Source organism: Ambystoma mexicanum, chromosome 8 (genome assembly GCF_040938575.1).
Source record: "Ambystoma mexicanum isolate Mex_15411 chromosome 8, UKY_AmexF1_1, whole genome shotgun sequence".
NCBI classification, from domain to species: domain Eukaryota; kingdom Metazoa; phylum Chordata; class Amphibia; order Caudata; family Ambystomatidae; genus Ambystoma; species Ambystoma mexicanum.
In genome coordinates, this window is record NC_090929.1 from 208,722,541 (window position 1) to 208,794,629 (window position 72,089).

The following is a 72,089-nucleotide window of genomic DNA, read 5'->3' on the forward strand; positions in this document are numbered from 1 at the left end:
CTCTAAGTCTCCTCTCAGTTCCCGAAAAGGAGGGCACTCTTTGACTTTGTATCGATTACATCTGCTCAATGACATAACCATAAAAGATTGTTACCCCTTTTATTGGATAGCCTGGAATCATTATGAGAGGCCCAGATTTTCTCAAAACTGGAACTACGAGGAGCATATCACCTGGTCAGAATGAAGGCAGGTCATGAATGGAAACCACTTTCAAAACGCCTTTCGGACATTACGAATATAAAGTGATGCCATTTGGAATCAGCAATACTCCAGCTATCTTTCAGCGGTTTATGGATTCAGTCTTTTCTGATCTAATCGGCCACTCAGTGTGGGTGTATCTGGATGACATCCTGATCTTCTCTGCATCCCCTGAGAAACGTGTTGCCCATATATCTGAAGTCCTACGTTGTTTACACCATAACCATCTCTTCGCCAAATTGGAAAGATGTCAATTTCATGAGAAAAAGATGGGGTTCCTAGGCTATGTCTTCGGTGCTTAGGGTGTACAGATGGATACCAGAAAAGTGCAAGCTATACTATCATTGGTCCACCCAAGGATCTCAAGGCATTACAACGATTTGTGGGATTCACTAACTATATCAGAGGTTTCATCTCAAACTTTGTCCAGAAAACGCTTGTGTTGACTAAATTAATGAGCACCAAACAGCCATATGTATGGAACCAGAAAGCTGAACCAGCATTTCAAGACCTCAAATTGGTCTACACTTGTGCTCCTATTCTGCAACATCCGGACAATACCTGACCTTACATCGTGGAAGCTGATGCTCCTGACCATACTTCTCCAAATGGACCTGATAACTCAGACAGAATTGCCAGTGGCCTTCGATTCTAGGAAATTGACAACTAGCTAGAAAAATTATTCAATTATCGAGAAGGAACTATTGGCCATCAAGGTGGCCTTTGAGGATTGAGGGCAACACCTACTTGGAGGAAGGGTCAAGGTAGAGGTCTGCACTGACCATCACAACTTGCAATATCTTCAGACACAACAGTGCCATAAAGGAAGCCTGGAAAGATGGGTGTTCTTTTAGTACAACTTCTTTGTGACCTCCATCTCGGAGTCACAGAACAAGCAAGCAGATCCGTTGTCCCACTCCTACAATACCAACAAAAGTGCTGAACTGCCCGGGTTCATCCTATCTCCCGTGTCACATTTCCTGGCTTCGATCCAAACTCTTCTTGACCAGGTTCTGCCAGAGACCGCCATTGCACCCGATGTTCCTACCCTATTGGACAAGCCTTTGAATAGCATGAAAGATTACCTATTGTTCCACGATGAAAATCTATGCATCCCTACTGCCGCTCTAAGAAACATTGTTCTTTCTCAGATGCACCACTCGACCTTAGCTGGCCATCGAGGAATCAGGGACACAGCTGAAATCATTGATCGACAGATTTGGTGGCCGGGATTGCAGAAACAAGTATGGGAATACGTGACATATTGTCCAGTCTGTGCTCAAGCCAAGTTTGAACCTAAGTGACTGGTGGGTCTTCTACACCCACTGAATATACCACCTCAATGCAGGCACACCATTGCCACCAATTGTATAGTAGACCTGCCTCCTTCAAATCGTTTGACATGTATAATGGTGGTGGTGGACTGTTCTCTAAAATGGCACATTTTGTGCCGCTACCCGGTCTCCCTACTGCACCACAGATGGCTGAGACCTTCTTTCTCCATATTTTTCATCTACATGGGGTGCCTGACAAAATAATCTCTGACAAGGGTTTGCAATTCATATCTCTTTTCTGGACTTCTCTATGTGACCTCACGGCATTAGCACTGCATTCAGTTCTGGTTATCATCTCCAAACCAACGGGCAAACGGAAAGAGCCAATCAGCCTTTAGAGCAATAACTGCGTTGCTACACAGGAGGTATGCAGTCTGACTGGATTAGATACCTATTTATGGCAGAGGTGGCTTACAATAACTCAGTCCATTCTGCAACCAGCGTCACCCCTTTCTTTTATTGTATGGGGTTTCATCCGGCTATGTTGCTTTCATCCTCGCTCACCGCTGGCCTAGTGTCAACTTGCACCACGCTTTTACCTTATTTACAAGACACTGGGCCTCATTACAACCTTGCCAGTTCAGAAACAACAGTGTGGTAAGCTTACCGGCACTGCGGTTTCTGGACCGGTAAAGTACAACTCAACTTATTACTGGTGCTAGTGTTTCCACATTTTACCAACGCCTGACTTTCTGGCCGCCGGGGTTGTAATACCCCGGTGTTACCGGCAAGTCAGGCAACGGTAACTATTTACGGCTTTGGCAGCTACCTCCCGGTTTTACCAGCACCGTTACTGCCGGACCCGTAATGAGGCCATTGGGGCTCATTACAAGTGTGCTGGTCCGGAAAGAACGGTGCTGGTAAGCCTACCAGCACTGTTTCCGGGCTGGCACACTACAGGTTTGGCTGCCGGAGCCGGTGTGCCCAACAGGGCAGACCCTGCTGGACACAGCGACCATGGTAGGCAAGCCATCATGGAAGCACCGGCACCATTATTAACGGTACCGTTGCTTCCATTGTCCCTACTCCCATGGAGTCCTATGGGACTTCATGGGAATGGGGATTAACAGAATTACCGGTGCCTGACTTCGCGGCCTCCAGGGTTGAAATACCCCAGTGTTACTGGGAAGTCAGGCACTGGTCATACTTTACGGGTCTGACGGCAACCCCCCGGTATCACCGGCAGGGTAACCGCCAGACCCGTAAGGAGGCCCATACATCGGCAGGTCTCCGGAAAACTCCAGATTGCTCAAACTGCTGTCAAAAAATCATCCGACTAGCACCGCTTCGATGAGCCAATCTTCCAGGTTGGTGACAAAGTGAGGCTTTTGACGAAACACCTGCCTCTACAGAACATCCCGCGGAACCTTGCCCCTAGTTTTGCTGGCCCATTTCAGATTATTCAGTGTCTCTCTTCGGTGGTCTTCCATCTTCTTTTGCCTGCTTCCTGGAGGATCAACCCTGTTTCTCACATTTCACTGCTGAAACCTTAGCATGTAGACTCCTATTCCTTTCACAGCCCACAGCCTGGCCACCTTCTAGTGGAAGGTTCCCCTGAATATGAGGTCGCCGACATATATGATGCCAAGATCCGCCAAAGCCTGCTTTACTATCTGGTTTCTTGGAAAAGATACGCTCCCTGTGACAACTTCTGGGAACCGGCCTCTGATGTTCATGCCCCTCGTCTAATTCACTGTTTTTACATGCATTATCCTGGGAAGCCCGGTGTGCCTGCCAGCATGTCATGGCACTCACCTGAAGGGCCCACCATGTTTCCCTACTGTGGCAGGCCTGTTGCCGTCTTCAGGATTGGCCACACCGACATCTGTGGCTTGATCACCCTCTTCTGCTGGGAGCCGCCATGTTGGTGTCTGCTTTCCATGCATTTGTGGTCCGGACAGCATTGTCCGTTGTCATGGGCAACCAGCGTACCTGCGATTACCCGCTATTGGCCACTGTTGTGAATAAAAGCAATACAAGCACAAGTATCAGTGCAGCGCAACCTCTTCTTCCTGAGCGGTCACGTTGTTGAGCTCTGCTATGAACTCTTCTTTTGCCTTGCATCCTGATTGGAGTCTTCTTCTTTGCTTGCACCCTTGCCTCCTTCTCCTGTTTGGCCAGCATGGAGTTTGTACCTTTGTGTTCTTTCCTACATCCATCACCTAGATGTGCGGTACTGATTCTGTCTGCTTTCATTTTCTTCTCTGAAAACGATCTATCTCTGTCTCTGGTCTGCCACATTCAGTGCTTGCAATGCCTGGCATCACGTTAAGAATGGGGGATCTTCTTACGTGGTGCTGGGGCACTATTTCCTGTCCCTTGTTGGTTTTTACTGTCTGGCTTGGTTCAGGAGGTGGACTCCCACACTACACCATCAACAGGACCGGACAGACACGGCTTCCCAAAACTTAAACCTGGATCATTAACAGGGCCACAATCCAGGTAAACGTGAATCATGGAGGGCTCACCTTGATAGAAAAGCGAAGGTCGTGGAAGCCGTGAAACAGAATGAGGGGCGTTAAGAGTCCCATTGTGAAGGAAAACAAACAGAAGGGAGCTGTCGTTGAAAACCAGGTAAACATTCATACCGGGGCGCTGTGGGTCCTTGTAACAGAGTTACCTTTTGAATAACAAACTTTGTATCAAGAAAGACTTTTGCAAATTAATATAAGATAATGAGAATCATTATCCACTGCCAAGGGGCGTCTATAAAGCTGTAGAATAACAGCAAGTACCTATGGAGATCAATCTAAATGAAAACGGTGGTGTTGAAAATAATGCTAACCTTGAAAACTGTGTGAAACAAGCCTTGGCAAGAGCCATTGGAAACTGTGTGCTTTAAGAAACCAAAGATTGGCAAGAGCCATGGAAGAGTGCCAAGTGGCAACAAGTGAGAAGTGGCCAAGCAAGCAGTGGTAAAGCAATAAGGAACTGTGAAATATGAAGCATCCTTTCACCTGGCAGGTGAATAAACCAGGCACCACTGTAGAAGTGAAGCAGTAGCGTTGTGCATACCCGGAACTGATAAGATGAAACATGTAAGGTGTATCTGTTGAGTGAACTGTAATGGGTGGACCGTGTGGTCTGACAACTGTGTTGCATCTAGATAGGACTTTGAATGTTGGCATGCCAGCACTTGGGTGAAACTTGAACATTAGCATGCCCGCACTTGGACAGAATTGTGAATGCTGGCATGTCCACACTTGGATAGAGTTGTGAATATTAGCATGTCCACACTCGGACAGAATTGTGAATATTGGCATGTCCACACTTGGACAGAATTGTGAATATTAGCATGTTGACACTTAGACAGAATTGTGAATATTAGCATGTCCACACTTAGATAGAATTGTGAATATTAGCATGTCCACACTTAGATAGAATTGTGGATATTGGCCTGCGTTGCATCTAGATAGGACTTTGAATGTTAGCATGCCAGCACTTGGGTGAAACCTGAACATTAGCATGCCCGCACTTAGACAGAATTGTGAATATTAGCATGTCCACACTTAGATAGAATTGTGAATATTAGCATGTCCACACCTAGATAGAATTGTGAATATTAGTATGTCCACACTTAGATAGAATTGTGAATGTTAGCCTGCGTCACATCTAGATAGGACTTCGAATATTAGCATGCCCGCACTCAGACAGAATTGTGAATATTAGCATGTCCACACTTAGATAGAATTGTGAATATTAGCATGTCCACACCTAGATAGAATTGCGAATATTAGCATGTCCACACTTAGATAGAATTGTGAATGTTGGCCTACGTCGCATCTAGATACGACTTCGAATGTTGGCATGTCCACACTTGGATAGAGTTGTGAATGTTGGCCTGCGTTGCATCTAGATAGGACTTTGAATGTTGGCATGTCCACACTTGAATAGATTTGTGAATATTAGCATGTCCACACTTAGATAGAATTGTGAATGTTGGCCTGTGTCGCATCTAGATAGGACTTTGATTGTTGGCATGTCCACACTTGGATAGATTTGTGAATATTGGCCTACATTGCATCTAGATAGGACTTTGAATGCTAGCATGCCCGCACTTGGGTGAACCTGAATGTTAGCAGTCCACACTTAGACAGAATTGTGAATACTGGCATGTCCACACTTGGATAGAGTTGTGAATATTGGCATGGCCACACTTGGATAGAGTTGTGAATGTTGGCCTGCGTCACATCTAGATAGGACTCTGAATGTTAACATGCCCACACTTGGATGGAGTTGTGAATATTGGCCTGCGTTGCATCTGGACAGGACTTGGAATGTTAGCATGCCCGCACGTAGGTGAAACCTGAATGTTAGCATATGCCACACTTGGAGCTGTGGTTATTGGCCTGCGCCGCATCGAGATGGAATTGTGAGGGTCAACAGGTGCCCACAAAACTGTGAATGTTAGCATGCTAAAGGTCAGGTAACTGACTAACCAATATAAGCTAAAACTCTGCATACTTATCTCACTCAAAAAACTCACACAGCCATCTCTCGCACAACAAGCCGCACGCACTTCACAACACTGCGACAACACATAAGCCGGAGCAACAGCACATGCGGACTGACACCGATCCAATATCCGCACCAAAGCTCAGCATCTGGTGTATACCGAGTTGAAGCTGCCAACAGAACACCACTCCTCTCACTATCCTACTCCCTCTTCACCTTACTAACCAATCCTACCTTATCATTTACAGATCCGCCAGAGAGCCTGGGGAGCAATTCGTTGGTGACGGTGCGCGGTACAAATACCTTTAACATTTAACATTTACTGAAAAGCTGCTTAAGAGACTTGTTGCGAAACCTGTGATTGAATATAAAGGAAGTTTGATGTGAAACAGAAAGTAAGGAATTGTAGTTGTGAAACGTGTAAAGAATAACCAAACCAGAGGAGCTGGGAAGTGTCCCTGGACATTTTGTTGTGAAGAGGAACCAGAAAGCTAGGGGAAGGGAACCCCTCAGCATTGTGAACGCTCTTGAAACTAGGGGACGGGAACCTAGCCTGGAACTGGAAGAAGCTAGGAGCATTTCCTTTGAACATGTATTCTTTTTCAAGCCAGGATCTGGAAGCTTAGAACTTTTACTTTGAACACTTATTCTTTTGACTTTGAGAATCCCACACAGTGTATACAAATAGATGTGAGGGCAAGTGTATATTTTGGACACAGACAAATAATTCCTTTGGACTTCCTGATGCAGACTATCCTTAGTTTCATTTAGGTAGAGGAAATCCACCTTAGCATAGGGCAAGTTAGGCCTTTTTCCAACCCCTATTTTTGAGTTAAATAAAAAACTGTTATCAACTTTACTCTGTTGTCTGTGTCTAACTTTATGATGCCTTCACACCAGTCTGTGTCCTACTCCACTGTGAGTTTGAAATAGGGTGATTTCCATCTCCTAGTGAATAACACATATTGGAATCCTCTGACTTTCTTGATTGAGACTCTTTTTTTCAGTTATTGACAGAATGGTATAATATCACAGATTCTAATTTTATTTTGGTCATGTGTGATCTAAACGGCCAATGCCACTGCTAGTTGAATGATATGGGAGGTTTAAAACAATTGGGATGATATGGGACAATGCACCTAGAGGGGTTGCCTGGTCTACAATGATGGCAAACTGGGGTCTGTTTAAGTTTAATGGAAATGTGACTGGGAATAACCCAGGCAGATCCACTTGGAGGAGAGGAAATAGGGTTTATAGTGATTGAATCGACAGCCAAACCATCGACAACCATACCATTGACAAAAAAGCATCGACAAAAAAACCCATCAAATGCATTTTTTTTTTTTAATGGAGGGGATCCCCCATCCCCTTTTTTAACATTTAAAGCCCATTTTTACTAAACTAAACCCTTTACCCATTGAAAAAATGCATTCAAGGTTTTTTTTTCGATGCATATTTTTCAATGGTATGGTTGTCGATGGTTTGGCTGTCGAGGCAATGAGTGGATACCGGAAATAGCACTTCTACTATAGATTAAATTATGTATTCAAATCGAAATCTGTATTTGATCATACAATTTTCCTTACAGATTAAGGATACCTGTCTAAGTGACCACTTGTATTTGTCCCTTCAACTAGATTTACGAGTAAAACATCGAAACATTTCCATCGGAATAGCAGATGTTGAAGTAAATAGGCAGGGTCTTAGAATGCAAGGGATAGCTCACAAAATAAAGCTTAAACAAAAGTTGCAAGAGACTGTTTGAGGGAGGGGTTACAAATCGCTAGCAGAACAATCTATTCATAACTACAACAGTTCCCTAGGAGAGATCTTGAGACCATTTTTTTATTGCATGAACCAGTCTACTCGGAGGAAAACTTTGTATCGACATCATTTAGATAAAGAGGTCAGCTCGAGGAAACAAGAACTTAGATATTTAGAAAAGATTATAGGCTAGAAGTGACAGTTAAACACTTTTAAATTAAACTATGTAAACAAAATTACAAGAGCTGGCTTATGCAACATAGAGCCATAATGCTACGGTTGTTAAGTCACAGTAAAAGGAATCATTCTGGGAGTCCATTAATAATATGGGTTAAAAGCAAGAGTTTATGTAGGTCATCTCAAGATAGGAAGACAAACGGGTAGAGTGTTTCTCCAATATTTTCTATACTCAGTTGAGTACAAAGGCTAATTTTGTTTGGGGAGAACTTCCCAAATAGTATAGAGATCTGGTGAAAACTGAAATTGTGTAGCTCATAAGGAAAGTAAAGATGTCTAGTGCGGTCGGCCCAATGGTCTCTCCAATCTCATATTAAAGGAAAGTAGCTCCGATTGGGCAAAGCTTCTTCTACCTTTATTCAGGGATATCATATGTGTGGGCAGATTACCCAGATCTTGGTACACCAGTTTTCTGGTGGCCCGTCTATTAGTATGGAAGCAGCTTTTACCCCTCAAATTATCGTACGATAGCCCTCTTGGATTCCACCAGCAAGATATTTGCCACATTTGTTGTGGCGAATCTGAAGTAATGGTGTCATAGTAACGGCTGACTTTTTCCCTGCCAAACTAGTTTTCGAAAAGGTGTAGGGACGTCTTTGAATGGGCCTGTCCTATCCCTTTTCTTTAAGCAGGCGAGACAAATCGGCGGTCTCCCTTTATATACAACTTACATAGACCTAGGTGCAGCTTTTGATCGGGTCAATTGCCACAAACTGTGGAATAAGAGGGGACTCTTGAACGTATTAGTCCTTCTGTACTCAGAAACTACTGTCAAAATATGCTAGAATTACCAGGCAGACCTATCTAGAGAAATTGCAATGGTTATAGGCCTGTGACACAGATGCATTCAAGCACTGCTACTGTTCAAACTATACATATCAGATCTCCCAGAAGAGTTGGCCAAGTGCCACAATTTTCTGACAAATATGGGCCAAGCGCATTTACGAGCATTGCTATTTGCAGATGATGGGCCTCATTACAGGTCCGGCGGTTGCCCTGCCGGTGCTACCGATGGGTTGCCACCAGACCTGTAAAATATTCCTGATGCCTGACTTCCCGGTGCCACCGGGTCATCACTAGTCTGGCGCCCGGGAAGTCAGACACCGGCAAATTGTAATTCCCCATTCCCATAGATTCCCATGGGATTCTGTTGCTAACAGTGCCGGTGCTTCCGTGAACAGTCAGCCTACTACGCCTGCTTTACCCGGCAGGATCAGGCCTGTCAGGCACAGCAGCCATTCTGTGTGGTGATTAAAACAGCATATGGAATGGGACCTAGTATGAGCTAAAACTGGGCAATCAAATTAGTTGCTGAATGGTTCATTCGGGGGACTCCCCCACGTGTGTTCATCTCGTTACTCATTTGTCCCCTGTATGCCTTTGAGTATTCTTCCCTTGTGTGGCAAGGCACAGCAGCCATGGCAGGCAGACTCAGAGTTTGCGAATCCGGAAACAAGGGTGCCGGTGAGCTTCCCGGCACCCTTGTTTCCGGACCTGCAAACTCGCAATGAAGTCGATATCTTGATACATGACTGCGCTAAAGTAGGTCGCCAAAGATCGCTGGAGTGGTTGTCAAGCTCCGCAAATGCAAATAATCTGTTGATCAATATTAGTAAATCTACAGTAATGTCAATGGTTCCATGTCTTTACAACGACCCCCAACATAACAACATACTTTAAAAACTACACATAAATAATGAAAAAAGTCAATTTCTTTTTTATTTTGGGGGGTCCTCCCCCGAGCCCTCCATTTCTACTGCCTTTTTACCCTCCCCCTACTACTCCTGCCCCTTTACATCCCTTAACCCACGCTCCATTTATACCTTTTTTCGTTATTTAGGTGTCATTTAAAAGGTTTGTCGTTATTTTCCTTTCGTTATAAACACTAGCTAGATACCATGTCCATCAATACTCCCAGGAAAGCATGTATCCCTAATTGGCATATAGTGGGGCAAAGATTGTCAGTTTCACGTACTTGTGTTTATTTGGGGGTTTGTTCTTGAGCAAAATCAATAGAAAATTAAGCTTTAGCACGCTTCGCAATGGAAAAATACCCCAGATCAGTCAAATGAAGAAAATTAAAAGCAAATATTGTTCGTTTTTTCTTGTCCCGCTGCTAAATTCCGATAAGATTAAATTATTCCTGCTGTTACCTATGGCCTAGAAGTAGCAGAGGGAATTTAAAAGAATTTAAAAGAGAAACAACAACTTTTGTAAGCGGTCATAGGGAAAAAATATCGTACCCTTCCTTTGTGTATCCCAATGGCTTTACTTCGGGTGGAGTTGGGCATCCAATCAATTTATTCCTTTGTAATGAGAAATAAGTGATACTCCTCCACACATTTTGAACCCCAGGAGGGACCCTCTTTATGAGGTTTTGTAAATATCTCCAAAAACAAATAGCTCACAAGTATTAAGAGATCTTTTTGATGACGGTCTGAAAGTACTAGACTAATTGGGATCCTCATTAGAGGCGTTGACCTATAATCCGGTAAAACTTGCTCTTAACCTGCTATATTGAGCTAAGCAGAACGCACAGGTGCAAAGTTATAAATTACATGTGGAATACTGAAATCGTTTTAGAAAATGTGACTCTATTCCAAGTAATTTTAAAATATTCCCTGACAAATATTTTAGAGAACCTTTTTTATGTTTCAGACTAAATGTCTTATGTACTTGGGAAGTGGCAGGACCATGTAGGGGAATCCCTAAAACATGTAGGATATGTCACCTTTGTAAGGAAAAGGACACACACCTGGAGGCACCTTATTATGTCTTGCCACAAAAGGTAGCTCAGAATTAATTTATTGGGCAGGCTTGTGCACAACATTGGTCAGGTGTTTCTGCGTAGGTTATGGAATTGTGTCCTGAATGGTGAGACGACACCAATAGTTTTAGCTACCGTATGTTTTATTAGAAGTATTTATAAGCTTTTAGGGGAAAAAAATGATTTGTACAGTGAAATAATTATGTAATCATGTTGTTTTACTTTCTTTGTAATTTATAAAGGTTTTTGTAAGCCAATTATACAATAAATAAAAGAACAAAAAAGAAAGGTGGCCTATTTCTTAGTGCCAGCCCGGAAGATTAGGTCTAGATCCTTGACTATAGACTGGACATTTGCAAAGAGTTACCCTTGTTCTCTGCCTAAGGATGACCCATGAAATGATTGAACTGTTGTTGACAGTAAGTGGCCAGATTAAAGTACCTTTATTGTGGGGCCTAAATTAATCCTCTAGTGGAATGTATTGATATTATTGTTTTTTTCAGACTCCTAAATTACATCCGTGGGAGTTTTTTTGCATTTGTTAGATTAGGTGATTTTAGGGTTGTTTAGGGGAGTTTTGACTTTGAATGCCACTTGGACAATGATGTTTCATTTTGATGGTTTTAATGAATGCATGCCTTTATACCTTTATATGTGTTTGCTTACAGATGTTTATGCATGTTCATTTTTTATATACAATATTTTCTTCTCGGCCAGAAATGGCTTATGATACATTTAACACAGGGCTCCTTGAAGGAGTGATAATCCTCAGATTTTATTATGCAAACAATATGTCAGTCAGGATAGATAACAGCTACACCCTCATATTTTATTGTCTTCATTTCTCACCTTTTTCTGTAGACGGGTGGTAGCCGTGTGTGCAGCAATGATCATCTGTAATTAGCAGAGACCCCGGTTCTTGTAAGCCTAACTATTTCTAAGCTATGATCCTCAATCAGGTTACACATCTTGTGGACATTTAAGTTTAGCGAAACTATGCTTAGGCCATCATGGCCCACCATATTATAACCATTGACAGGTCGGCCATTGAAGTTATTGTCCTTTAAATGGTAATTCCAAGTGAGCAGTCTGGGGTGGGGGGTGCTCTCTTAATTTGGTTTGCCTGAGGGCAAGTGTGTTGGCTAAAACGTATGTGTTTCATAGAAAGGAATTCAATATAACTATGTCAGTCCTAAGTCACGTCATATTAATTGAAGGTGATTTCACCAGAGGCATTGAAAGAAAGCAGACTGGCATGTCGTCCAAATCAGTCACAAGGAATCCAAACGAAAGGACTACTGTACCCATGGAAATAAAAAGGATTATCATTCCAGCACCCAACACATTGACAATTGAAAAGCAAATTAGTACATCATGATATCATATACCTGAACCTCGAACCTGAGACTATTCTGTCAATATTCCTGAGCTTTGTTAAATGATGAAACACTGTTATGTTAGGCTAGTGACTTTTGTATATTTATTTATTTTAATATTTATAACACGCTACATGCCTGTAGGCCTCAGAGCGCAAATAAAAGGCACAGACTAGACAGACAACATATAAGATGAAGGAGGCAGAGAGTTATGTAAAGCAGGGCAATTAGTTTGGATTAAGGTTAAACAAAAGGGTCTTAACGCATTTCTTAAAGTCTCTGATGGAGTTTGTCCATCTAAAGTTGGGGCGGAAGCTTGTTCCAGGCAGGGGGGGCCTGGACATCAAACGTGGTTCCTCCAAAGCTCTTGAGCTTGAACCTTAGTTGCACAAGTTTGTAGGGATCATAAAAACGTAGGCAACGGCCAGGCGGGAGGGACTTGTGGCGATCTGCCAGGTACTGCAGGGCATCACTGTTGCAACACTTAAAGGTAAGAGACATTTAGTTTGTGTGCGACACAGTGTTTAATCGGGAACCAGTAAATTCCCTCCTGGCTTCAGTGACATGGTCTCTTCTAGACAGATCATGTACGGCATGAACCGCACCATTCTGCGTAACTTGAAGCGCCCGAATATTAGTTTTCGAGGGACCAGACAGCAGGCTGTTGTAGTCGTGAGTTTATCAAAACAGTGGCTAAAAGGGATCTATTTCAACAATTTGGTGACATAGCCACATGAGGCTCGGACGGGGCAACCTGAGGTTTCATGGAGAGCTCAGCATCCAGAATGACGCACATGGTCTTAACATTTTTGTCGACTTTGATTTTGCTCCCTGCAATAAGAAAACGGTCATATTCTGGACCAAGTTTTTTGATTTTCTGTCCTGATGCTTTGATCAAAAATTCAGTTTTCTCAGCGTTCAAAGCCAGGGAATTAGTAACCATCCATTCCTGAATGGACTCATAGATTGAATTGATTGCATCTGCGTCCTGCCTACAACATCCAAACAGTTCCAACATGACCTGGGTGTCATCTGCATAATTAGCGCACTTCTGCTATGCACTTTCACTGCCTCTTGGTGCATTCGGACCTGAAGGAAAAGTCAGTTGGGCTTGGTTAGTAGGAGTAAAGGTGGAAATGTAAGATTGCTTTGCTGTTTTGATGTTGCTTGCAGAAAGAAAGGAACCAGGCTCCTTGTGTTGGTAAGATCCTACATGTGTTTGCTGTATCGTTCATTGGGACATGGCCTGGGGTGACCCTTAGGAGGATAATGTAACGAAGCAGCTCACAGCCTTCTTAGGTTGACGTGCTAGGTTTATTTCCAGCTTGATAGGCATCTTTATAGCAGTCAATTAATGGTACATTAAAGTAACATGAAGGACATAAAACACTGGCAGCCCATCACCCAGGCAGAGGGCTCACCATCTGACCAGGTTAGAACATTCACCCATGCATTCCATCACTCAGGCATAAACACTCCACATGACATCACAACATGCCTACTGCAAAGCCAAGCCAGCATTACCCAACACATCTCCCCTCTTCCGACAACAGCGCATGACATTACACAACACCCCTCCACACACACCAACAAAAGACATTCACACCGAATCACATCATCAGGGCTAGCACGTAACACGTACTTTGACAAACTACCAGATAGTGAAGTGACTCCCAGCCTTCTTAGGTTGACTTGCTAGGTTTATTACCAGCTTCATTGGTATCTTTACAAGCAGTCAATCAGGTTACATATGAGTTACAAGTAGGACATATAAAACACTGGCAGCCCATCACCCAGGCCTCTGGCTGAACAACAGACCAGGTTAGAACATTCACCCATGCATTCCATCACTCAGGCATAAACACTCCACATGACATCACAACATTCCTTCTGCAAAGCCAAGCCATACACAACACATCTCCTCCCTTTACAATGTACATCACACACAGCAAAGCATTACACAACACATCTTCCCTCTTCGGACAACAGCGCAAGACATTACACAACACACCTCCACTCACACCAACATAAGCCATTCACACCGATTCACATCATCAGGGCTAGCACACAACACGTGCTCTGACACTCTACCATTCACCTCATACCCGATGCACTAGCCAGGCACCCAAGGAACAACAACCAATATCACTGTCACACTTCATACCCTGATGAGGGTGAAAAGAGTCATAGAAGCCCACACAGTACAGCCAAACACAGCCGCACCGCATGTGCACAGAGAAGAAAAACATTATTTGTGGTAAATAAACCACAAAATCGGGATAATGTGTGACCATGCAATACCTAATACCACAGACATGGCCATGCCAAAACTGGGGGCGCTACCACCCATACACACGTACCCCTAACCAAGCGTGACTTGTGCTGCAGACACACCCCTACACCTGCCGGGGGTGCTACCACCCAGACACCAAACCATTCACCTTGCATAACTAATTCAGTCACGCCCCGACAATTGGTGGCACTACCACCTCACACAGCCGTACGGTAGATAACCATGCATAACCTCATTATAGTCACGCCTTGACATAACTGATAGCGCTACTACCAGAAACACATGTACACTGTTTAACCATGCGCGACTCATCATCATCACGCCAATACCAGACTGGAGGCGATACCCCCATATACCATACCAAGTGGCACTACCTCTCAAATACCCTTGTGGCATGCCCATCCACAACTATACTGAATATTGGGCTGAAGGCGCTACCCCCAGCAACCACAGTGAGAGGTAAGACATGGTGACCTGGCACTCACACCATCAACAAAAGCATACTTATAAATGTATATATAAGCTTCACCCAAAACCAGACACATGGGAGGCGCTACCCCCGCAATCACCAAACAATCATATCCACACCCATACAAGGGATAACAGAAGGCGCTACCCCCAATCTCACCCTACTCCCAGAGCAATAGACATCTTCCATACTGTACTCCATACATCACATATTACAGTGTGAAGTTTACATTGCAACATTTTCAGCATTTGATTTGATGCATTTCTTAAAAGACACAATATATGTCATGAAGCCCAAACCAAATCCACTCCTAAAAGACCATGGGCCTCATTCCGAGTCGGGCAGTATGGGTTAACGGTCACCGGTAACGAGACCGGTGCCGTTAAACCCTTACCGCCCTATTCCGAGTTCCCTTTGCGGGTTGGAACTTAACACCTGCTTTTTGCAGGCGTTAATAAACCAACCCGCAAAGGGACCTTGGAGCTAATTACAGCACCGTAATTTACGGTGCCGTAATTAGCACCTTCCAAATTCCCATTGAGCCCTATGGGGCAAAAATGGGAATGGGGAAGGGCCCATGGTGAATGGGGAATTACCGACCCCGCCAACCTTGGAATGGGGCGGTAATTCCGCCATTCACCATGGCGGAGTCGGAGTGATAACGGCGTCAACCAAGGCGCTAATAGCGCCTTGGTTAACGCCAGGGTCGGAATGAGGCCCCATGTCACTATTTAGCAACCTAAATGCTGAAAATCCTCAAAAAGTTACATCTAGTCTCTAAAACATTAGATGCCATGAACCAACCCAAATCCAATCCTAAAAGTCCATGTTGTCATGGGACAACGTAAATGCTGAAAATCCTCAAAGAAGTAAAAAACTAAACATTCGGGAAACCCCGACTTCCATACTATTTTGGACTATACCATACACTTTACTCCATACTAAAAGTCCATGTCGCTTGCTGCGACCTTAAACTGCAAATCCTCAAGAGTGTTAAATCTAAAACCCACTCATCACATCCAAACCATACCCATCCATACTTAAAAAACACAACACCAGATACCAGCCTGCAATCCATGTATGTGCATCAAAGTAAATGAAACACAGATAAGCACATAAGCAAAATACACATTAGGATGCTCCACATAGTTCATTTCCCTTCAATCCATAGAGCGAGTAACTTCAACCATTTTACCCAAATCCATAGCTCCATAGCTTAAAGCATGCGTAGTTTTAACCAGATCCACGCTCCATGGATCTGTCCCACGCCGTACCATGTTCATAGACACAGTTACCTGAAGCAAACGTTGGTCCGCCTCTCACCATCCTATGACCGACATTCTCTTGCTCAGTTCCAAACTTCAACAGTATGTCCCACGCCGTACCATGTCCAAACAACTCTATTGTGCAGACGTGTCCACAACGTTGCCAAACTGCACAGCTTTTACCAACCTCCATTTCATATTCCGATCCCCTTAGCTCAGACAGGGTAAGACAGCTCTGTATTGGCTGCCGCGTAGAACCATCGCAGTCCGAAATTAAAGCATACCCCCCAGACCGTGAGTGACTGAACCCTCCTCCCCGTGGACCTGGAAGAGGAGCCCATATGTTGTGACTGGTTTGCATGGAATGCAAAGGAGAAGCTAAACTGACCTTGCTGCTCTGATACTTTTCTCACAGTGTTTATTGTTCTGTTCCTCCACATCTCAAGAGAAACCCCAAATAAAAAGACCTAGAAACATTGTATCTGGCTGATTTGTGACCCGTGCCCTCCTCGTGACAGGGGTTAGTAGGATGATGCACCCACAGCCTTGGACTGCCTTCATGAAGCCTTGCGGAGGTTGTGAATACAGAGAACTTCCAGGACAGAAGGAGAGCTCCAGAAGATCCACTTGACAAGGTGAATGGGCACTTATTCTCACAGACAGCCTTTAAGACGTTATGGTATGAAGATGTAGTGTGCGCGAGGGCGCACTGCAACGACTTTGTTCCTAATTTACTTTGCTTGCATAGGCATCTGCTCCACCAGTATATTATGGACTCTGGGAGCCTAAAACTGCTCCATTTCGTTGTTTCATGCCACTTGCAGGATCCGTTTAGCTTTGGAGCAGCCATACTAAGATGGCTGCTCGTATTGCCTGCACTGGAGTGCTGGGCATGGTGCTGCTGGGGGTCCATGATTGGCTGATGGCTGCTACAACTGAGCCAATAGGGAGGACGGCTGGCTTGGACGGCCCTCCTCACAAGCCCACTCCTAAGGACCTGTCTACCCCTGTCCACCAAGGTACGCCAGTCGCCAGTAAGTACCCCTCTGAGAACCCCCCTCCCCGCTGTCGCCTGTGTGTGCATTAACCCCCTCCTCCCCGCTGGTCACCTGTGTGTGCATGAACTCCTCCCCCCTCACCGCTTTCGCCTGTGTGTGCATTAACCCCCTCCTCCCCGCTGGTCACCTGTGTGTGCATGAACTCCTCCCCCCTCCCCGCTGGTCGCCTGTGTGTGTATGAACCCCTCCCCCCCCGCTGGTCCCCTGTGTGTGCATGAACCCCTCCTCCCCTCCCCGCTGGTCACCTTCGGTGTGAATGAACCCCTCGCCCCCTCCCCGCTGGTCGCCTGTGTGTGCATGAACCCCCCCCCACGCTGGTCGGCTGTTTGTGCATAAACCCCTACCCCTCTCCGCTGGTCGCCTGTGTGTGCTTGAATCCCCCCTCCCCGCTGGTCGCCTGTGTGTGCATGAACCCCCCCTCCCCGCTGGTCGCCTGTGTGTGCATGTATCCCTCGCCCCCTCCCCGCTGGTCGCCTGTGTGTGCATGAACCCCTCCCCCCATCCCTGTTGGTCGCCTGTGTGTTCATGAACCCCCCCCGCTGGTCACCTGTGTGTGCTTGAACCCCCTCCCGCTGGACGCCTGTGTGTGCATGATCCCCCCCGCTGGTCGCCTGTGTGTGCATGAACCCCCCCTCCTTGCTGGTCACCTGTGTGTGCATGAACCCCCCCGCTGGTCGCCTGTGTGTGCATGACCCCTCCCGCTGGTCACCTGTGTGTGCATGAACCCCCCCACTCCCCGCTGGTCGCCTGTGTTTGCATGAACCCCTCCCTCCCCGCTGGTCACCTGTGTGTGCTTGAACACCCCCAGCTGGTCGCCTGTGTGTGCATGAACCCCCCCACTAGTTGCCTGTGTGTGCATGATCCCCCCCGCTGGTCGCCTGTGTGTGCATGAACCCCTCCCTCCCTGCTGGTTGCCTGTGTGTGCATGAACCCCCCCGTGCTGGTCGCCTGTGTGTGCATGACCCCCTCTGCTGGTTGCCTGTGTGTGCATGAACCCCCCCACTCCCTGCTGGTCGTCTGTGTGTGCATGAACCCACCCGCCCTGCTGGTCGCCTGTGTGTGCATGAGCAGCCCCCCCTCCCTGCTGGTCGCCTGTCTGTGCATGAACCCCCTCCCCGCTGGTCGCCTGTCTGTGCATGAACCCCCCCACTGGTCGCCTGCCTGTGCATGAACCCCCTCCCCGCTGGTCGTCTGTGCATGAACCCCCCCGCTGGTCGCCTGTCTGTGCATGAACCCCCTCTCCGCTAGTCGCTTGTGTGTGTATGAACCCCCCCCCCGCTGGTTGCCTGAATGCGCATGAACACCCCCCTGCTGGTCGCCTGTGGGTGCATGAACTCCCCCCTCCCCGCTGGTTGCCTGTGTGTGCATGAACCCCCCCGCCAGTCGCCTGTGTGTGCATGAACCTCCCCTTCCCCGCTGTCGCCTGTGTGTGCATGAACCCCCCCTACCCGCTGCCGCCTTTAAGATGGGGTTGGCGCTCTTGTTTTATGCCACTATTTTGATTACATGCATTACCTTGTTGTTGCCGCCTTTTAAGATGGGGCTGGCGCTCATGTTTTATGCCACTATTTTGACTACATGCATTACCTTGTTGTTGCCGCCTTTTAAGATGGGGCTGGCGCTCATGTTTTATGCCAACAATGTTGACCACATGCATTACCTTGTTGTTGCCTCCTTTTAAGATGGGGCTGGCGCTCATTTTTTATGCCACAATTTTGACCACATGCATTACCTTGTTGTTGCCACCTTTAAGATGGGGCTGGCGCTCATGTTTTATGCCACAATTTTGACCACATGCATTAACTTGTTGTTGCCACCTTTAAGATGGGGCTGACGCTCATGTTTTATGCCACCAATGTTGACCACATGCATTACCTTGTTGTTACTACCTTTAAGATGGGGTTGATGCTCATGTCTTATGCCAGTCATTTTGACCACATGCACTACCTTGTGTTGCCACCTTTTAAGATGGGGCTGGCGCTCATGTTTTATGCCACAATTTTGACCACATGCATTACTTTGTTGTTGCCACCTTTAAGATGGGGCTGGCGCTCATGTTTTATGCCACACATGTTGACCACATGCATTACCTTGTTGTTGCCACCTTTAAGATTGGGTTGGCGCTCATGTTTTATGCCACTCATTTTGACCACATGCATTACCTTGTGCTGCCACCTTTTAAGAAGGGGTTGGTGCTCATGCTTTATGTCACAACTTTGACCACATGAATTACCTGTTGTTGCCACCCTTTATGAACAGCCTGGACTTCATGTTTAAGCTACTGATTTGACCACATGCACTATTATATAGCAAATATTCTTAACAGCGCCACGATGTCCGAGGGCAGTTGTGCGCTTTACAAATGCAAATAAATAAAATAAATAAATAGTGGAAAAGCAATGATCAGACCCATACGTTTTAGCCTGATTGAGGTTCAAATAGTAATACTTCAGGGCAGGAAACTTAATTTCCTGTTATTCCATGATACGTTATGAGTATATTACCTCCACAGTGTCGCACCTTGGGTCTTGGCAGAGTGCGTAACCAGGAGTGAAACGCATTGAAAGTGTTTTTAAAACTTTGCCACGGCTGAAAAAAATAAATGAACAGGCAATGGATGTACCCATTACTAGACGCTTTCAGTACTGGAAAGAAATTACTGAAGTTCCACTATACATTGGCGGGCACTTTGCGGCTATTAATACAGGTTTTTATTTTAATTGTAAAGGGTGCGTACTGGAACTTATTTACAATCCCTTCACCAGGAGTGCAGCAGCTGGCCTCAGACCGAAGTCTTTACTGTCACTCCCAAGCTGCTATTCCCCGTTAAAGCAGAAACTAAATGAACTTCCACAAACCTGGTCTGAAGCTCATGGTAAAACCTCGAATGGGAGGTGCCTCACCCAGCTGTCACAATAACTCACACTTTCTGCAAAGACAGGAGGATATCTGGTAACTATTAGGGTGCCGGGACTGCTTACAACTTGTCATATGTAGGTCCCTTTCCCATTTACCCATTTATGGAAATCATGGACATCGTGCAAGATAAAATATTTTACTTTTATTGTCATAATGTAGTACAAAATAGAAATATATTCATACATCTCTCCATTCCTATAAAAGGACATAAGAAGTGGCTAAGCTTAGATATTTCACTCGGCTGTCCCTTAGTGCACCACACAGACTGAGATGAAATTCAGGTGCCGACTGGTTCTTCTCCTCACATTAAGGACTCCCTATTTGTTTTGTTTTTTTGCTTAGTCTCACTTGAACTGTCACACATTTCATTATATTATTCTGAGATAAGATCTACATCCTTTGCATCATCAACACGTTTCTGCTCTTGCAAATATTTTAGAACATTCTTCAGGATGTAGATTACTTTTATTAGCAACCTCTTGTATTTCTTGAATGGGCACACTGTACGTCTAAATGTTTATTGTTCCACTTACCCTAGTTTGCTTCTTGTCCCCACCTCTTCTAGGTTGCTTTAATAAAAACAGAAAAGTATTTAGCATATTCCACAACTATAGGGTAAGGATAATGCTAATATTGTTGCTAATTGGCTGATTTCTTTAGAAGATAATTTTCAATATAGGTCCCCTTTTTTTTGGTTTCAAACATGTAATTCATGTAACTCCTAACACACCTAAAACAGTGCACATCACCATTACCTGTAGACTATGGCTTCATGGTTCGGTGTGTGTTTCCACATTATTATTTGCATTATTATCTTTACTGTATGCTGGAATCTGAGTCTTAGGTCAACCTTTGCTTATCCAGTTTTCATTTTCTCGCTCCATCTCAATATGTTCTCACCTGGAATAATTCTACCTCCGTGAGTTTTTAAAATATATATGCAATACAAGCTAGTGAACTCTTTTCCCCATTATTAGGTATTGTTAGCTCTCACATCCTTGTCTCATCTCTCACCTTGTTTCAATGTGTGTGGCTGAGGATGCCTTACTTGCTTTCATGGAACTCCGTGCCACAGGCACAATGACGCAGGAAATAAGAGAGTGTGGGGAATAGCACATGCGCAAGCTGAAGCACAGAGGCTTTGCTGCACCTCACCCTGAGCATTAAAGATCAGAGTATTTTCAGCGGACAGTCTCTGACGACAACAATGGCTACAAATAGGCGGATAAGAAACAACTCTATGCAATTTGATAATAAGGAAAATATTGTGTTGTACATAATTAATTTCTACTCCAGGGCATGGCTTCCTGGGGAGTTCGCAGATTATTACAATGTTCAACTAAGGGAGCTGGCTGCATCTTACAGTTTTCAGGCTTATGCTGAAGATCTCATTCAGCACATGCTGCTCGTACACATAAATAGCGTCAAACACGAAGTCACTTCATAGAGGAAAATGAGGTGTTCCTGGGCAGGGCATTGCAAATTGCTTGATCCATGGACTGGGCTTCTACAAGGAAGAAGAAATCAACTCCCAGTCCCCTTTCCACTGAGGTGCGCGCACTAGACATCAAACCAAGGCAATCCCCTAGGATACATTGTCAAAGTTATGGGTAGAGATGTGAGGGTTTGGAAGTCCACTGAGAGATCACAGTCACACTGGCATCCAGGTGGCAACACAGACCACACAGAAGGGACACCAGAGGCCCCAGGTAATGTGTAGCCTGTGGGAAGATTGGACTGTTTGCCAGGACAAAATGCTAGACTGCAGTTCCCCAATAGCTGTGAAGAAGACACTGTCCTATGCAATCAGAGTACTAAATGTAGGATAGGTTCCAAACCTTGCTGCATAGTTCAAGTAGACACTAATGACGTCCGATTAAAGGTTGACGCTTGCTCAGGCCTCACAGACATTCTGTTCCAGACCTACAAGGCGATAGCAAGCAAGCGGACAATCCATGTTAAGAAAGTATGCATAAAACCAACAGCCTACGGGAGATGTCGTGTGAAAGGTCTGGGAACCAGAAAGGGCCACATCTTGTAGAAAAGCCGCTCAAAACACATACGAGTGTATGCAGCTGTACATGACCCTACCATGCTAGGGTGGGATGACCAATGGCTTGCAATGCTCGGGTGGGATGACCAACACAAAACTGGCATTAATCTTGACCTCAGAAGCATAGATCAAATATATCCTGGACAGCTACCAAGAAAGATTCTCTAAATTGCTAGGGTTCACTAAAGAATGGTGAGCACAAGACAAAACTACCTTTTTGCACCATTCAAGCCTACTAGAGAAACTGCTCAAAGAGGGGACCGTAGAAGCCATTGAACCAACAGAGTGACTGAGCCCATTTGTGCTAAGAAAATCCCTGTGGCTGCAATTACGTCTTTGCGTCAAATCTGCATAGTTTAAACACTCCAAGCTCATCCCGATGCTTCAAAACTTGGAAGTGTTTATGAAACTGGCTCTTCCTGAGGCTTACCTTCAAGTAGGACTACATAGCTACTCCAGGCTGCTGACAGCATTTGTCACGCCACCTGGAACATTCCAGTACACCTTGCCTTTGGTCTGTGCTCTGTGGCCTCAGTGTTTCAAACTGCAATGGACTCACTCCTGGGAGATGTCTCCAACGTTGCCTAGTTTCAGGCTGACATTTGAATCCATGGAAGAATGATGAAAGACCACGATACCACCCTGAACACAGGGCGTCATTCAGTTAAGTCGGCGGGCATGGAACTACACAGGGATTAACGTGCTTTCCAAACCGATTCTGTGGGTACCCGAGCTGTTCCGTATGAGCCCAGGGCATAACAGAACATGTGTATTTGTAGAAGGTATGGTCATCTCCCCAAAGGGGCATCTTGTCACTTTTAACAGCAGGGGTGTTGCTAGGTCTGGAAAAGATCCAGGTCTACACTAATGTCGAGATTGTCGGGACGTGTGGCTAGCTAGCCTTTTGGTTGTAGACCCTGCGATTCTATCCAGGGCTACAACCAAAAGATCCGGGGCTATAGCCCCCTAAGCCCCACCCTAGCAATGCCTAGGATTGACGGATAACAGATGTTTATTGTTGCCCAACTTAATATTACTAATTTTATCGACCTCAGAAGGATGAAGGGCTCAGTAGGCCTGCCAGCATTTGAACCTGTGACCATGAGGTCAAACACAGACCCCTGTATTGGATGCATTAGTCCACTGAGCCACAGACCCGGCATCAGACCTAAAAACAAACTTATGAGTGCCATCACCAACACAGCTTCATCGAAAAACTCCAATCAAAAAAACTCCTATCATTCCTAGGCCTAGCCGAGTACTACAACAAATGTGTGCCCACATCTGCTGAGAAAATGGAATCACTACGAATTTTCCAAAAAAGGACACCCATTGATGCCGGGCCTCACACAAGACGAAGGGTTTGAGGACATGACACAGAACATACACAAGGCCCCATGCAAGCAGCCTTTCAATTGCAGGCTCCAGACTTTCTGCACAGCAGATGCCACACATAACGCTCGGGCGCTGCCCTCACCCACAGGATGCAGGCAAGGTCGGACTGAGGCATAAAACTGTCTCGGGCACCAATGAAAAAGTGGCACACAGTTGCAAATGGCAATTCACCCCTTTTTTGACAGGCTGAGTAGTACCAAAGGGGGAGGTTTTTGATAAAATGTGATGAAAATTCTGCATTTTAAAGAATATTTATTCAGTAACACTGGTCAAAACTACTAGCCGCATGGTGAAGTAACTCTTCAAACTGGCCCGCATGGCCAAAAAAAGTGGCCCAATTTGACCCAAAAAACTGCCCCACACCAGCATTTTGTGTTTTTGGTTCAGCATTGTCCTATTGCCCCATAGGCCAGTCCGAGTCTGGATGCAGGGATGTGAAAGTGTTTTGTTATAAAACCCTGTCAAGGAGGAAGAGAAATAATTCAGTCACAGAATGACAGTGAATAGCTTGCGCCGGGGCCGCAGTGCACTTCTGCACCCATGTATGGAGAATAATGCTTTGGCTCCTTACCAAGCAGGAGGCATTGTTCCAGAACGTCCACCTCAAGATCAGCTAGGCTTTCTGCACAGCTGCAAGAATACACGCTTTAAGAACAGCACATGTAAGGATGGAAAGGGACAACCAGACTGTTTTCTGGGTTTCCTGACCCACAGGCAACAACAGACACTTTTCTCAAAGCCAAATGCACTCTGGCCAATTAGAAAGACATTTGGAAAATGATAGCACCTGTGTGAGTGAAGAACAATGAGGAGACTCGGAAACAAGGTGCCGTGAAACAAAATGGCTAAAGCTACCAGTAGTGTACTGCGGAACCAATGAGAGAAGCTTCCGGCAAACGCTGTGTCCATACCGGGTAATAGTCCCAGAACTGGCAGAGTGGAATGATGTATTGTATCGGGGTGACAAGATCATATCTCCCACGCCCAAGATGTCGAGCGAATGGTCGGGAGCTGCCACACATTTATTTATTTATTTATTCATTTTATTATTTATAAAGCGGATTAATCCCGGAAGCATCAAGGCACTGTTACAATCAGTTACACAGTCTTGGGAGGCCAAAATAATAAAAACATAAAACTCAGAAGAGCGAGGCCCTCTGTCTTCTTATCTCTGACTCTTCCAGATAATCCCCCTTGCAGACTGTAAAGATGCAGACTGCATCCTGGGAGAAAGTGGGGCTCGACTGTATTGATGCAATAGACAACTTACAAAAAGGAACATCAGTTTGGAAAAGTCTTGGTCAACTATTTCTAAATGGATCGATCTTAGCCAACATTACCACGTCCATTGTTCTCAACGTCCTCAAAGAGATTTTCCAGAGAGAATGGCTGCCAAAGCAATTAGTAATTGATAACAGCATTCAGCTGGTGGCCATAGAAATGAAAAACTACTTAGCGTCTGTTGCCATAACACAGTGCAAAGCTGCTTTTTACCACACCCAGACCAAAGGGCAAGTGGAGTGGGCAAATTCCACATACCTCACACAGCACACAGAAACCGTCAGTCTCGACACAAGACCGGTTGTAGACCCAGGTCAATGTAATGACACGTCAGATATTTTGCACGAATCTGACAATGTCGTTCCTGCCTTTCCACGCAGTGTACCCGCAACTTGCAAGGACTACCCACAGAAGGCGGTTCAAATTGACTCATCTCCTTGCTCAACAGAGCAAAAAGATTGCACGAAAGGTACAAAAACTATTAAAGGGGAAGTTTGCTCAAAATGTGTATTTTCCCGATTGTTCGGGCATGTATTTTTAAGCATACAATAAACGATCTTAAAAAACATTCCTGTGCACCTTACCTTAGTTTTCCTCACTTTTACACATGCGAAAACAACGGGTTGGGTGCCGCCATCTTGTGCTAATCGTATCTGTTGATGCATCTCCCTAAGTTTAAGTGCCCTTGCGGCAAGAATACAGATCACCCGCCCCCCAAATTGACATCACTAGACGCTTACGCTCCTTTTCACAGCCCCAATCAACATGTCGTGTCAACGTTCTCTGTGAGCAAGCTATTAATGTGTCTTCATGGAAATGGCAGGACGCCTCTTTCCTTGACAAGTATAAACAGACCCTTTCTGAGCAGACAACATTGCAGTTGCTTTTTCCTTCGTCTTACTGTATTTCGTTTCGATCGCCCGTGACTCATTTCTGCTCTGTTCAGCTATCTTCCTAGTACGACGCCCCGCAAACAGGTTCTTACACTATCACAACTGATTTAGCTCAGTACTTGCATTTTATTGAAATATTTCTCATATTATGTACCAATGTCTTAACCAAACCTTATTTAATTTCTACATTAACATGTGTGAATGCGAAATGTCATAGTTTGTGCGATTGTTCATTTATTTGCTCTAGGGGTATTTGTAACATTGCAATGTATTTTCTTCTCCTTCTTTAACAGTAGCTGCTGCATATAAACAAAAACATTTTTATTTTTATGACTGTGGATTTTGTACTTATTAAATTTTCTGGAACTATGGCAACAATACAGCCCTACCAGTATGAGAAGGACTACTCAGAACAAGAACTAACTAAAAGAGAAAGAAGCAGAAAGAATGGGGAATCGGACAAGAGTTGGGACGATCAAACAACAGAGCCTGAGCCTAGTTGCATGGAAGATATTTGAACCTGGTGTACCTGCGATCATTGCGAGGTCATGCCAAACGAGGTGGAGAACTGCTGCTGCCAAGAAAACTATGGATGCTTGGTCTACATAGCCGAAGAAGACACACCAGCGCTATGCAGTACCGAGCTGCATGAGTTCAGGGCAGACTACCTCACGAGGTCCGTGTTGTAGATGATGATGGTCCTTATGCACGAACTTCGAGCAACAGTGCGCCCTTGGAATCCAAGTAATGAGGAATTCCGATTGATCACTGATGAATTAATTTAGTCTGTAAATTGAATACATTTCTCATACTTATTGCAAACCCGAGTGTTCATCGCTAGATTTAACTTCGGAACAATTACGTGTCTTTCACTTTCAACTTAAAAACAATATTTCCCTTTGGCCCAAACCGTTCTGGCTTGAATGGGTGTTCACATTTGTAATTGTCTATATTACAAAGCAAAAGTGCATTTTTTCTGAAAGCTACTTTTAAGGGCAACAATTCCTTTGAATTTAAGATACATATTCAAGTAAATGAGTACATCTGGTTCATTCAAGTAAAATATTTCTGTTTCTCTTTCACAGGTGGTGCAGGCTGGTGGCCTATCTTGCATTTACATGGTACATTCATGGAAGTCTTGGATCCGTGTATAATGAGTATTACCTGCCTGTGTCGATCGAGCCATTTGCACCAATTTCCCCACTGACGGCAGACAGTACAGGGGATATTTAAACACTGTGCTGCAACCTCATCTATACAATTTGTAGTTTGTTTGTGCCATCAACCTCACCAAACTAAATAAAATACAAGTGAGTTAATATGAATAGTTGTTTGAATTTTTCAGTGAGTCACGAACATGCCCAATCATCTGAGGGTCATGAAAGAAGGTTGGTGCCCTCTTGCGCTCGCCTCGTCCCATCCATCCCCTTCCAGTATCAATGGCAGTTCACACCTGTGGCCGTGGGCTCGGAAAGTGACTGGGTGGATGGGAACACTCAAGGTGTCGAACACCATGTACACCTCAAAGGGATCTTCCACACAGTGACCATTGTTCACATGGCCTCCACAGACCTGGTGTTTCCAGTCTCCCCTCTTCAAGACCCCGTCCCTGCAATCAACATATCACTTGAGTAGTGTTCCGGGCCATTAGCGCTCGCCTCATCCACATCCATCCCCCTCCCTCCCCAGTATCTATTGCAGTTCGCACCTGTGGCTGTGCGCTCGCAAGGGGACTGGGTGGATGGGAACGCTCAAGGTGCCAAATGCCATGTACACCTCAATGGGATCTCCCGCATGGTGACCATTGTTCAAATCACCTCCCCAGACCTGGTGTCTCCAGACTCTGATTTCAAGACCCCATCCCTTCAATCAACATATGTATGTGTCCCTTGAACATTGTTCCGGGCCTTTTGCACCGCCTCATGCCCTTCCATCCCCCCTCCTGTATCAAGGGCAGTTCACACCTATGGCCGTGTACTCCCAAGGGGGCTGGGTGGATGGGAATCTGAAGGTGCCAAACACCATGTACACCTTAAAGGGACCTTCCGCGCGGTGAACATTGTTTACATGGTCTCCCCAGACCTGGTGTCTCCAGACTCCCCTTTCAAGACCCTGTCCCTGCAATCAACATATGTATGTGTCCCTTGAACATTGTTCCAGGCCTTTTGCGCTCGCCTCGTCCACATCCATCCCCCTCGCTCCCCAGTTTCAATTGTAGTTTGCACCTGTGACTTTGCGCTCGCAAGGAAGCTGCATGGGTGTGGACGCTCAAGGTGCCACAAGCTGTGGAATAGCTAAACTCTGTGTAGTATTGAAAATATACATTACGCATCATACAAAAATATGCAGCCTCTTTGGTTTTGACCCTCCTTAGCTCACTGAGTGACCCTTTTGTGGGCTCTCAGGTCTGTGTGTAGGGGAGCTGCAGCTTGTCTGGTGAGCACTCTTGCGCTTGCTGACAGCTTCCTTCTAGGCCCATGCCACCACACCTGAGTGGGTCCAGGGAAAACTCTGGTTCACCCAAAAGACCCTTGCTCTCTTACAACTCTATTCTCATCTCCTTGTTGCCAGTATATTTAAAATCCCTGCATGGAATAATTCCATCCCATTTACTGATAGGTATGTTCCATTTTTGTGGGAACGATCTGGGTCAGAATAGACTATGCTCACGAGTCTTATGAAGTTCAGGCCCCTGTTTATACAACATGTTTCCACTTTTCCATTTAGCTTTCTACTGGCTATATCTATGGTTCTGTTAGATGCCGCCCTTCTCTAGATCTTCCTGGGCAGTATCTCAGACATATTTATTTTGGTATTTCTCCAGTTACGTCTAAGGTCTGGCAAATGTCCTGCGTCAGTTGCTATCTCCCGAAATCTACCAGATCATTCCCTTCTAGATGTGTAACCAGGGATTCCGGGGGTCCCTGAATGCCACAACATCTGCTAATCTTTAATGTATGCTGTCCCATTTCATCGGATGATGTGATTGTGTTTTTAAATGGTAGTTTGCTTCTTGTCTCTTCGGTCCACTTTCCTGTCCTGCCCACAAAGGAATGTCCCACGATCCATGCTGATTTGTAGGGTTTCTCTTTATCTGTTAAAAGCTATTGCTCATGTTAGCTGTGTTCTTATATATCATGTGAAACAATTTGATTTCCAACATCCAATCTTGTTGACTACTTGTGTCCCCATGCCTACATGCTGAGGTGGCAGCACCTATCCTAAAATAATGCGTCCCATATACTGTGATATTCATTGTCCACATTCCCAGGCCAGACCCAGTGTCTCCAGACTCCACTTTTCAAGACCCCGTCCCTGCAATCAATATATGTTTTTTTTCCCTTGAGCACTGTTCATGGCCTTTTGCGCTCGCCTCATCCCACATCCATCCCCCTCCCTAGTATCATTGGCAGTTGGCACCTTTGAACAGGGTCATACTGGGCCATAAGATTGTCTCGGGCACCAATGAAAACATGGCCCACAGTTTGAAGTCGCTATTCATTCCTTTTTGGACACTGTTTGAAAAGTACCCAAGGGGGAGTATTTTGATGAAAAGGTGATGCAAAGTGTGCATTAAAAAAATATTTATTCAGCAACAGTGTTCACTACTACTGGCTGCATACTGAAGTAACTCATTAAACTGGCCCCCATTGCCCCAGATAATTGGCCACTTTGATAAAAATAAAATGGCCCACGCAAGCATTTTGCCTTTGTGGTTCAGGTTCAGCCCTGCCCGTATTGCCCTATGGGCTGACTGGGTGGGTATGGCAGATGTGAAAAATTGGCATTGAGGCTGAGTGGGTGTCAACGAACACGTCGCACATTTACATACAGACCCACTTTTTAAAGCCTTTATAAACACCTTGACATTTTCCAGGAGAACAACTCTGCAATCCACAAGGTATATCGTCATCGAGCTATCTGTTCTCCGGCTACCTGTTCCACAGCTACTTGTTCCCCTGCTTGCTGAATCGGACCATTTGTTTGTCCAAGTAAGGGTAGGTCACCTATTTGGTTCTGTATGTTCATCGATCGCTGCTCTGAAAGTTTCTATCGATTTCCACCTAAATGTACACAGTATTCTAATGTTCATGTATCTCTAAGACTTCCCCATTATCGAATGTTTGATGTATTCTGATCTCATTAAATAGAGCATTACATCACTGTAAATTGTAACAGAATGGAATGTTTCCTGGTCCATGTTTGAAAGCATGTTTTCTTTTGGTGGTTGAAAGTTCATTCAATGGACCATTTGTGGTATAACTTTCAATTCTGAAAGAAAGTGACCACTGTGTTAATTAGACTAGGTTACACAGGTTTTCTTTCTTTCTTTGAAACAAACTTTACAGACAAAGCTGTGTAATAGCTGCTTTATTCACATTAATAAATTATTTGTAATAATTAATTATATTTTTTCTACAGATCTTACAAACATTTTAAGAATGCCTTCATGTATCGTTTTCGGTTGCCCTTCTGTGAGCCATGTCAAAACTCTGGGCACAGTCCTGCATATATTCCCAAAAGATATCAATTTAATAAGAAGATGGATTACAAATTTCGGTTTTCCAGTGGATGAGATTGAACATAGAGCCCAGGCTGTTTTCGGAGACGTGACGGCCAATCGATTCTGCGTCTGCAGCCTACACTTTACCGACAATATGTACGAACAATCAAAGTACATAAAAAAGCGTCGACCCTGAATTCTTTGTAAATTGCTTCCAAATGCAATTACGACTTAATTTCAGCATACGCTGTATTAGGTGAGTAGTGGATGATGATTTTGTTATGTTTGTTGGTATGTAGGACAGTCATCTACATAAATATGTCTTCTGAGGTATCTCTCAATCTATTAATATAGTGTATTGAAAATGTAACTTGATGAACGGTTTAGAGTTTTAAGTGTTTATTTCTATCAATTTTGTATTACCCAAGTTGACCTCAATACCAGAATTACTGAATGGTCAAAATGTTTCACTTTAGACTACTTTCTCTATGCCCGCTTTTGGGACACTCTAATAAATCAGTGAAATGTGATCCTTGGTAAAAACGTCCATAGTGCCCAATAAAAGTCGCCTAATGTTTCGATTGAGATGTCCTTCTTTACGTAGATCTCACTGATGGAAGCACAGACTCTTACCAGTGACAAAACCACCAACAGGTCTAGTATCCCAATGGTGAGTCCAACTGACATGCCCAAATTGGTATTTTAGAGCTTTGGATGTGGCCACATGTTTAATACTAATGCACCTTTTCCATTGTACTCTTTTCTGACAATGTACTGAAAATGAAACAGCAAGATTCTTCATCAATGACTTTTTCGGAGTCAACAGCAACTTCACTCACCTATCAAGTAATTATATTGTACTAGTTCTTCATATGCAACTGAACAATACATACATGTGTTATGCTTGGAATTTAAACATACTGAACATTATTATCTATAGTGTTAGTTATTTACACAAAGTGGCATGTATGGGTGTCTCTCAGTATGGACCATCATCTGCATCTCATGTTTTCAATTTAATTTTGCTTTTAGATCTGTATTAAAACAAGTACTACGTTATAAGGGGATGCTGGAACTTCCACTACAATCATTCCTTGTTTGCAACAGGTCCAGACTATGAGGTATGCATTTGTATAGTTTGCCTGCTACAATGAAATTAAATCCTACAAAAGATATACTTTGAGACTGAAATGCATGTAACCTTGCACTGTTTGAAACCTTTCTGTTTTTGGTACTAACATTACACTTCCTCCCTAATGCAGAATAGATTCAAAAGTAAACATTACAAAGCAAACTACTTTTGAAAGCAACATTATAATCACTATGTTTTGCAAGGTGATCTCAGATGAAATCCATGTGTCATCTCGAAAGGTTATCAGGTGAAATGTGAAATGTATATTATGACCAAATCACGTATACAGTTTTCGGGGTCGTATTCATTAGAATGTTCTATTTGTGTTGTAACAACAAACCCTATAGTGTAAGGATCACAATCATTTTAAAGTACTTTGTGGAGAAGTGCTCTGTGAGATGAAAGATTTTACATTTAAGTTTGATTGACATTTAACTTTTTTGTATGATTCTTCTCTCCAAGGAATGTACTGAAGATGTCGAAATTGAAGAGACAGATGGACCAGAGGTATACATAACATAATATGAAATACAATTGAGCATCATATCAGATTGGGATGACATTTTCAAAATGTAATGTTTTGACATCCGTCAAGTTGGTTCAGTTTGTAGATATGTACATGTGTTTCTTTGAGGCATAAAGAAATGTGCTTGTTTCAAACCATATAAAAACACTCTTTTTTCAGCTTGGTGTCGGCAAAGGAAAGTCCGCAGTTTCAAAGTGAATCAAGAAAACATGGGTAAAGAACAAACCAGCTTGTTTTCGAGACGTTTGTAAGCTGATGTTTTAGTCATATTATGTTTTAGTTGGAAAATCGTATCTTCTGCATGTGTGCCATACATTGAGTATGTTTTTCTATAAATCTGTTATAGGCCCAAGAGGACGACAACAACTGAAACCAAAGATGTTGCTTGCCTAACGGATTTCACATTGGAGCAACTACTTTTTGAGGCAGAGTCCAGTCATCATTCAGAGTCAGGATGCACCTGTTGTGCGCCTTGTGGCCTTCGGGCTATGTGGCGAGTTTTAAGAATTGAAATAAATAAATATATAAATATGTTCAGTGGCCGGAAAATGAATGGAATCTCACCTGCGAACCATATAAAGTTACCATGGACCATTGCTACTTTGTAAAAAAGTCACCCAGATGAAACTGAAGATGCATTGCAATTGCTTGCAGACCCATTGACACAATCCACACCCTCTAAAAATGTTCCACTCACCAAACATTCAATGTTACCTTTTTCTCCAATTCATGTGGAAATATCACAGCCCGAACTAACGGAGGCTGAAGCATCAATGCAATTGACTGACAAATCTGCTCAAGATCTCGACTTCAGTATGCCTAGTTTGGGGGACTTGTCCACCACTGTCGAGTCACAAAACAAAGGACGATTGGCTATTAAAGGAGCAAAAATACATTGTATTCGACTGCTACCTTCTAGGGATTATACAAATGATTAAATGTGATCATAAATTAAATGGGAGCATATACAGCGAGCCATTGGTGAATTGCTCTCGTGTATTCGAAGGCACCGAACTGACAATCCCGGCCAGCTGTGTCCACCTCCATAACTCATTTTCATGGTCTGTTCAACTAATGCTCGCTAAAGTGCCTACTGGAAATGTACTTTGTTCGGCTGCTTTACTGTTCAGCAGATTGACTTTCAGTAAGATTTCCAGTTTCTGTCAATTTGTGGGACTTGAGTTCCTTGCTAAACCCAGTGCTACAAATTTCAGAGGGAATTCTTGTCCCCGCTATTAGTCATGCCTGGAAACTCGGACAGATGTCAATGGACAGTACACTCTCTGGCAAAAGGGTCAGGCTAGCTGGTGACGGACAGTGTGACAGTCCAGGATTTTCCGCTAAGTACTGCACTTATCACTTTCAAGTGATGGAAAGTAAACTAATTGTGAGTTTGGTTATCATGCAGATGTCTGAATGTACATCGTCTGTGGCCATGGAGAAACATAGTTTCATTAAATCCATCGAACCTTTGGAATCCAGTTGAATGCAAAAAGACTTGGTAGCCACTGACAGGCATGTTGGAATTACAAAGGCCATGCAAGTGCAGTTTCTACACATTCAGCATCAGTTTGATATAGGGCACATTGCCAAATCAATCACTAAAGAAATTACAGCTGCTGGTAAGAAAAACGGTTCAGAAAACATTTTATAAAGTTGACTCAGTCTATCAGCAACCATCTTTGGTGGAGCTCCAAAACTTGTGATAGATCTGTAGATATTCTACTTGAAAATGGTGTTCATTGATGCACCATTGTTCCAACATACACTCATGGAGCGAAAATGAACATTTCCACGAATGTGGACATGGACCTTTATCGAAGGAGCAGGAGCGTAAGAAGAAGTGGTTGGTGCCATGTTCCCCTCTATGCACAGCACTTGATAAGATTGTGTACGATAAAACGCTTCCAAGAGACCTGAAGGGACGCATAGAATTCTGCCATACTGGAGATTTGGAGGTTTTCCATAATATGTGCCTAAAGTACAGGCCAAAAAGGTTGCATTTCGGCAGCCAGAACCAGACTGGCTGTACTTGGGCACAACGAGAACGTTGGGAGGGAAAAACCAAAAACTGCAGGAACTTACGGGATGCTTTGTTACCTCATGGCCTTTCCAGAACAAAGCAAACAATGGGTGGCCAAGCCAATATACCAGAAAATGGATTTCGAGTTTGTGAAAGATCTGACATTTGCTGTGTTGGCCATTCATACACATTGAATGGTTCCTGATTTTGTTCCCAGGGCACATACAATGCCACAGAACATTGCAAACAAGCCTGGTATTCCAAAACTTGAACTTGTTGAAAGGTTCACTTCCAGATTTAAATGATTTGTAGCTGTCTTCAAAATCTGTTCAAAATCAAATTTTCAATATGTTTCCCAATGTTTGGACATTGTGCAGAAACATTCTAATGGTATCACACTTGCAATCCCAATGCTTGATAATGTATTAAAATGTATTTATTTACATCGATGTAATCGTGTTTCATATGCATTAATGTATTTATTTTACCTTTCCTTCATTTGTATTGCTTATCCTGTGTATTTAATATATTTGTATACATATTAAAACCTAAAATGTAAATGTGATTAATTGAAACCTAAAATGTCAATGTGACTATTTGAAGTATGTACCTTCCAAATCAAGGAAAACTAGTTTTGTTTTTAATTTATTAATACAAATGCTTTCAGATTCTCCAGTGGTTTTTTCAAAGTCTGTGTGGGGGGCCCTTTTGTTCCCTGAATGAGTGCCCGATACCATCCTTCACAATCTGACTCACTCTTACTTTGAATGCCTAGTCTGCAGGCTTGATGTCTGTTAAACCCTCTGGTAGACACAAACCCCCTGCACAGATTGATTGATTGATTGATATTTTATTTCTATCGCGCTCGTACACAAGTGTTTCAGAACGCGACAAGGCAAGGGAGGGGAACAGGGGAGAACAAAACAGCGATCTTACTAGGTGTAACGCTCACCTGGCTTCCACGGAGGCACTGGTCTGGTCTGGGTTGCTGTGGTCTCTTCAAGCGTGATGCGCAGAATTCGGACCACCGATTGAACAGGACCCCCAAATCTTACTTGTCTGGACCGTAGGAATATCCTTCTGCAGATGAGAAAGGGGATTAACTGTCTGCTGAATAGTGTGCTAGCTCCCTCCTTTCCCCCCTTCGTTCTTCTCTGACTTCCTCCAAAACCCCCGGTTTAAGCTCACCTTATGGTTTGGAGGGATGAACTCTCCATCCTGCTTCTGGTGCAGGGGCGCGCGTTCGTCCAGTTACTTCACTGGTTTTCAGAAAGGCGCTGGCACATCCACTTGACTTTTCTGAGCGATACGCCGTAAGTATGAAGATGCAAAAGTTCAAGTGTGAGCCTCCTTTTATGTTGTTTTTTTCTGTCCTTTATTTCAGGTGCAGAACAAAGGCGATGCGTTGAGGGGTTAAATTGCCGGTGGAAAAATCAGGTGAGTTAGTGATGAGGGCGACCCCTCTAAATGTCTTTATAATTCCCCAGTAATGTCTTTTGTCCTTTCCCCACAGGGGCCGGGGTACGGTACCTGCCAAAGATGCGGCGCCGACCCGAGATGTGGAATGGTTCACCAAGAAAAGCCGGTAAGTAATATGGCTGAAAATTCGGCTTTCCTCTTGTGTTCCCTTGCTCACCTTTTGTCTCTTCTTCTCTCCCCTAGGTGCAGAGATGTGGCGACCGGTGCAGAGATGTGGCGACCGGTGCTGAGAGCCGCGATGGAGCCGGGCGGCGTCTCGGGAACAGGTGAGTGAAGCGCGGCGCTGCAGCGAGCAACGCGGTGCTTTAAAATGGAAGTCTTCCTTCAGGAATGCTGGCGTGAGGTTTCCGGATGCAGGTAAGAAGGTTGAATAAGTTCTTGGTTTTCACCTTTCTCTTCTCTTATTCCCTTACAGATGTTCCAGGTTCGAGGCGGGCGTGGCAGAAGTCCAGGTGCAGGAGCAGACACGGTGAGCGTTCAGCTGCTGGGATGCAGAACAACGCGAAGCACGTGTGGCTGTCCGGGCGTGGCTTAAATAGCTTTGGAAGAAGTTCCAGGTGAGTATTCTTCCACAGCCCCACCCAAGTAACAAAATAGTTCCTTCAGAAAAATAGTCCCTCCTAAGCCTCATTTGGCTTGGTTCTTCATGCAGCATGGTCTGCATCAGGTGAGTGTGCAGCATGGTCTGCTTCAGGTAAGTGCACCAAACACTTCCCCTTATGAGCCTGGCGCCTATGGCGCCTGGACTGATGTCCAACATGAGCCTGGCGCCAACGGCGCCAGGACAGAGTCCAAAGAGCCCCTATAAAGGGCCGCTGGGCTTTTACCCGGGGGCGTGATGCCTGCTCCCGGGGGTGCTGGGCCTGGCCTGGTGCTCCGGGGGTAGGCATCATGACAGCACTCCCCCCCAAGGCCCCTCCCAAGGTCGTTTCCCCAGGAGGTTTCGGTTTGTTCGGGAATTCTGATGGAACCTTTTTACTAGCCGAGGTGCATGTACGTGGTCGCTGGGTTCCCAAGATCTTTCCTGAGGCCCGTACCCCTTCCAATCAATTAGATAGAAAAGTTTTGATTTTGAGATCTTAGAGTCCAAAATGTTCTTCAACTCGAATTCAGGCTCCCCATCTATCTGGATTGGTTCTGGTGGCTTTATTAATCTGGTTCCTGGTTGCACTGGTTTCAAAAGTGACACATGAAAAACGGGGTGAATCCGCATGTTAGCTGGTAGATATAGCTTGACTGCCACTGGGTTAATTATAGCTTTGATCGAGTAAGGGCCTAAATACCTTGGATTAAAAGTCTGAGGTCCCTTGAGCGATAAGTGTTTGGTAGCCAAACATACTTGATCCCCTATTTGGTATGGAGGCGCATCCTTTCGACGCAGATCCGCATTCTTTTTGTATTTCCCTTTCGCATGTTGTAAGTGTGCAGTAGCATCCTTGAAGGCTTGAGTAATCGTAGAATGCAAATGGTCCACTGCCGGCATTTCGAGGGTCAAAGGTGAGTCCAAGTCTGAAGTACGAGGGTGATGTGCATATAGGGTATAAAAGGGGCTCTGACCAGTTCCAGAGTGTATCGAGTTATTGTATGCATATTCAGCCACCCATAAAATATCCTTCCAATTACCCTCCGATTGGTGCAACATACATCGTAGATATTGTTCAAGGGTCTGGTTCGTTCTCTCCGTCTGACCATCGGTCTGTGGGTGGTGGCTGGTTGAGAGTCTTACGTCGATTTGTGCCAGTTGACAACACTTTTTCCAAAAATGAGAAATAAACTGGCTTCCCCGATCGGAGATTAGTATGGACGGGAATCCATGCAGACGGATGATATTTTCGAGGAATTCCTTGGCAAGAACAAAAGCTGAAGGTAATCCTTTCAACGGAATAAAATGGGCCATCTTGGAAAATAAATCCACCACCAGAATAGTATTGTATCCATTACAAGAGGGCAGGTCCGTGATAAAATCTAGTGACAAGGTGTGCCAAGGTGCTGGTGGAATGTCTAAGGGTTGAAGAAGACCGGCGGGTTTTGATTTTTGACCTTTGTTTTGGGCGCAAACTCCACAGGACATCACGAAAGATTTAATATCCTTTCGCCAGGACGGCCACCAGAACTGTCGTTTAATTTTTTCCTCTGTTTTGGCAATGCCAGGATGTCATTCCATCAGAGTATCGTGATGACGGGAAATAACCAGTTCTTGCAATTCCTTTTCTGGCAAAAATAAACGTCCTTGGAAGTAAGGTAAGCCATCGGTGATTGAAAAGGCAGACCCCCTTTTGATCCAATCCTGCAAGGCTGAAGAGTCCAGGAATAGTTTTACCCGTGCTTGAATGTCTTCAAGGGTTTGTAAAGTGGTTATCCCCAAGATTCTTTGTTCGGGAATTATCGGCATAGGTTCAGAGTTTGTGTCCTTTTCTCCCATTCCAATTCGAGATCGCGCGTCCGCTTTGCCATTCTTACAGCCGGGACGGTAGGTGATTACAAAATCAAACTCAGCAAAGAATAAAGCCCATCGGAGCTGTTGTGGAGACTGAGCCTTGGCAGTTTTTAAATATTGTAAATTTCGGTGATCAGTGATCACGGTGATGGTATGCCTGGCGCCAAGAAGATAATGCCGCCAAGCCTTAAATGCGGACTTAATGGCTAATAATTCCTTATCGGTGATTGCATAATTTATCTCCGGCGGCGAGAACTTTCTGGACCAAAATGCTACGGGTGCAGTTGGATGGTTTCGGGGTCTCTATGAGACTGGGCAGCTCACATGGCTAAGCTGGATGCATCGGTTTCGACTATATATGGGAGATCAGGACGCGGGTGTTTCAAAATAGGTGCAGACGTAAATTTAGCTTTTAATTCCTGAAAGGCCTGTTCAGCTTCCTCGGTCCATTTAAAACGTTTATTCTTCCGCAAGAGTGCAGTGATGGGTTGCACCACCAGTGAAAATTCCGGGATAAACCTGCGATAAAAATTGGCAAAACCAAGCATGCTTTGGACACCTTTCACCGAACTAGGTGATGGCCATTTGAGGATGGCATCCACTTTCCGTGAATCCATTCGGACCCCTTCAGGTGTCAGGATGAATCCAAGAAACTCAACCTCGGTGGTATGGAAAACGCATTTTTCCAGCTTTGCAAACAGTTTGTGCTGGCGCAATTTCTCAAGGACGGCCCTGACATGTTTTCTGTGATCAGATCCGAAGAGGAGTACACCAGAATGTCATCGATATACACGACAACACAGACATCGATGAGTTCCCGAAGGACATCATTCATGAAGAATTGGAAGGCAGCAGGCGCGTTGCACAACCCGAAAGGCATCACCTGGTATTCGAATAGTCCATATTTTGTACGGACGGCTGTTTTCCATTCGTCGCCTTCTTTTACTCGTACCAGATGATAAGCCCCCCGGAGATCTAACTTGGTGCATATGCAAGCGTCCTTCACCTGGTCAAGGAGTTCAGGGATCAAAGGCAGAGGGTAATGATTTTTAACAGTTATCTGGTTCAATGCGCGGTAATCGATACAAGTTCTAAGGTCGCCTTCTTTTTTTGGCACGAAGAACAAAGCTGAGGATGCCGGAGACTTTGACGGGCAAATGAAACCATTGGCTCGGTATTGATCTAAATATTGTCTCAAATGCAGATTCTCCAGCTCAGTAAGGGCATAAATCCTGCTACAAGGGGGTTGTGCACCGGGCACCAGATCGATTTGGCAATCGTACGATCTGTGAGGAGGTAACGTGTTGGCCTGTTCCTTTTGGAAGACATCCTGAAAGTCTTGGTATTCTGGCGGTAGTTGCATGGAGACAGAGGTTGCTGATGCTAGACTGATCTTCAGATTTTTTGGGTAGCAGGTTCGTGCACACTCCGGAAAGGTTATTCTCTTCGCTCGCCAATCAACTCGAGGATTATGTGTCTCTAACCAAGGGATTCCGAGAATAACCTGAAACTGTGGAGCCTTGATTACATCAAACACAACTGCCTCCCGATGGCCGTCCGTACCTACAAGTGTCACCTCAGCTGTGGTATGTGTTACCGGTCCCGAGGCAATTTCGGTTCCATCAACTGTGGTGATGACATCTTTGCTGGTTTTAGGACGCAGGGGAAGGTTAATCCTGGAGACCAATTCACGATCCACGTAGTTTCCTATAGCCCCACTATCGATGTATGCCTTTATTGCATGCAACCGCTTAGGCTGTTCCGGATCTACGAGGACCATTGGCACAGTGAAATGCGAGGTCTGAGAGTTTGTTTTCAAGCTCGGCAAGCGGACCCCTAAGCTTGTCGGGCGGGGTCGTTTCCTGATACAGAGGTTTCATGGATTTTATCAGCGGCTCCTACCACCTTCCTGGGTGGCCTTGCCGGGTAATCTCATAGAAAGTGTCCAGAGGATCCACAATAAAGAAATAAGTGCATCTGCCGTCTCCTTTCACGTTCCTTTTGCGTTAAAGGTCCTTTAACTGCTCCGATTTGCATTGGCTCAGAGACTTCAGCCCCCCTGAGGTTAGCGTGGGTCTTGACTAACACCCGGGTCTCAAACTTGGACCGATCTGCTTTTCTGTTTTGCAGTCTGTGATCCAATTGGACCACTAAGTCTATATATTCTGAGCATTCTTGGCGCGGATTTACAACTTGGGCCAGGACATCTTTAAGTTCTCTGCGTAGACCTCGATAAAATAACATGATTCTTTTATGCTCTGGCCACCCAGTTTCCACAATTAGTCTATTAAAGGTTGCAATGTAGGAAAGGAGGTCTTGATTGCCCTGTCGCAGAGATAGAAGTTCGTCATCTAAAGCCTGCCCCTAGGAGTGACGAGCAAATAACCTTTCCATGCTTGCTTGAAATCCTTGAAAATCACGAAGAATCGGGTCATCTTGAGTTACCAGTGGAACTGACCAATTGGCAGCACTGCCGCTGAGATATGACAATACAAAGGCTACCTTGGTCTGGTCATTAGGGAAGGCCCCAGGTCTGCACAGAAAATGCAAACGACACTGATTCATGAATACGGCGAATCGTTTGGGGTCCCCAACAAAGCGTTCGGGTGGAGCAAGCGGCATGTTTCCAGGTAGATTCATCTGCACCGGGTTACTGGAAAGCACAGGAGCGGGGTTCCCTCCGGAACCGGGTAAAGGAGTTTGTCCAGCTTGACCTTGCAAAAGCTGTCTAGTCAGGTCATCAGCTCTTTCCTTTGTTACAATCACTTCCCTCCTGAGAGCATTAGTCTCTTGACGAGCGGTGTGTACTTCGGCCCGTAATTCCCCCAGTAGTTGGGCCAACTGGTCAGTCTCGGAAGTTTCCATAGCGCTTGGGTGGGAATTTGTAGGAAGGCTTCGCGTTCTGTAACGCTCACCTGGCTCCCTCGGAGGCGCTGGTCTGGGTTGCTGTGGTCTCTTCAAGCGTGATGCGCAGAATTCGGACCACCGATTGAACAGTACCCCCAAATCTTGCTTGTCTGGCCCGTAGGAATATCGTTCTGCAGATGAGAAAGGGGATTAACTGTCTTCTGAATAGTGTGCTAGCTCCCCACTTTCCCCCCTTCGTTCTTCTCTGACTTCCTCCAAAACCCCCGGTTTAAGCTCACCTTATGGTTTGGAGGGATGAACTCTCCATCCTGCTTCTGGTGCAGGGCCGCGCGCTCGTCCAGTTACTTCACTGGTTTTCAGAAAGGCGCTGGCACATCCACTTGACTTTTCTGAGCGATACGCCGTAAGTATTCCAGGTTCGAGGCGGGCGTGGCTGAAGTCCAGGTGCAGGAGCAGACACGGTGAGCGTTCAGCTGCTGGGATGCAGAACAACGCGAAGCACGTGTGGCTGTCCGGGCGTGGCTTAAATAGCTTTGGAAGAAGTTCCAGGTGAGTATTCTTCCACAGCCCCACCCAAGTAACAAAATAGTTCCTTCAGAAAAATAGTCCCTCCTAAGCCTCATTTGACTTGGTCCTTCATGCAGCATTGTCTGCATCAGGTGAGTGTGAAGCATGGTCTGCTTCAGGTAAGTGCACCAAACACTTCCCCTTATGAGCCTGGCGCCTATGGCACCAGGACTGATGTCCAACATGAGCCTGGCGCCAACGGCGCCAGGACAGAGTCCAAAGAGCCCCTATAAAGGGCCGCTGGTATTTTACCCAGGGGCGTGATGCCTGCTCCCGGGGGTGCTGGGCCTGGCCTGGTGCTCCGGGGGTAGGCATCATGACAGCACTCCCCCCCAAGGCCCCTCCCAAGGTCGTTTCCCCAGGAGGTTTCGGTTTGTTCGGGAAATTCCGATGGAACCTTTTTTCTAGCCGAGGTGCATGTACGTGGTCGCTGGGTTCCCAAGATCTTTCCTGAGGCCCGTACCCCTTCCAATCAATTAGATAGAAAAGTTTTGATTTTGAGATCTTACAGTCCAAAATGTTCTCCACCTCGAATTCAGGCTCCCCATCTATCTGGATTGGTTCTGGTGGCTTTATTAATCTGGTTCCTGGTTGCACTGGTTTCAAAAGCGACACATGAAAAACGGGGTGAATCCGCATGTTAGCTGGTAGATCTAGCTTGACTGCCACTGGGTTAATTATAGCTTTGATCGAGTAAGGGCCTAAATACCTTGGATTAAAAGTCCGAGGTCCCTTGAGCGATAAGTGTTTGGTAGCCAACCATACTTGATCCCCTATTTGGTATGGAGGCGCCTCCTTTCGATGCAGATCCGCATTCTTTTTGTATTTCCCTTTCGCATGTTGTAAGTGTGCAGTAGCATCCTTGAAGGATTGAGTAATCGTAGAATGCAAATGGTCCACTGCGGGCATTTCGAGGCTCAAAGGTGAGTCCAAGTCTGAAGTACAAGGGTGATGTGCATATAGGGTATAAAAGGGGCTCTGACCAGTTCCAGAGTGTATCGAGTTATTGTATGCATATTCAGCCACCCATAAAATATCCTTCCAATTACCCTCCGATTGGTGCAACATACATCGTAGATATTGTTCAAGGGTCTGGTTCGTTCTCTCCATCTGCCCATCGGTCTGTGGGTGGTGGCTGGTTGAGAGTCTTACGTCGATTTGTGCCAGTTGACAACACTTTTTCCAAAAATGAGAAATAAACTGGCTTCCCCGATCAGAGATTAGTATGGACGGGAATCCATGCAGACGGATGATATTTTCGAGGAATTCCCTGGCAAGAACAAAAGCTGAAGGTAATCCTTTCAACTGAATAAAATGGGCCATCTTGGAAAATAAATCCACCACCACCAGAATAGTATTGTATCCATTACAAGAGGGCAGGTCCGTGATAAAATCTAGTGACAAGGTGTGCCAAGGTGCTGGTGGAATGTCTAAGGGTTGAAGAAGACCGGCAGGTTTTGATTTTTGACCTTTGTTTTGGGCGCAAACTCCACAGGACATCACGAAAGATTTATTATCCTTTCGCCAGGACGGCCACCAGAATTGTCGTTTAATTTTTTCCTCTGTTTTGGCAATGCCAGGATGTCATTCCATCAGAGTATCGTGATGACGGGAAATAACCAGTTCTTGCAATTCCTTTTCTGGCAAAAATAAACGTCCTTGGAAGTAAGGTAAGCCATCGTTGATTGAAAAGGCAGACCCCCTTTTGATCCAATCCTGCAAGGCTGAAGAGTCCAGGAATAGTTTTACCCGTGCTTGAATGTGTTCAAGGGTTTGTAAAGTGGTTATCCCCAAGATTCTTTTTTCGGGAATTATCGGCACAGGTTCAGAGTTTGTGTCCATTTCTCCCATTCCAATTCGAGATAGCGCGTCCGCTTTGCCATTCTTACAGCCGGGACGGTAGGTGATTACAAAATCGAACTCAGCAAAGAATAAAGCCCATCGGAGCTGTCGTGAAGACTGAGCTTTGGCAGTTTTTAAATATTGTACATTTCGGTGATCAGTGATCACGGTGATGGTATGCCTGGCGCCAAGAAGATAATGCCGCCAAGCCTTAAAGGCACCTTAATGGCTAATAATTCCTTATCGGTGATTGCATAATTTATCTCCGGCGGCGAAGAACTTTCTAGACCAAAATGCTACGGGTGCAGTTGGTTGGTTTCGGGGTCTCTCTGAGACAGGGCAGCTCCCATGGCTAAGCTGGTTGCATCGGTTTCGACTATATATGGGAGATCAGGACGCGGGTGTTTCAAAATAGGTGAGGACGTAAATTTAGCTTTTAATTCCTGAAAGGCCTGTTCAGCTTCCTCGGTCCATTCAAAACATTTATTCTTCCGCAAGAGTGCAGTGATGGGTTGCACCACCCGTGAAAATTCCGGGATAAACCTGCGATAAAAATTGGCAAAACCAAGCATGCTTTGGACACCTTTCACCGAACTAGGTGATGGCCATTTGAGGATGGCATCCACTTTCCGTGAATCTATTCGGACCCCTTTAGGTGTCAGGATGAATCCAAGAAACTCAACCTCGGTGGTATGCAAAACGCATTTTTCCAGCTTTGCAAACAGTTTGTGCTGGCGCAATTTCTCAAGGATGGCCCTGACATGTTTTCTGTGATCAGATTCCGAAGAGGAGTACACCAGAATGTCATCGATATACACGACAACACAGACATCGATGAGTTCCCGAAGGACATCGTTCATGAAGAATTGGAAGGCAGCAGGCGCGTTGCACAACCCGAAAGGCATCACCTGGTATTCGAATAGTCCATATTTTGTACGGAAGGCCATTTTCCATTCATCGCCTTCTTTTACTCGTACCAGATGATAAGCCCCCGGAGATCTAACTTGGTGTATATGCAAGCGTCCTTCACCTGGTCAAGGAGTTCAGGGATCAAAGGCAGAGGGTAACGATTTTTAACAGTTATCTGGTTCAATGCGCGGTAATCGATACAAGTTCTATGGTCGCCTTCTTTTTTTGGCACGAAGAACAAAGCTGAGGATGCCGGAGACTTTGACGGGCGAATGAAACCATTGGCTAGGTATTGATCTAAATATTGTCTCAAATGCAAATTCTCCAGCTCAGTAAGGGCATAAATCCTGCTACAAGGGGGTTGTGCACCGGGCACCAGATCAATTTGGCAATCGTACGATCTGTGAGGAGGTTACGTGTTGGCCTGTTCCTTTTGGAAGACGTCCTGAAAGTCTTGGTATTCTGGCGGTAGTTGCATGGAGACAGAGGTTGATGATGCTAGACTGATCTTCAGATTTTTTGGGTAGCAGGTTCGTGCACACTCCGGAAAGGTTATTCTCTTCGCTCGCCAATCAATTCGAGGATTATGTGTCTCTAACCAAGGGATTCAGAGAATAACCTGAAACTGTGGAGCCTTGATTACATCAAACACAACTTCCTCCCGATGGCCGTCCGGACCTACAAATGTCACCTCAGCTGTGGAATGTGTTACCGGTCCCGAGGCAATTTCGGTTCCATCAACTGTGGTGATGACATCTTTGCTGGTTTTAGGACGCAGGGGAAGGTTAATCCTGGAGACCAATTCACGATCCACATAGTTTCCTATAGCCCCACTATCGATGTATGCCTTTATTGCATGCAACCGCTTAGGCTGTTCCGGATCTACGAGGACCATTGGCACAGTGAAATGCGAGGTCTGAGAGTTTGTTTTCAAGCTCGGCAAGCGGACCCCTACGCTTGTCGGGCGGGGTCGTTTCCCGATCCAGAGGTTTCATGGATTTTATCAGCGGCTCCTACCACCTTCCTGGGCGGCCTTGCCGGGCAATCTCGTAGAAAGTGTCCAGAGGATCCACAATAAAGACATAAGTGCATCTGCCGTCTCCTTTCACGTTCCTTTTGCGTTAAAGGTCCTTTAACTCCTGCGATTTGCATTGGCTCAGAGACTTCAGCCCCCTTGAGGTTAGCGTGGGTCTTGACTAACACCCGGGTCTCAAACTTGGACCGATCTGCTTTTCTGTTTTGCAGTCTGTGATCCAATTTGACCACTAAGTCTATATATTCTGAGCATTCTTGGGGCGGATTTACAACTTGGGCCAGGACATCTTTAAGTTCTCCGCGTAGACCTCGATAAAATAACGTGATTCTTTTATCCTCTGGCCACCCAGTTTCCACAATTAGTCTATTAAAGGTTGCAATGTAGGAAAGGAGGTCTTGATTGCCCTGTCTCAAGATAGAAGTTCGTCATCTAAAGCCTGCCCCTGGGAGTGACGAGCAAATAACCTTTCCATGCTTGCTTGAAATCCTTGAAAATCACGAATAATCGGGTCATCTTGAGTTACCAGTGGAACTGACCAATTGGCAGCACTGCCGCTGAGATATGACAATACAAAGGCTACCTTGGTCTGGTCATTAGGGAAGGCCCCAGGTCTGCACAGAAAATGCAAACGACACTGATTCATGAATACGGCGAATCGTTTGGGGTCCCCAGCAAAGCGTTCGGGTGGGGCCAGCGGCATGTTTCCAGGTAGATTAATCTGCACCAGGTTACTGGAAAGCACAGTAGCGGGGTTCCCTCCGGAACCGGGTAAAGGAGTTTGTCCAGCTTGACCTTGCAAAAGCTGTCTAGTCAGGTCATCAGCTCTTTCCTTTGTTACAATCACTTCCCTCCTGAGAGCATTAGTCTCTTGACGAGCGGCGTGTACTTCGGCCCGTAATTCCCCCAGTAGTTGGGCCAACTGGTCAGTCTCGGAAGTTTCCATAGAGCCTTGGTTGGGAATTTGTAAGAAGGCTTCGCGTTCTGTAACGCTCACCTGACTCCCACGGAGGCGCTGGTCTGGGTTGCTGTGGTCTCTTCAAGCGTGATGCGCAGAATTCGGACCACAGATTGAACAGGACCCCCAAATCTTGCTTGTCTGGCCCGTAGGAATATCCTTCTGCAGATGAGAAAGGGGATTAACTGCCTGCTGAATAGTGTGCTAGCTCCCCACTTTCCCCCCTTCGTTCTTCTCTGACTTCCTCCAAAACCCCCGGTTTAAGCTCACCTTATGGTTTGGAGGGATGAACTCTCCATCCTGCTTCTGGTGCAGGGGCGCGCGTTCGTCCAGTTACTTCACTGGTTTTCAGAAAGGCGCTGGCACATCCACTTGACTTTTCTGAGTGATACGCCGTAAGTATGAAGATGCAAAAGTTCAAGTGTGAGCCTCCTTTTATGTTGGTTTTTTCTGTCCTTTATTTCAGGTGCAGAACAAAGGCGATGCGTTGAGGGGTTAAATTGCCGGTGGTAAAATCAGGTGAGTTAGTGATGAGGGCGACCCCTCTAAATGTCTTTATAAATCCCCAGTAATGTCTTTTGTCCTTTCCCCACGGGGGCCGGGGTACGGTACCTGCCAAAGATGCGGCGCCGACCCGAGATGTGGAATGGTTCACCAAGAAAAGCCGGTAAGTAATATGGCTGAAAATTCGGCTTTCCTCTTGTGTTCCCTTGCTCACCTTTTGTCTCTTCTTCTCTCCCCTAGGTGCAGAGATGTGGCGACCGGTGCAGAGATGTGGCGACCGGTGCTGAGAGCCGCGATGGAGCCGGGCGGCGTCTCGGGAACAGGTGAGTGAAGCGCGGCGCTGCAGCAAGCAACACTGTGCTTTAAAATGGAAGTATTCCTTCAGGAATGCTTGCGTGAAGATTCCGGATGCAGGTAAGAAGGTTGAATAAGTTCTTGGTTTTCACCTTTCTCTTCTCTTATTCCCTTACAGGTGTTCCAGGTTCGAGGCGGGCGTGGCTGAAGTCCAGGTGCAGGAGCAGACACGGTGAGCGTTCAGCTGCTGGGATGCAGAACAACGCGAAGCACGTGTGGCTGTCCGGGCGTGGCTTGAATAGCTTTGTAAGAAGTACCAGGTGAGTATTCTTCCACAGCCCCACCCAAGTAACAAAATAGTTCCTTCAGAAAAATAGTCCCTCCTAAGCCTCATTTGGCTTGGTTCTTCATGCAGCATGGTCTGCATCAGGTGAGTGTGCAGCATGGTCTGCTTCAGGTAAGTGCACCAAACACTTCCCCTTATGAGCCTGGCGCCTATGGCGCCAGGACTGATGTCCAACATGAGCCTGGCGCCAACGGCGCCAGGACAGAGTCCAAAGAGCCCCTATAAAGGGCCACTGGGCTTTTACCCGGGGGCGTGATGCCTGCTCCCGGGGGTGCTGGGCCTGGCCTGGTGCTCCGGGGGTAGGCATCATGACACTAGGCCCAGTGACATTGAGAACGCTCAAGTGCATGGGAGAGGGGGAGGGGAAAAGTGCATGGAAGGAAGGAGAAGTGGAAAGTGTGAAGCAGAGAAGAAACAGATAAATAATAATAAATAAATAATAAAGGCAACAAACAGTGGTAATGCAGCCAGCAATTTGCAAGTGCTAGGTTTAAGGCACTTAAACCTAGCACTTGCAAGGTCTGATAAGTGCAGGAAGAAAAAGGGGGGGCTGTTGGGTATAGATACAGACCCCAGTGCAAGGGGTGGCCCGGAGGCAGTGCGGGAGGGTGGCAGGGTGAGCAGGTACCTAGGCCCGAAGGACAGAGGGTGGCCAGGTGCACAGTGCCAAGAGAGAACAGATCATCAGGGGAGAGGGGGAGCGAAGGTAGAAGAAAAGAGGAAGGTCTTGAGGTGCTTCCGGAACCGGAGATGGTTCTCCTCAAGTTTTAGAGTGGCAGGGAGGCTGTTCCAGAGGGAGGCCCCAGCCGAAGACAGAGATGCAATCAATGGCACTTGCGCTCATAGCCTCTCCTTAACAGACACAATAAGTCGTTCCAATAAGGGATATGTTTTTTATATGGACGAAGTGTACGTGCGTTCCGTCAACATTATAAGTTTGCTGAAATGGCAATGGAAAGGGGTAAAAGGGATGTCAGTGCAGCCCTGAAATCTTTCCATTGGCTCCAGGTTTCTACAAGGATCAAATTCAAGACCCTGAATAACAAACCATTCTGGAGCCTGAGACCACACAATCTCCTAATTTCCTTCCCTAAATACTACTCTGATACAGCCGTACTCTCCTCTATTTCCTACTCTATGACAGTTAAATACTTCTGCAATCTGATAGTGGGTGGCAGGTCTCTCTCCTCCGCAGGTGCCTGTCTTCCCAACAGGATCCATACCCCTCTCAGACTTCTGAAGCACCTGCTTCAGTTCCATAAACTGGTAAAAACGCAAACCTTCTATACCTCTTTCCCTTCACCAGTAATCACCCCACTGTTGCTGTGAGGGGTGGTCTGATCCTCATGAATCTCACAGGTCCCTGGCCCATCCTCTGACACAATACTAGCACCATCCACCCCAGGCCAACAGTGCACTTCCACGAGTGCCCCCCACTTGATTGCTACACATACCACCCTTGAGAGCTGACCATACAAGCACTTAGCATGATGTTCTCTTCCTTGGCTCCCCTTAGTACTTAACCTCACCAGCCCTCCTCCAGCACTTACGCACCCATAGGTCCCTCCTTCCATCCCCTTCACCAGCACTTCTCCTGCTATACACTAGCGGAATGGGTTTAATCACCCACGCCCCTTTGAAGCAAATAATTTGTAATAAATCTACCAGTATGCTATTCCTCAATCTTAACAAATGTTTTCTATCTTTTTTGCTATGTTTAACTACTTTTTAATGTCTGTGCAGGGGCAAACATGCTTTAAAATTCACGATTTAGAGCCATAGTTTAAAAAAAATCAGCACAGAACCCCAAAACTCTGCTGAGTGAGGTTTTGCTTTTTCGCACTGTGCCATCTGAAGCCACATTTCCAGGGCCACATCTGGTTCCCAGTCCATTCCTGGCCACCTGGTCATATTGGCTGCAATGGATAGGAAAAACAAACTTGTGTCAATGATGATCAGTTAGGGTGTCTAAGTGATAAGCAACCACAGGGCCGTAAGTATGTGTGTCAAGAAGTGGAGTGATGAAGGGCCGAAATACAGATTAAAAGAAGGGACTGCATGCTCAGTGTGAAAGGGAAGCAAGACGCGGCGAGCTTGATGGCATGCAGAACTAGATGCATAGGGCACAGCAGAATAAGGCCACATGAATGAAAGGAGTCTGAGATGAAGCCTTGTCTAACTTCGGATTAATTTAGGAGATATTTCAATCTGTAGAATGTACTGTAGTGTGCAGTGGGGGTGCTCCTGCAGAAGCGCCCACTTAGTCCAGCGCCAGACCCACAAATGGTACCCTCCATGCTGTCTGCAAGCACATGCTCTGTTCCTCGCATTCCCTTCTCACAGGTCCTTGCATCATAGTGCGCGTGAAGTGTAGCGCACGCTCGACCACCCCATTCCTCCTTTTCTTTGAGAAGACACTTTGTATCCAGATGAGATTCAGTTAAAGGGGAAGTTTGCTCAAAAATATTGTCCCGATCGTTCGGGCATGTATTTTTAAGCATACTGTAATTGATCTTAAAACATGTTCCTATGCATCTTATCTTAGTTTTCCTCACTTTTACACATGTGAAAACAACGGGTTGGGTGCTTCCATCTTGTGCTAATCTTATCCGTTGATGCATCGCCCTAAATTCAAGTGCCCTCGCGGCAAGAATACAGATCGCCCGTCCCTCAAACTGACATCACTGGTCCAGACAATACACTACACCTATTTTCATGACGTTCGTGGCCAGCGTTGCCAACGTGCCCTGTCATCACCCATGCCATAACGTCACTTAATGCCGAACCAGGAAGATAAACACACACATCCTCTCACAGGGCGTACATTTTCTTTCTTGTCCCAAATAGGATAGCAAAACATTTATTTTGAAGAAAACATCAATTATCTGCAATGTAACAAGTGCTTTTATTTTGCAAAGAACGCTCACAAGAGAAGATTAAGTACACGAAATGAACAATATCTTTTTGCAATACAAGTTATAGCTAGCGAAAATTGCATGCTTCAAATGTTTTTATAACTTCCTCATGATACGCCAATTGCTTTCAGCGATCGATCAACTCCTGTACTTCAATTCTTGTGTATCCTCATGATACACAAGCAAAACCTTCTAAGGACGCACATGGGGTTCCGTTAGGGAGAAGATGTGGATTATTTTAACTTTTAAGTGCAAAGTTTTCGCCTCAACACGTTTTCACATCATAAACGTTGACAGGTTGCTCCTTATTGCTGTTACAGCTAAAAGGCAGATTGGTCCCTGTCGGTCGTCCCACAGAACAGTTATCAAATAAGCACCGTTGATGATTATTGGCCAATGTTGATTGAAGAATCCATCCGATGGTAGCTGGAAACTATGGCATGCGCAGAACGGTAGAATATAGCTGTGTAGATAACAGAATAAAAGAATATATTTTAGTAGCTGTTCTGTAATCGAATCTAACAAGTTACCTTATAATTCAGAACCGGATGAAACCTAATCATAAACACAAACCACACAGAATGAACACAGACATGTCAACACCAGGCAGTAGGTCAGACCATGGCGTGCATGAAAGGTTAGTGCTGTGAAGAAGTCATAAGTCCCAATGGGAAGTAGAACCAGATACACCTGCTTCACATACCAGAAAATAAGGACAGGGATAGTAACGTTTTCAGTTGAACCACATAAACATGGCATTATAATGGAAGTGGTAAGAGAAGCGATTGAAAAGAGAACCAAGTACCCATGGAAAAGGTTCTGCCCCAGCTCCCTCACCCCCCACTTTGGATGCAACAGTCAGAGCACACCAGGGTATCCCACGGGACAAAGCAGTGTAGATATCATTAGCCTGCATGCAGGTTGTGGGTGTGGATCTTCGAGGAATAATCATCACAAAATGGTTCAGCTAACAACCCATATTAGTAGACAAGGCCAGTAATCAATACATTCAAAAAAGTCATACCTCTATTCACACCTCTTTAAACTATACACAAATAACAATCATTACTAGACGCGTTTTTGTAGTGCGCGGTATAAATATCTTTCAAAATAACATAACATGACGTACTGTGTCAATTCTTTTGGTCAAATCGCACATTCACATGTCACAGAATGAGTCATCATGCACACAGCACACATGCCTTTTTAATCACCCAAATATTATGTATAGTTAAGATTACAATATTTCAGGAAGTTTCATTCTCTCCATACTCGTAATGAGGCCCATTGTCTCCTTCGAACTGTTGCTGACTTTCGCTCAAGGCCAAACAACAATACCAGCCTGTTTTCAGTGATAGAAGCAAGAGACAAGTAGGTTTCAATTCTGGGAAAGAATGCCACAAAAAAAAACACACTGGACAAGATGCTGCTTCAGGCAAGTGATTCAGAAACAGTTACAAACAGTGATGTAAAAATTGTGCCATGACAGGAACATCACAACAAACCAGTAAAGGATATGTTGCTGTTACCTCGGGGGGTATATACTCTCTGTAAGAAAATTAAATGGAAACACCTCTCTCCCTCATCCAGCACTGTTTCATGGCACAAAGAATACCCCTACTCCTAGTCTCCTATATACCTACCGCCCTTCATTACTATAGGCCTCATTACGACCCTGTAAATGAGGCCTATTATGGTAAAGATGCCGGCGACGTTAAACCCATTCCGCCCTATTACGAGGTACGCTCGCAGGACCCGCTCTGGGCGTCTGGTCACACCAGACGTCCTTTGCGGGTCCCGCGAGGGAACTAGCATGCTAACAAAGGGCCCGTCATAAACGGGCCCGTTGTTAGCATGCTCCCCATTCCCATTGAGCCCTGTGTGGGCTCAAATGGGAATGGGGATCGTCCGGGTCCGGGTTCCCTGAATGGGGAAATACCAGGCCCTCCAAAGTCGGAATGGCCCGGTAATTCCTCATTCAGGCAACCCGGACCCAGACCCGAGTTTGGAGGCAGCCATGCTCTTATTAAGGGCATGGCTGCCTCCAAACTGGTAATGAGGCCCTATTTCCATGTTCTACTCTTGAATTATGTGTTTGCTACTTACACTTCTGGCATACATGTACAGCTCTTACTATAATTCATGCATGTCCATTCATGCTCACTTGCGCACCTGAAGCGGCGCTGTCTACCATTATGCGAGACATGGGTGACATTGCATGCTCATACATAATATGTCTCCCGTGTGTTCATTCTCATGTCAAGTTGCCACACGAAGCACGAGGAAAACATGTGTACAGCACATTCTACAAAAAAATTCAATTTCAAAGCAGCACAAGGCGAAATGGGAATGCAGGTTGGTGAAAAATAATTCCAAAACGGTAAGTTATATTCCTGCTCCGACTAGGCCTTGTTTCTCCCTAATATATTAGGAGAAACTGATGGAAAGGGGTTTGGTGACTTAGAGAGGGGCTCAGAGGAGCAGAAAACCAGGGTACCAACACAAAAGAGGCCCATGTGGGTAGAGTCCCACCAGGACATTTCCATTGCCAGAGATGTAGGCCAATCCGGCACTGCAGATGCTCCATGCCACATGGACACCATGTCTACAGCACTGGGCTTGCATTTAACAATCTAAGGATCCTGGGAGTTATCACCTTCGATAGCTTAATTTGGACAACATATACTTAAGAACCAGATTCCAATGGTGCATAGGGAACAGAGCCTGTGGTAACGCCGGGCATGGAGTCATCTGTCCACCATCAAGTCCTTATTGTTGTGCAACAAGGCAAAAGTCTCATTTTGAATTATGACTCAACAATGATCTGCTTTTCTTGTGCAAAGCTCTCTCCGTCCCTCTTCGACGTCATTGCTTTATTCAACATTTCTATAGCATAAATCCAAGCTTTACTTTTTTCATGATATAAAAATCTTTATTTCCTGCCGACCCCCGAAGCTTGGTAAACTTTGTTTGAAAAAAAAAGGTAAATTCCCCAAAGTAACATGTATATCGCGTTCAATTTATACAGCGCCTGGTTGCGAGAGTAGGGCTGCTTAAGTGTAAAGTGTAACCCGATGACACAAGTTGCATGCCTCAAGATGTCAGACAAAGTTCACGCAAACCATGTGCAATGAGTTAAAATTTAACCGAGTGCCTGCGAAGTGCTGCGCTCTCTGTAATCGGATCCGTGGCGGGGACTGGGGAGCGAGTTCCAGCAAGCCCCAAACTTTTACTGAAACTCCGTGCGTTTATTGACAATAAGGAAAGGGAGGCAGAAAGAATGCGAGGGGATTCTGCTGCGAGCGCACGTGTTCTGGAGTACAAAGCCGCCTTCTGAGAAACGCATTAAGTCATCGGCGCTGCTTTCTGATGCTGTCAGAACGCCCTGGAAAAAGGGGACCTGTCCTTTCTTTGCGAGGGGGCAGATTCGCTGTTCTTGAAAGGCGCGCAGTTGACAGCTCGGGAATGTCGAGGTCTGTGACGGGGGAGTCGAGACTTGTTCGACTGAGCGCTGCCCTTTGTTGTCTTGGTGTGCAAGCAATGAGCCTTTTTTCCCCTGTCATGAAGTGTGTGAATATACACAGTAGGAAAACTGCTGCTTATGTTGGAGAAGATGTAAAGCAACACAGGGAGCGTCTGTGAAAGCTGCAGCCATGCGCTGGGTGCAAGGCCGCATTCCACACCCGGCACGTGCCAAGGGGGTGCATATATGCCTGTTGTCCCTCACCCAAAACAGTATGCCATTACAGCTTTTCATCGGAAAAGTGAACAGAATTCTAGCGATGAACAATGGGCGTTTTCCCTTTGTGAGGGCAGGGAGGCACACAGGGTACACTGGTCAGAGTAGTGCTTGAGGGTTATATTATATTTTCAAAGCACTTTTAATATGTTAAGTTCCCCATTTGTATATGTCGGTTTCATGTATAGCGCGTGTTTCGAAGCACTATGAGGAGACTGGAAATAGGAGGGTTCTGCTGGAGAATTGTAGCATATGGAGGAAGAGGAAAGGTGAGGTTAGTAGAGAAATAAGGGGGTAAAAGTGAAATGAAACTGGGTGTAACAGTGAGGTATACGGTATGGAACAGCATTGTGATGGAGTTGCCCATGGGGGGTCCAGCCTGGATGGCTGAAGACAAGGATCAAAAGCAACGACGGTACTCCTTGTTTGGACCTGTTAGCGCTGGAAAGGGTCCAGGACTGGAACCCCTGCTCAAGCCAGGACTTGGCTAAGCTCGCCCTTCTCTTGACTCCCATGGGAATTCTTTGTCGCAGGGGGGATACATTCACAGCAGAGCTGTTATTACATTAAATAACTAAAAGGCATCCCTGTTTTGGGCCCCTGTCTTCTGGAACGCCATTGTCGAGTACTAGAAAATCTTAGAACGTATGCCTGCTCCTTCCCAGCCAACCTTTCCTCCTTCCCTTTCCGCTCATCCACCTACCCCCTCTCTTTTGCTGGTTTCACGTGGCTATATTTTTGTACCCTCTATCATGCACCTTGACTTCACTTCCTGCTTCCTAGTGGCGCTTTGAAACACTGTATTGCTGTATAAGCACTTTATTACTATCCAATAAAGAAATAATACTTGTTCTTTTCTTCCACTTCTCTCGTAGCCTACAGCCACAACTCAATTTAACTTCTGCCTCGCCCTGCCCCCACATTTCCCTCCTCTCTTCCTGCACACAAATCCCTCAAACAAAACGCTCCTGTTCTCCCAGTTTCTTGAACCTTATCTATACCCCTCGCCTACTGTACTGCACCTGCTCCTCTCTCCCCCTCATATCACTTTTATTTGCACTCTGGCATGCACAACCCCTCTGCAAAAAGTCTTCTTGCATCACTGACCACTTTGACTTTCTTCACCCTGAATCTTCAGTTCTTGGTATTACAGAAACCTGGATCCAGCCTCGTGACTCTGCGATGCGAGTGGCTCTCAGCACTTACCCTGCTACCTTCGCTCACGCTTCCAGACCTGTTGGGCAGGGTGTTGGAGTAGGGCCCCTTATCAATAATGCCCTCCCCACTGCCCTCATTCCCCTCTGGTATCACCTCTTTCTCGGTTGAATATGCCACTATTCAACACTTGCCTCCTACTCCTATCACTGTTCTTGCTCCCTATGGATCTCCTAGTCTTGTCCAATTCTCTTTCAATGAGCGAACCGTTCCCTCAAGTTACATCCCATCGACATCCCCATTGTCATGCTGGATGACTTTAACCTTCCCAAGCCATCCACAGCCACCCTCCTTGATCTTCACTCCCTCCTATCTGACCACTCCCTGTACTCATTCCACAAATAACCTAGCCTCTCTTGACCTTGTCTTTCTCGCCACTTCACTCTCCTCCTCTGACCTCTCGATTGACCCTTCTCCATCTGATTAATTGATTGTTCATTTTAATGTCTCGGCCCCTCCACCCTCTACTGTTCCACTCCCCTCTTTAATGAATAAGAGAAAATTCAAGCAGAACTCCCTTGCCCCTTCCCTTGATGATTGGAGAACCTCTCTCCTGTCTCTCACTTCTAGTCAAGCCCCTTTCATTGACTGTGCTTTCTCTGACTATCACTATGAAGTTATGACTCCCTTTGATTAACGCAATCCTGCTCGAAGATTCAAACTTTCCTGACTCTTCAGTTAGCCCTGCATCACCTCTGAGATTGAGACCACCAAAACAAATATAGTCTGTGACTTACAACGCTGCTGCGAATGATGGACGTCCGCCCTCCACCGAGCCTACAAAAGTTCCCTTGATGCCCTTACCTCTGCACTAGGCTCTGCCAAAACCTCCCACTTCACAAAGGTTCATGTACCCTCCAGGCTTTGCTCACACCTCCCAAGCCAATATCCAATGTCTCCAAACTCTCTGGTTATGACTTTTTTCTCTACTCTTCTTTTAAAATTTCTAAAATGTGAGTAACTCTCACAGCCCTTCTCTCACTCCCCCACCCTCTTTCTGTCCACATATCCCTCTATCCCTTCTACTCTTTACTATTTCTCCCCTACCCCTATTTCTGAACTAGCACACATACCTTGAAGCGCTAACACATCTTGTGCTCCTCTTGATGTGTTTGTGCCACAAATGGTCAAAGACTTTAACTCAATAACCTGTCCTTATATCTCTGAGCTTTTTAATCTATCTCTCTCCACTGAACTCTTCCCTTCCTTCTTCAAATTTGCAATTGTCTTGCCCTGTTAGAAGATATCCTTTCCTGAAAAAAACATCCCAGCCAACTACCATCCGTTTCCCCACCTACTTCATTATTGTAAGATCCTTTAGCACATGGTCTTCAACCGAAGCACTAAGTCCCTTGAGGATAAAGGCCTTGGAGATCCAATTCAATCTAGCTTCTGCAGTAGACACTCCACCCAGACAGCACTCATGTATGTCTCCAACCTTCGCTGTAATGTGCACCACTCCAATCTTTCTTCTGTAGTTATTCTTCTCCGTCCTGCTTTTGACAGTGTCAACCACTCCGCACTCCTCAATCTCCAGGACCTTGGCTTTTGCAAATTTGCTTCAGCCTGGATTGCCTCCTACCTGGAATGTCTCCTCCAACTCACAAACCTCTAGCCCAACCCTCCCCTGTCAGCATCCTCCAAGGCTCTTCACTCTTCATACCTCTGCCCTAGAAAGATATTTTCTAATTTCCTTTTTTCACCTCAGCCATCCTGCATCCTGCAACTGCCTCACTGCAACCCATCACTCGATGGCTCTCTGCTGCCTCATGATGAAATCCTCAAAAATGGAAGTAATCTTTCGCTTGTCTTCCAACGCTATCCCTCCCCTCTACTCACCTATCTTCTTCCCGCCTGACCTTCTAGCTTTCTCGCCCAAGGCTTGCAAATTTGGGGTCCTCTTTAGTAGTGACCTCGATTGAAACAGTTCATCACCGCCACCTCTGCTGCTCATATAACCTTCTCAACATTCAGAAGATTCATCCATTTCTTACTCACCACTCAATTGAAACACTAACCTCAGCAAACTGTTCTACTGCTCATTCCTACTACTTGGCCTTCTCCTCTTCTCCTTCACCCTCTAAACAAAGACCTCAAGTTCTCTACCCTCATTCTCTTTAGCCTACCCAGATTCTCCCCCGCTTCTACCTACTAATACCATTAATGTTGGCTCTCCGTGCACAACCACTCCATTTTCAAGTTTCTTCTCCTAGTCCACAAAGCTTTCAATGGGTTTACTCCTCAGTACTTGAATGACCATATCTCTTTCTACTTAACACCTTGTTCCTTCTCCTCCTTCTCTGCACTCACACACTTCCCCATGACCAACTTGCACCACCTCTCTCTTCTTTTCTTTCACCCTAACTCGTTCCTCACCATAGATACCTGCTTCCCATCGCAATCAAAGCCAGCCCAACTGTGGATCTTTTCAGTGGTGTAACACAAAATATGGGGGGGCCCTGTGAGCCATGCTGAGGGCCCTAATCCCACTCAGCAACAAATCACAGGTTGCGCCACACTCAAGGCCGGCCTAGATTACCATGCTTTTGCAATATGCACGAACATGCTGCTGCAGGTGTACGCGGCACACTCCACCAGGAGAAAGATATAAATATGTGTTTTAATGCATTATACAGCACAATTTCTGAGAAAAATTGGCTGAACGGCCAGAGCGTTTTCAATTGTTTTGTAGGGTAACACCAATCCAAAAATCCAATCCATGCAAGTCACCAACAGTGCACAGGAACATAAATGCTTTAATTAATATAATGTGTTGCTATAAAAAAGGCCATGCCACAATGAAAACATGTCCAACTGGCTGCGCAATGTTGACCAGTCTTAACACGTAATAACATACTACAGTAAAGCATGCCAGGCCACATTTAGACTTACCTAGACTTGTGCCAAAATGCCAGTCGAAGCAATAACACTTATCATGGTTATTTTATCACAGATGCCCAGAAAAATATCCAATGCCACAGTAAGAAATGGCTAGACTGGCAGCAACCAAATGCCAGTCTAGCCAGGTAATTACACTTAGCAGGACTGCTTAGCCTGGATGTGAGAACGTGAAACAAATACTTATCATGATCTTGCCCCCCTGAGCAACCATGGACCGGTCTTAGACAATCTTAGACATTCTCCTAGGGGGGTGTGGATCACTGTGCCCCCCTGATTTTGTATCTCAGGGCCTATGTGCACTGTGTTACTCCTATTTTGCGCCTAACAACATGCACCTATCTTACTCCTATGGACACAAAACATAAAACACAAAGAAAACACATGAATCGATTCAATTATAACAATAGAATACATTTATTTATGCACAGCAAAGCATGATGATGATGCAAGCATTCCATTAAACTATGCAAATCTCGAATTTGGTGCAAATCTACCATGCAGTGGATAACTATAAGCCTTTCATGCTTCTAATGCAAGCCTGTGATGCAAGCCTGTGATTCTAATGCAGCCTAATGCAAGCATCAGCATTCCTCTCCAATCCACACCATACACCACACTTCACACTCACTCTCTAAGACAATCCCTGTCTGATTTCCCCTTTCCCAAACCCAAAGCTCTTTGTATGAGTGTCTGTTCTAATCAATCAGTTTAGGCCATAAACCATACTTCCCATTTGCATGTGCCTCTCTCCCCTCTCAAGCTCTGTCTTTGTCAAGTCTCTCCTCTATGCACAACTCTGCAACTAGCCAGTCAGTGTCTGCCTCAGTTTCTCTCTGCCAGATCGATCTCATCAAGGCCTTATCAGAATGCTTCCCCAAGCTCTCGATCTCCCAAAGCTGGTCTGCCAAGGCTGCATTACTGTCCCACCAAAACGCCTCTCCCTCATCAAACTCCATCAACATCTAGCACCATCTCCAACAGCAACTAAAAACTCCCTTCTCTTCACCTCTCGTTATAATATTCCATGACACACTCATTCCCCATGGTTACTTTCATTCTCTACTAAGAATGTCTCTTTCTCTGTCAGCATTTCCTAAATATGAACTTGCCTGAAAGTCTGTGTACTTTCACTCTGTGTCCTTGTCGTGTTCTGTGTCAATATGACATTGGACATCATATCTCTGTCATGGCCTTCTAATGCGTGCCTGCAATACACCATTGTACCATATATTCCTCCATTCATTGTCATTCACCATCCCTCTCTCCCAGAGAGCAAACCATCTCCCTGCAAAGCCCATGGCGCTGCCCCCCTTTCCTCTCTCTGCGAAGTACAGAGCTCAAGCTGATAAGCCAGGCCTTCTCTACTCGGACAAAGGCGACCTCTAATCAACCAAACTGTTTACAAATTCATTCTCACAGTGTACCATAACATTTCGCACAGCCGCGGCGCTCTGTCTCTCCTTCTAAAAATTGCTTCATAATGCCAGCTAAATGCTTTCTAGCGTTTACACTTTCTCTCGCAATCCAAGCGCTATCTACATAATGCAAACATATTCTAAGTGCACACTCTACGTGCATGGTCTCTCTACAATGCATACATAATACATGTCTCTACATGTCGCTACAAGTATAACAAAGTGTCATTCTAAATGGCTCTACATGTCTTTTCAGGCCTCATTCATTCTCTATAGTGCCTAGCACGTTTCTCTCTCATTCTAAGCGCTACATTTTAATGTATAATACATAATTCTAAAAGCATCTCTTTCAACATATATGACAATAACATAACTAAGCAAACCCTTCATATAACAGGGCCTATTTCGCTCTTCAAATGAATGGTAATAATGTGAATAGTATAGTGTTACTATTTCATGTACTCCTAATCAGTACTAATTAGATGATGGATAACTAAACAGGATGAATGGATAACTGGATTCCTAAAGGGGTAATAATGCCTAACAATCAATAATGATTCTCTAGCAGTGAGTCTAATGATTCCATAACAGAGTAATGATTGGGTAATGATAAGAATCCAGGCCTCTCCATTTTATCACGTTCTGCAAGGACATGGATGACCATTACGATTTATTGCACAATCCCTGTCCAACCCCACCCCCAGCCTAGCCCCCACACATCCCCTCTGCCTCCCACCCCCTGCCCCAACCCCCAAAATCAACTTCTCAGACCATAGTTACCTCCATACCCCTTTTCCTTGTCCCAATGCTTATGTATGAGGCTCCTTGCTTTATAGTTAAGTACAGGGATGAGGAAGAGTAGAACTAGGAGTAATGAAGATTGCAGGCAACTAAGCCAGGCACTACCTCCATGTCCCTCTACCGCAAGGCAGTACTTGTGTATGAGGCAAAATGCCTCATACACAAGTACTGGGACGGGGAAGAAAAGGGCTATGAGTAATGAAGATTATCAATAAAGTAGTGGTGCAACACCATTGAGCTGACTGGGCTTCAGCCCTCCCTCCTCCACCCCACCTCCCCCTGAAATTTTGGGCTTTGTTGACTCGACCTGACTGACCTACAGAGCTGTTGCCGGACAGAACAGGACACAGAGGTTAAACTGCACCTGTGTTTTGCTGTTAACAAAGGCCCGGCAATTACTAACGTAAAGCATTTCACTGTTAGTACCTGCATTCAAATGCATAATTGTTTAGGCAATTGAAATCTTGATGTGGGCTTAGTACTTGCATGCCAGGGAAGTAATTGGAAGGGTAGAGAGGGGACAGGAGACCGCTTATTCTCACAGCAGTCAATAATTGGGTGCTTTCAGACTTAAAGGTGAGAGATAACAGCTTGTAACATTGATGCTGCACTAGAATAGTCTCATTAGAATGCATATAGAAGTTAGATGCCCCCACACAAAGAAGCTTACCTGCCCGCAAAGTTAGCACCTCTGCCAACATTTGAAGGGTTAGCTTCTCCCGAATTGTGGGTTTTGTTGCGCCCCTGCACACAAGCCCACACACCAGCCACCCATACATTAAAGTGTGTACCCTTTCACCATACAGGCACACCCAGGCAGCCACCCATACATTTAAGTCAGCATCCTTTCACCATACAGGCACACACACACACCCAGGCAGCCACCCATACATTTAAGTGTGCACCCTTTCACCAAACACTCACACAGGCAGCCACCTATACATTTAAGTGTGCACCCTTTCACCATACACTCACACATGCACACGTAATGTGGTTGAGGGGAGCCCTATCACTTAAAAAAGAAATGGTTTCTTTTGGAAGTCACTCCGACGTCATAAAAAAATTCTTTCCATTAATGACCAAACCATTATAGAAATAATATCTTTAGAAGGCAGAGTGAATTCAAAAATAAACTATTTATTTCTGAAGCCATAGATCTCCCTCCACCCCATAACATGGAGGCCTTCTGCCTTAATGCTTCCATGTCACGGGGTGAGAGGAGCCCTCAGACTTCAAAATGAAATAGTTCCTTTTTGTAGTTACTCTGCTTTCATAAAGAAATTATTTCTGTTACGCTGTAACAGAAATACTTTCTTTATGAAGGCAGAGTAACTACAATAAGAATATACATATATATATATACATATATATATATATATATATATATTTATTTTTTTTAAATATTTTTTTGGGGGCCCGCTCCCACAACATGTGGTGGCCGGGCTACCCTCACTGTGTGGGCTGCGTGGGCCCCCCCTTACACCAGTGGATCTTTTCAAAGCTTCGTTTAAACTTCATCTCCTTGCCAAAGAGAGACCCCCCCGCCCCCTCTGGCCCAACCTCCACTACTCCCTCCAGTGCTGCATAATAGTGTAATTTTACATATTTCTACAGTACTCCTCTTTAGTGTGAAGCACTTGTTGTCCTAGGATCATTTTACCTTTGTAAGCCACCGGCTCTGGTTATATTTTTGTTTTGTCCCTGGTCTATGTCCCACTTTATTCACACTCTCATAAACCTGATCCTCACCTGTTCTCATCTATGTGCTAATGTGCAGGCACCCCTCAGCAGAAGTCCTCAGCCATCTATAAATGTGTTATTGTAAGTTGTTTCTGATGGAAGTTGACATCCGTGTTCTTCAGACAAATACAAATACACAGCAAAAATACAATAGGAAAGGGCTACGATAGATGTCCCGGGACAGCAGTTCTTTCTCTTTTCCCACACCTTTGCCACAGTGTGTGCAGAAATGCCCAACCAGCTCCCTGGCTCTCTCCTGAATGGAAAATGTTGTCTGGACAGCTAATGGCTAATGTTAGCTAGACGGGTTCATGCGTCTTCATTTCCGTTGGGAGTCAGTGCTTCTGGGCATGCAAGGACATTAAGATTTCGGGGAGTTCACTCTTGTCAGAGTGCTAAAGGACATGCCTTGACACACTACCAGCCCAAGGTCTCCAGGCCTGGCTTGCAAAGTTGGGACTGTGAAGAATGAGCAAAAGTTTGAATGAAAAATGAACAAAATTCCTGCATTGCCAAAATGGACTCCGTAAACCAATTTTAAAGTACCCCCAAAACACATATGGGTGATGAGGGTAAGGTTTATTAATATGGGGGCAATCAGAGGCTCTGACAGAATGGCCATCTTGTGTGGGTGTGATAGCCCAATCTTTTGTGAGGTTTTATATCTAATGATGGAGGGAATGCTGTTTCTGAAGGAGAGGCCTGCTTTTCAGATACCCTTTTCATAAAGCCCAATGACAAAATTATAGTGCAAACGTGTCCTTGATAATATAGATTACGGACACACTCATCACCAGCCCTTCAGTTGCACATGGCAAGTTCAAAGGTCACATGTGCATTCCTGACAGCTGTTGGAACACAAAGTGGCACCAGGTAGAGGTGGCTTTTTAATCCTTGGCACCTCTGATTCAAAACTTAATAATTGTATAACCTAGTCAGATTGGAGGCATGTTAAACTTTAAATATATGCAATGTCCTTTTTTCACATGGTGGCTAGTAGGGTCACATAATTATACAACTTCAGAATGTACTTTCATACTTGTGTAAGCTCTGGGAACAGGGTTTCAGCTATGACCTGGCCTATGTGTAATAGCCTTCTGGCTTGAATGTCCTTGCAATTGCCATGTGGGGGCAATGGACAGGAAGCTGCCTCTTTGACCCTTCTGCAGGAAGGGTAACATCTTACTTCAAGGCACAGGATCCCTCCTCTGGAGATCTCCTAGGAGCTGGTGCTTTAAAGGCAGCGCTGACATAATAAAGCCACACTCACACCATGGTGCTGATGACTGGAGCCCCTTTGAAGTCAGCAAACATTGCAAGGGCAGAGTTAGAGTAGCCAGAGGAGAGAGGGAGGCTTTGAGAGGGGTTCCACCATCTTGGTTTCTGCCAGGGCTTTATAAAACTTTCTGTCCCCACCATTTCCTGCTGGGCAAGGTATTCTGGGAATGGTGTCAGAAGATAAAGGGCACTTGCTACAACAACCTGAATTTGACCCCTTGCAGCAGGCTTGCTTTGGACCAATCCACTGTGACAAGTTGCCTTTATAAGGAGGGGAAACCCCCTCATTCATGGATTCATATTTGGACTCTCAAGACAAGAAGAAAGATTCACTGGGCCTCTGTTGGAAATACAGCCAATTCCAAAGTCCTCTGACAAAGAGGTGAAGATAGAAGGCATCTGCTCCCTAACCATCCCCACGCAACACTGGATGTGACCTGCTGTGGACAAAGGTGTCTCTACTTACCTTTGCACTGGAACCAGGATCGTTTTCACTGGATCTAAAGAACCCTTGTTAGTTGCCAGACAATTTCCTGTAGTGGAAGTGGAGAACATGGGCAGATACCATCAGGCGGCAACCGAAGTGTTGCACCAGAAGCTCCAACAAACCAACAGAATTACTAACCCTTCCCCCCTTACTGCTCCTCCGACATAACCAAAGCCACTACACTAGACCTTGGGCTAGCCACACTACACATAAACAACCTAGAATCAATTCTATGTTCACACCCACCAACTCTGAGATGCTGGAAGCACATCTAGAGTGAACCACCAGACTCCACATAGTCCTACAGCTACGGCCACCCGCGACTCTGAATCCCTTATGGACACTACCTAACCAGTGGGCACAACCACAACCTGTAACACCACACAACACACTAACACCAACACAAACACAAACACCAGGACACACCGGAGGCACTGAGTCTTACCCATACAGATACAATGCACAGAGCTTCCTGTACCATCTTCCACATGAAAACAACACTCACAGATGCCCGTTCCACCTGGTTCTGAACCTTTCCTCTCATCCTATCCTCACTAACCTCCCCACCCCTTTCCTTCCAGAGCCACACAAGCGCCTAGAGACTGCCCCCGGGTGGTAGCAGTGCGTAGTACAAATCAACGTATCATGACATAACAACTGTAGGATTTATCTTGTCCTGGAGACCCTGGATTGTGCATACCAAAAACCCACAAGTCCAGAAACAGATTGGACCCTGTGTTGTCGCATTGAGACAACTGCAAGCCAGCTTGTCTGTGTGTGTCACACTTCAAGTTGTCACAAGACCTGCAGTGTTGATTTTGGCACTTTTGGGACCTTTGAACCGCTTGCTGCACTTCGAGCCAGTGATACGTCAGCTTGACCCATTGCTGTGGACCACATTGAATAACCTGACCACCAGCTCGGCTGGACCCAGCATATGGATTGTCTTACCACCAACTCAGACCATTGGAACCCACCAACTCAACCGTTGAAAACGCAATCTCGACCCAACAGGAGCCTGTTTATTGAACTGATTCAACGCAACATCTCAATATCCAATCGTCAGCAGCGACATTGCATAAAAGCCCAAATGGAGGCTGCTGAACACACAAAGACAAAAACTACTGTTTTTTGAGGAGGCACTGTCCACCTGGTCCATTTTAAAGAAGCACTGTAAATGTTAGACACCCTTATTTATGTCTCAAATGCATATCCTTGAACAACTGACATTTCTGCTAAGGGCTCTATCACAAGCTTGGTGGTATCCCAGTGGTAAATATGCAGGCATACCGCCAACGCATATAGTGTTACCTCAGCTGGGTCCGGCGCTTTTAGCACCGGGTCCCGAGTTGCGGTAAGGCTTTAAGTCCTCATAGGACTCTTTGGGGTATGCTGGGCACTATTACAGAGGCACAATTTGCGCCGTGCTAATAGTGCTGCAAATGGACGGAAAGGGGAGATTCTTACCTCTAGCAAAAAGCTGGAGGTAAAACGTTCACTTTCTGCCCAAACTCGGGATTGGGGGGAGCGTAATAGCATTACCGCTGCATTTTTACCGCTCCTCCCAACTCCAGATGACCATCTAGTCTCTTGCCTGAGCACCCCTACATATCAACCAAGAGTACCCTTTCAAACCAAAGTTCTGCATTCTCTGTCATCTTTTATAGGGTTGGGTTTTTAGTGTTTTAATAGGTTTGTTTTCATTTATTGTTGTATTAAAGTTTCAATTTTTCTAGAACCTAGATTGGACATTCTTTTAATTTGGGTTGGTTGCACTAAAGCTGTATGGGTTCTTACTAATATCATCTCACACCCTCTCTAGAAGAGTAAAGCCTGCCCTTGGCCCACATTGTAAAAAGAGGCGAATGGGCTTACCTGTCAGGCTGTACCTGTGTCACCTTTAGGATTGGGATCACTGCCGGTTTAGTAGTAGTTTGGGGATATGTAGATGGTTTAGTGACTACTCACCCCTGTTGTCCCGCAAAGCCGGAATCATTTCATCCCAGATGCCAAGAGGGGTGGGGCGGGGGGGGGGGTAAGATGGGGGATCCACACATAAATGAGAAGAGAATGGTGGAAAAAATGCAAATTTGTAAAAATGTGGTCAGAAAAAGTAGAATTTGTAACTTCTTCATACATCCGCACGTACCAGGTGCTGCTCCTTATGTGGGTGGCAGCACCAAAGGGACTCCATAGGATTAAAGGCTGTGTCTAAAAGGGGCTCTGGATGCATTTTGCAATGCATGGAATAAACAGGGTTCACTCCAGGGTTAGGCCGTAGATGTGCTGGGTGGGGGGTCATGAGGGGGGCAGCAAAGCAAGAGTTACATAGTCTGTCACTTGTAATGAGGGTAGGAGGAGCAGGGCCCGTTAGTATGTTATGTAATGATATGCTATCACCAGGGCATGTGCAAAGCACTAATACTACTGCAGGTGATACTGAGGGCCTTTTGGAAGTGCATTACTCCAAATAAATAGGTTCCTGGTAGGCCTCTATGGCTATGGGTCGCACATAAAAGGTCGCACCCGCGGATGCGGCCCTCTCCAAGTCCTTGTCAGACCCCCCCTCTCAAGCCCCAGCTGTAATGTGGGCCCTCTGCCCCCCTCCACCTGATCCCGCCCCCTCCCCGACTTACCTGCAGCGGCCCTGCTTCCCTGTTCGTTCGGCACTCTGAAGAGCTGATAGTGAGGGGCTCAGCATTTGTGTGCAAGCTTTTGTGCCCCAGCTTCTGGGGCCGTGGTCTTCAGGCTGCATACCCAGCATGCACAAGTATGAGTGGAAGCACAGTATGAACTAGCAGAGCCAGAGAGGCCCATGGAATAAAAGGCAGTTGCCATGCTTTTGGTTGGGTGTGCAGCACTGTGCTAGTAGAGGAACAAGTCACCTGCCTTTGTGTGAGTGGTCAGAGTGCCATCACTTGTAGGGTTGCAACCTCTAACTGTAACCTTCCCAAAGGAGAGTCATAAGGGGTCTGATTCATGGAAGTGTTTTATAATGGCGCAATCCCATAGGAAAACGTTCTGTGAATCCGGCCCAAGAAGTGTCCAGTGGACCCTGCAGAGCCACTGGCAAAGTTCCGCCCTACCTGGGTGGACATATTCAGACCAAAACTGAGATAATCTACACATTTCAAGGATTTTGCCTTGGAAAACCCGCTGGTGCACTTCTATATAATATAATGCATAACAGCCATCAGGTGTCAGTTGCAGGAGACTTTGACATCTGGCATGCAATTCAACACCCCAAAAAGTCACACTACAGTAACAGCACATTTGATTATGCGATTTGGTTTCATAGTGCACTCTGCTGCCATTTGCATTGTCTCTTGATGCTCTGCCAGATCTGAAAGAGACTGTGTCTGTGCTTGGCTCCTGTGGTGAGCAGGAAAATGCAGGATAGTTTTGCTCATGCAGGGACGTCATTTAGGGGTTGCCAGGGGTCGCAACTGCGATCTCTGAGGTCTCCCAGGCTACCCCTAAAAGAAAAACTTGAATGTAATGCAAGTTCCTGGGCTGTGGCCAGCACCGTGTGGCTCTTCACTTCTGGAGTGGCTGGTGCTTGTTCAGGCCTCTTAAAAAAAAAGAAAGAGAAAAAAAATAAGAGGGGTGCCACAAGTCTAACACTTTCAGCACTGACCCTAAATAAGAAAGAATAGGAATACCAAATAATGTGTATTTCTGGAATTTTATACAATAATTCTTATTTCTTTATTTTTTTATTTGTTTTTGGTTTATTTAAACCTTTACAAAAACATTTCATCGGAAGAAAATGCAAATTTTAACACACTTTAAAAGATATTGAATATAAACTAAACATAATCCAATTCAAAACATAGGTAAAAAGCCGTAGACCTAAGAAGAGTCTTTTAACAAAGCATCAGGAATTTATCTAAAAATAGAAAACAAATAATCTCAACCTAGATCATTTATCATAACACTCATAAGAACAAATCTTAGCATAACAGTGAATGGAACTGTAAGAGAAATATTGGTTTAACATCAAGGGGGTAATTCATAGAATTCAGCGCACAAGTGGTGCATGCGGCTGGCGCACAGTGTGCGCGTGCAAATTTTTGCGCCAGCCGCGTGCGCTAAAAACCATTTCCGCGCACAGCGTATTCATGGATTTTAGCTTCCAAAACCAGCCGTGGCACAGAGTGGTGCAGCGACCCTGCAGCAGCGCAAGTTATGCCCCCAACCCCTCCCTGTGCGCCACCATGCACAGCGCACAAATCCCGTACATGACGCACAGGCCCCAACCACGAAAACGCCTGTAAAACTCCCCACGAACCCCTCCGAATACACATACCCCGCTGCACGGGGAGTGTCACACGCGATTGGAGCGGGGTACGTGTATAACAGGGGTTTGCGGGAAGTTTCACACGCGAAATGCCCTGTGCGAGTGGGGTACGTGTATTCCTGGGGTGCACGGGAAGTTTCACACGCGATTGGAGAGGGGTACATGTACTTTGGGGGTGCGCGGGAAGTTTCACACGCGAAATGCCCTGTGCGAGTGGGGAACATGTATTCCTGGGGTGCGCAGGAAGTTTCACATGCGATTGGAGAGGGGAACGTGTATTTCGGGGGTGCGTGGGAAGTTTCACACGCGAAATGCCCTGTGCGAGTGGGGTACGTGTATTCCTGGGGTGCGCGGGAAGTTTCACACGTGATAGGCCCTGTGCGAGTGGGGTACGTGTATTCGTGGGGTGCACGGGAAGTTTCACACACGAAATGCCCTGTGCTAGTGGGGTACGTGCATTCCTGGGGTGCGCGGGAAGTTTCACACGCGATTGGAGAGCGGAACGTGAATAACTGGGCTTTGCGTGAAGTTTCACACGCGATTTTGCTGTCAGAGCGGGGTACGTGAATTTCGGGGGTGCGTGGGGAGTCCTACACGTGAATTGGCAGTGTGGGTCCTCCCAGGTGTTCCCTCTAAACCCTCCACTGCCCCTGCAGGCAGCCTACACCACAGGGGACTACCCTGCACCCCTGGTCATGTCCCGCAGGGAGTCCATCCACCATGGGCATGCCCCCCAGCCAAGCCACATGTCACCTTGCACTAGTGATCACCAACTCATGTCCCCCAGCAACCCCACCCCCCAGCAGTCAGGGGCACCTGCCAGCAGGCCCCCACTCATGTCCCAAACATGTCCCCCAGCACCCCACCCCCCAGCAGTCAGGGGCACCTGCCAGCAGGTCCCCACTCATGTCCCCCAGCACCCCCACCCCCCCAGCAGTCAGGGGCACCTGCCAGCAGGCCCCGTCTCATGTCCCACACATGTCCCCCAGCACCCACACCCCCCAGTAGTCAGGGGCACCTGCCAGCAGGCCCCCACTCATGTCCCCCAGCACCCCCACGCCCCAGCAGTCAGGGGCACCTGCCAGCAGGCCCCCACTCATGTCCCCCAGCACCCCCACCCCCCAGCAGTCAGGGGCACCTGCCAGCAGGCCCCCACACATGTCCCACACATGTCCCCCTGCACCCACACCCCCCAGCAGTCAGGGGCACCTGACAGCAGGCCCACACACATGTCCCACACATGTCCCCCTGCACCCCCACCCCCCAGCAGTCAGGGGCACCTGCCATCAGGCCCCCACTCATGTCCCCCATGCACCCCCACCCCTACAGCAGTCAGGGGCACCTGCCAGCAGGCCCCCACTCATGTCCCCCTGCACCCCCACCCCCCAGCAGTCAGGGGCCCCTGCCAGCAGGCCCCCACTCATGTCCCACACATGTCCCCCAGCACCCCCACCCCCCAGCAGTCAGGGGCACCTGCCAGCAGGCCCCCACACATGTCCCACACATGTCCCCCTGCACTCCCACCCCCCAGCCGTCAGGGGCACCTGCCAGCAGCCCCCCACACATGTCCCACACAATTCTCCCTGCAACCCCACCCCCCAGCAGTCAGGGACACCTGCCAGCAGGCCCCCACTCATGTCCCCCTGCACCCGCACCCCCAGCAGTCAGGGGCACCTGCCAGAAGGCCCCCACTCATGTCCCCCTGCACCCCCACCCCCCAGCAGTCAGGGGTACCTGCCAGCAGGCCCCCACTCATGTCCCCCTGCACCCCCACCCCCCAGCAGTCAGGGGCACCTGCCAGCAGGCCCCCACACATGTCCCACACATGTCCCCCAGCACCCACGTCATGACGATCCTCAATCATGGGCCTCATGGCCACCCACATCACACCCCACGCCACCCCAGCCCAAAGACCCAAACAAGTATTGCATCCACCCACAGAGAAATGGCCATTACATGTTACAACCCGAATGCCAAGTATGTATATGAACATATGTCCGTCACACACACACACACAATGGGTGCAAGTGAATGTGAAAACCCATATCATGACATGCATGAAACCAATGAGAGAATAGCACACATCGAAGTATGAAAGAAAAATGTATTGAACACAACATGAATGTAATGAGAAAAAAAACCTCAATAATGGGAATAAAAAATAAAATGCAGCATGTCCGGAAAAAAATTCAGAAACCAAAGAAATCCAAATGAAAATGTGTACAAAGTCTCAGTCCAACAAAGCAAATCAAAGGGAAAAAAAATATATGAAATCCATTGCACCATGGTGAAATTAAAATAAAAACGAGAAACATCCACTGTTCAACTATATACAAATCACAAATCCAGGGTCCATGATCCAACAAATGAAATGAAACCTACAAAAAACAATACCTACTAAAGACCTATATACAAAAATGTGGTGCATTGTCCAAGCGGCCCAAAATAAACAAAAACATAAAGGAAACCTAACACTATCTAACTATTTACAATGACAGCGGGCTAGTCCGACGGCTCACTTTTTGTTGTCCCGGGCCAGGGCATCATCAAACTCCCGCTCAATGTCCTGGAGGCGGTTCTCTTCCATGGCCCTGAGGGTTCGCAGGGACAACGACATGTTCACCTCCAACTCCCTGCGAATTGCCTCGAGGCACTCAGCCCGCCTCAGGGCCCTCCGCATGGAGTTCTCCGCCCTGACCATTGTGTGCCGTGCCTCTTCCTCCCGCTGCCGCTCCGCATTTATGGCTTGGCCCAACCGCTGCCACACAGAAGACACTTGAAATCCGGGGTCCTCTTGCCCTATGGCCGATGCCTGCCCCTCCGATGTAGAAGATCCCAAGCCATCATTGCTCCCACCATGTTGCTGCTGCTGTGCCTGTGCCTGCGCCCTGGCTCTTGCTACCTGCATGTCCTCCTCCGGCGGGGGTGCAGTTGGCGTGGTGGCCCCCCCTGCTGGACGTCCAACTCCCAACTGTGGCAGGGATGTGTCCTCCACCAGCCTGGCCGCTGGGTCAGGGCCAGCTCCACAGGGTACCCAGGTGATACATGGGTGGGAAGATGGCACGGAGGACGACTGGCGCGTAGGGGGTCAGGTGAGGAGGGGGTCGCAAGAAGGTCCAGCACACGGAGGAATCCAGCACCGGTGACCCGTCCCAGTAGGTCAACGTGGTCAAATAGGCATGCGAGATGACGTGCAGTCTCTCCACGAAAAGACTGCAGGTCACCTCGCATGCCCCGTTGATGCAACGCTATCCCAGCCAGGACAGGCTCAACAAGGTCCCGGATGGCCATGTCCGCAGGGATAGGAAGGCCAGTTGTTGTGCGCTCATCCCCTCCCTGAAAACGAGTCTGGACGTAGGCATCCCTGCTGGTGCCAGATGATGCAGTGACAGGATCAGGGACAGGATTACACACAGGCACCTCGGCGGCTGCCTGTGCTGCCTTCTGTCCCTGCCTCTGCACTGCACCACTAGCACCAATGGAATCCCCACCTCCAGACCCCGTGTGTGTCCCTTCCGTGGCCTCCTCCTCCACCAAACCCCCCACCAACCTGGATGACTCCGTGCCATCTTCCTCTGTTGGACCCTGTGGAGTCTCAGCTGCCCCTTCTGCTGCCGAGGAGTCCACCTCCGACCTCTGCCTCTTGGACCTACCCTCGGCAGCTGCGGCCTGGGACGCGGCACCAGACTCCTCACTCCCCAACGAGATGACAATCTGGGAGGGGAGCCGGGCCCTGCGTCTCCGGCTGGTGGTGGTCCACAGCACCCTCTCCGCCCTCTTCATCAGTTGACGCTGCAGACAGGGAGAGATAAAACACAGACATCAGGGCACTGTACAATGGACTGATACACACATGACAGTTGCACATGAGTGGCAGTGTCAAACTTCAGACATGGCATCACACTCCACGACACACATGTAATTTCAACTCACACACACACGCATTTCCACAGCAATATTGCACCAGGCAGCAACATCCATACACATACACAACAGCATGAACAGCCGAAGGTGAGCCTGGCATCACATGAAACACAGGGAGTGCACTAGACATGCACACACGCCACCACACTTACATGCATGTCTACATCTCTTCCAACTGTCGCAGTGATGCGATCG